Source organism: Paramormyrops kingsleyae, chromosome 25 (assembly GCF_048594095.1).
Source record: "Paramormyrops kingsleyae isolate MSU_618 chromosome 25, PKINGS_0.4, whole genome shotgun sequence".
Lineage (NCBI taxonomy): Eukaryota > Metazoa > Chordata > Actinopteri > Osteoglossiformes > Mormyridae > Paramormyrops > Paramormyrops kingsleyae.
In genome coordinates, this window is record NC_132821.1 from 28846555 (window position 1) to 28918643 (window position 72089).

The following is a 72089-nucleotide window of genomic DNA, read 5'->3' on the forward strand; positions in this document are numbered from 1 at the left end:
CTGTTTAGAAGTGATTGTTTGATGGGAGCCTGACACTACACCACTGCAATATTTCTAGTAAAACACTGGATCGAATACTAAACAAGCCAAAAAAAGGGCAGCTGTACAGCAGTAGTAGAGTTTTACTTTAAATATCCCAGGAAGGTCCGCGACTCAAGTCATGTATATCAAAGGCAGCCCAACTAGTTACAGCTTAAGCGGAAATGACGACAAGCATTGCGTTCATTTCCCTTCAACTCATTTATTGGTGAACTGAACATGAAAAAAAGTACAATGCATCCAAACACAAAGTAAACACGTACATCCCTTTAAATACTAAAAAGATATGCTCTATTACAACAGCTGTTGACAGAGTCGTACTGTACAACCTTAAATAAGTAGAGATTAAGAGACCGACTAGCAGGAAGACCAGCTAGATATCCCCTTCAGCGCCGATGAGGTCTGCGAGGACTTTTGTGGGAAGGAATGGTAGAGAGACACTGTCGTGACGATTCCAAACTGAGGAGGGGGCGGGCGGGGGGGGGGTGAAATTTACTGGCAAAAAACCTGTTTGTACAAAACTAAATTCCCGTAGCTAAAAATCAAATAACGAGAAGAAATGACTGAATCGAGTAGGGGGGGGTGGGCTCCTTGGTGTATATGTCGAGCGTGAAATTAGGAGTGCGTCATGTTGTCCTTTTCGGAGCTGTGATGTTGGATGCCCCCCCTACGGTAAATAAAGCGATATGCGTAACCTTTCATAGATGATTGCTTTATGCATTTTCTCTATGTATTAACATATATTCAGAACTGCAGCTTATATACACATATATATTATCTATATGTAAATTAAATCTATTTATTATAGCAGGAGGAAAAAAAACCCACTGACCATAACAAACAAACAAAAAAAAAAAATACGTCAGTCCTTTGGACAAGTCAAGTACGTCAACTCAAGTGTAAACTAAGAAACCAAAATTAGGCAACATTCAGAATAAATCAAGACTTACAGCTTCAAAGTAAACAAAATCACTCCTGAAAAGTTACTGAAATAAATATTAAGTAGGACATATTTACATAGGTCAATAACAACAACCCTTCAAACTTAATTCTTTAAACCTCCAAAAATGTCTCTTCTGCTGTCATCTTGTTCAAACCAAGTAAAAACCTTTTTTGTACTTTTTTCTTTTTAAATAGAAAACAAACCGCAACAGAGAGTACGTCATTCAACACTGAGCTTCTATGAATTCCATCGGAAGATCTGAATTTGTTTTTAAACCCCTCGAGCCTCTCTCTCTCCCTCTTTTTTTTTTTTTTAATTTTCCCTCCGCTGATAATATGAGCTTCTGGAGAGACTGGCCTTGTGTTCGATTCGTGTGTGAGCTGCATGCCACGTAATAACCAAGATGACCCACAGAAATTAAACTGACACCAATTAACCAACATCCAATAAGTTTTAGAATGTCAATAGAAAGATCAAAAGATACCTTTTAGATCATAACGCTCTCCAGAAATTTCAACCACTGTAAAGTTCCTGGTGAAGTTCCAAAGCTTGCAATGTGTTATATGAAGATATTTCTCAAAGTATCCATGTCAAAATATTTGTTCCAGGTCCGGTAAAAAGTTTCTCCAAATTGTTCTTTTTATAAAAATAGATGCTTCTTTAAACCCACATCAAAGAGGTTCCTAGCTCTTTGGCAAGGTACTGCTTTAAGAAAAAATGTCTCCTGTAGTCATACAATAAGCAACAACATGTGGCCAACCGATAATCCAACTAATAACTCAACAAAGCAGTTAGCTGTTAAAGAAAGAAACGCTAAACGGTACTGATTGAGCACTCTACTTCTCAGAGGCAAAACGCACCCAAGACAAACGGACAAAGGAGAGGAGGAAAAAAAAAAAGCCAGCATATGTCTTACAAGGACTTTTAGGTGGGGGGGGGGAACCCAAAAACAAAAGACGAGAAAAGAAAGTCCCTTCTTTAAACATTTCAAAGCAACATGACAAGTTAAAAATAAATAGCCTGCTATTTGCTCAACTCAAAAAAAAAAACAAAAAAAAAAAAACGAACACACTGGACACTAAACATCGATTCTTTAACTTAAATGACATACAAAGAGACTTTTACTGTATAAATTCCCCCCTTTATCGCTCGTAGCATTTTGCAAAGACATCAAGCTTTGTGCGTTTTGTTAGTCTTAAAGGAGACCTGCAGCACTCTGTCCCCGAGGCGGTATCCGTTAAGGCTGGCGATGGCCATGGCTGCCTCGTCATAGTTTGTCATGGAGACGAATCCGAAGCCCTTGCACTTGTTGGTGTTGAAGTCGCGGATGACCTTCACGTTGGTTACCGCGCCGAACGGCCCGAACATCTGCCACAGGATGCTCTCGTCCGCGTCCGGGGCCAGGTTGTAAACAAAGATGCACCAGCCGGCCCCCGCGTGGCCTGGGATATTGATGCCGGCCAGGCTGGTGACCCCATCAATGGCCATCGGAGAGAACCTGCTAGAAAACAACAGTCCATGTCTGGTGACAGAGTCAGACACAAAAGGCTCCTTAAAGCATAAGCTAGATGAGGGTAGTGAGTATTACAGCAGGGTTCTTCAACCTAGTCCTCTTGGACCACCAGACAGTCCACACTTTGGGTCCATCCAAGTTCCCAACACACCTGTAACCAGGTACTCGGTGTTCTTGATTGGCTCATAGCAGTTTTACTTACACAAAAACGATTGGTCCAGAGAAGATCAATTAGATTGTGGAGGAGGGTCCAAGCAGCTAGAGACGACATCTGATTGGTCTGACATCTGACCAAGATCTTATTGGTTCTCTCTGAACCAATCATTTTTCATTCTGCCCTCAGTACATTTTTGTGCAAGTAAAACTCCCGTGAGTTCTTGTTTGGCTAGGAGCTGTGAGGGACTGTCTGGTGGTTCCCAAGGACTAGGCTGAGAAACGTTATACTAGGGAGGGAGGAGAAGAATCGCGAAGACCCCCGCTAGCTGTGTGGAAGCTCAGCACCTTGCACTGAAGAGTGGGTGGAGCACAGGGACAGGGAACGCAGTGTGTATTCTCATGCCACCGACAAGCTTATAAAAGACAACTCGACCCCCCGAATCACCACACCCAGTCCTATTTAAACAGGAGCATTTCAGCGGGGACATTCCTCCGGAGCACCATATTTCGGGGTTGAAGGGAGAACAGGTACATTTTTTTTTTGGAAGATAAAAGTGCCAGGATGTTACAAAAAAAAAAAAAAACAAAAATCTGCATTTCTCACCAGATTTTTTTGAGCAGTAACATACGCCCGCGCCAGTAATCCCTGAGAAGGTTCCGGTGCACCATCCTGTCACCGAGTGTGCGTCATGCGCTTGTGCCCAGGTTATTCTTACCAGGGAAACTTTTCAGCCCCCAACCCCCACCCCACCGATCCCCATAACGGTTCAACAGGAAGCTTCCATATTCCAGCAACTACCATTACAAACAAACCATTACAGATCATCCCCAGAAACCCAGACCAGCGTTGGATTTCCAGTATGCAGTAACCACAGATTTAAGGGCTAAATAAAGGAGAAATTTACCTTTTTACTCCATAAGCCATGTTCAGAAGATTGTCCAACCTAAAAATTCAAGTCTCACGTTAAGATGGACCATTACAAGCAGAAATCTATATCCATATTTACTGCTTAAAGGATAGGATAAGCAAAACTGAAAAATGTCTGAATGGCAGCAATAAATTTACTGCATGATATATTTCACTTAGAAACTGGAATATCAACATTCAGGCTCGCCGGAGTGACCAGATTAAGTCACGGCACGAGCACAGGACTACGATGCATGGAAATGGGGTTTACCGGAATCGCTGAGCCTGTTGTGCCAGGGGTCCGGGGTACCTCCGACTGGGGGACTGGTACAGCTGGGAGAGCAGGGCCTGGCTAGTCTTCTGGCTGGGGTTGTTGGCGAACTTCACCGTTATGGGTTCGGTAGCCCCCGGTGGCTTCTGGCCATTCAGGCCCTTGATGGCCTCCTCTGCTTCCGCCCTCCGGTCGAAACGGATGAATCCGACGCCTCTGGAAACACCTGGCAGAGACAGCGGCGGGGCGCGCGATATGCTCAGTGACGCGTGCTAAAAACAGACCGCACGCTTCTCAGCCGTACGACAAGAGGCGCCTTCGCTGAATGACCCACCCTGTAGCAATCCACATAAACGTCCCTCCTACTACTCTACTGACAAACCTCCAAGAATACCAAGAGCGAGAAGATCGTACTTGTGGTCTTGGCAAGAGCGGGCTGGCTAACTTGCCTCCCAAGAACAAACTTGGGGCGCAATGAATCATGGGATTGCTCTCATTTACCCGGGATGCAACCAATGTATCCATGATATGTGGGTGGAGCAAGACCAACATCTGGGGATTTTTAGCATCCTCCCCTACTTTTGATCTTGAGTATTATAATTGGTCTTCGGCAATGGAAGACGACGTAAAATTGGTACACAAGTAGGGTCGAGTTTGCATATTGAGAAATACACCAAGTCTTCCAGGAATTAAATCCCCCCCCCCCCGCCCCCAAACTCTTACCAGTAACTTGGTCCACCAGAATGCGGGAGGTAATGATGCGTCCATACTGGGAGAAGAGCTGCTCTAGCTCTTTCTGAGTCATGGTTTTTGGCAGCCCGCTGACGTACAGATTTGCATCTCTGATGGATGCAGAACTCGGACGGGCGTACGAAACCTGAAAAAGCAATTAACGCGGACGCTCAAGCACGAGAAACGCACACTTCCAACGACCCCGCGCCACGTCTAATTACCGGGAAAGAAGCCTTCCCCCCCCCCCCCGAAAAATACACCACAAGGATCTCACAACTGTTCAAAGCATGCTTCAGCTTCACCATGACATTGCACTAGGGTATGTTCCTACAGTTTCAATACCTATTGATTAGAGAGGTAAGCAGTGAAAATGTTCAGCTAACATGGTTGCTAAAATTACTGTCCAGCATATATATACACACATCGTACTACCATCGCACTGTTGGTGAAGATATACAAGCTATTAGTTTATTTATACATTCCATCTTGGACACAGCACTATAGGTTCCTGGCCATTAGTGACACGGCCTGTTCTAGCTACACAACGCAGACGGATTTATCATAGTGTCGTGGTGGCTTCACGCTGACCTTTTCAGCACCCCACGGACAGTATCCGTGATATTTAACTTGCTTTAATTAAACCGCCGAACGGGACAGCCACCCCCAGACCACATCATTACGGTAGAGGAAGCAGCAGAGGTAAAACCAGTGGTGTCACTAAGGGCCTTGCTCAAGGACCCAATGGAGTAGAATTACTCTGGGCATTCATGGGATCTGTGCCAGCAACTGGAAGGTTGCTGGTTCAAATCCCATGAATGCCCAGAGTAATTCTACTCCATTGGGTCCTTGAGCAAGGCCCTTAACCTGCAATTGCTTCATCCTGGGTATGCCATTCCGGAAAAATCCCTGGCATTTGCAGGCTGCTTCCGTATCTTATCGAGATGTGTGTGTGTGTATGGGGGGGGGGGGGGGCTCACAAAATGTTCCCCAGCTTAAAAACGTACACAATCAGTCTTTTCCTTACTGGGTTTCACGACTGTCGACTGGGAGGAAAAAACAGCCCCCCCCCCCCGTGGTCCTTGGTAAAGAGAAAGAATCGTTTTTCACAGGGAAAACTTCCGGAATTTAAACACCCAAATCATTAAAAACCTGTTCAAATTATGACTGAATTAGACTACCTTTCGAGAGTGGTGGCTCTGAGGCTAGGGATCTGTGCCAGCAACTGGAAGGTTGCTGGTTCAAATCCCATGAATGCCCAGAGTAATTCTACTCCATTGGGTCCTTGAGCAAGGCCCTTAACCTGCAATTGCTTCATCCTGGGTATGACAATGTACATCCAGCCCTGCAAGCAGGCCCTCCAACTTACAGGGAATAACTTGGGGGTTGGTGGCAGGATTGGCACTACAGCCACTGCAAAAAACCTCACACTGGTCCATTTGGACTAGTGTGGTGCTGAGGTATCACCTGCCACATGGCTGCACTCAGGTTCTCACCCCTGAGGTGGTTTGTCATGTGATGGGTGCGGCAACACACTATCAGTGTGTGCTCCTTACCCCCCCCTTCTCTGTATGCCGCAGTCTGTTAAATGCTGAACGATGATGGAACTAAGCAATACCTTTAAAGGCTCTGTCTTCTGACAGGGAATAGAAATGTCTCAGGTCATGGACCACAGTTCCAGATATAGCCTATAGGGGGTGCCATTTAGAACACCTTTAGTTTCCATGAGTCTCACCTTAATCGTCTTGGTCTGAAGTCTCAAGCCATTTAATGTGTTAATGGCTTTTTCTGCATCCTTCGGGTCCATGTAATTCACAAATCCATAACCCAGGCTTTGTCCTGCGACAGGGGGAATAGAGAACATGTTCTAAATATGAAGGTCCATGAATTCCAAACCCACTCAATAGAGAAGAACCAGGTCATCGTGTTATTGATTCAACCCAACACCACTGCAGTAAGCGCTGTAGAAGCAGTCTTTCAAACCTGCACAGAAGGTGATACCTGCAAGGTTCAGCATGCCGGGGGGTGGGGGGGTGTCTAATTTTGAACACTGCTTAACAAAGCAGAATGAGGCTTTGTGTGTTAAGAGGATGCCACGTCTGCAAATGTGGAATAGCTTCCAGAAAACTAGTGAGGTCCCAAGGAGAACATCAAGCATGTGAAAACAGATGTTCTCTGGTTTTCAAAATGCAGCCAGGAACCCAGAATACTGGGAACTGCATCTAAAAACCACACACATGCTAAAGAAAGAAAAAAAAAAGGTTCACACATTCCTATGGCACCAGGCCTTGGTAATATCTTAATTGTTTCATTAACCTTGAGTCAGTAGGCCACCGAAAATCAGCTAAACACCATCCAAAATAAAGAATATTGCCTGTGTTTAAGCATACGTATATTTGGCAATAATGTAGCCCTTCAGATTAATACACAACATAGGTCGCAAAAATGTATAAAAAGCAAGAAACAAACAACCCCCTTCGCAAAAAGGTTTGATCAACGGAATAATCACGGTCTGAAATAGCTAAAAGCATCTCCCGCAGAGTTAATGACACTCGGTGAGGAGTGGGCTGGATCGCAGACCCCTGGGATGAAAGCCAGACCCTTTGCCCTCAGCTCCAGCGGCAATATAGAGCGGAACTGGTTTAAGGCGAGGCTGCCCCGCGACCGCAATCCGGTAGCTGAACGTCAGTCTCGCCTTCCGGAATGTGCCATTCCGGAAAAATCCCTGGCATTTGCAGGCTGCTTCCGTATCTTATCGAGATGTGTGTGTGTGTATGGGGGGGGGGGGGGGCTCACAAAATGTTCCCCAGCTTAAAAACGAGCTCCAGCACAAACTCAGGAGTTTTCTGCAAGGTCATTAATAACCAGAGGATGCTGGATGAACCTCCTCTGACATCACCAGGGATTGCTGAGGGAGAATAGATTTTTTTATTTTTTTTAATGTGGGGCTATAATGTTGATCCCCTGTATATGAATTATGGAATTATGGTTAGTCAATTATACATTTTGCACTGAGTGACAGGAGAGCGGCACTCCTTGGACCAATCAGCTTTCAGCTAATGACAGGGTACCAGTGGCCCCACCCCTGTACACGCCTCCTGCCAGTTCCAGCTTGTGTAACAGAGCCACCAGCAAGCAGACGATACCAATACTCAGGAACTCTGGTCATGCGCCTTTCCCGCTTACGTAACTCAATCCAGTGGGACTCTTACTGGGACCGGAGTGGGCAAAGTTTCAGTTGAAGTTCCACTTTGACAGGGAAGTACTTTCCGGGCCGGGTCGAAGATCACGGCGGGAAGTCCGTCCCAAACGCACGGACGTGCAAACGCACCGGACACGGAGCTACGGGAGGGAGCCGGTCAGGTGTGACGGGCTGCTGAGAGCCTCTCTGCCAGCTGGCCCCTCGCCCATGCCATCCCCATCAGCGGGTTAAAACCACTCACCCTCCAGAACAGAAAAACAAGGCCAAGAACCAACAAACATCTGATACGCTCTCCTCCGCCACACACCCGCTTCTGGGCAATACAGCGGACACATACTCCAACCGCTGAACAAACCAATCCACATGGATTAAATCAGGCACAAATTCACAAATCATATCTTCACACCGACTCTTATAGACTGGGGATATGCAGGACAGTCTGCAGAAGACTGACTTCAACAATTACGGGTAATCTGACATACGATACCTTTCACATGCACGCGGTAAGACCAAACCTGACAACTGTACCCATTTAAGTGCGAAGTTTAGTAGTTAAAAACTTCATTCCGGGACATAAATCATTGGCAGTGACATCCGAACTGCAGTTATAAGGCCGAACAGTAGGAGGGGCCAGAGAGCTCCAGAGGCGGGGGAACGTTTCATTTTTACATTACAGAGTGTCGTCGTTCAGGCTCAGCTCAGGGGAACATGGGTTCTCAGAAGACACACTTAAACCACTGCATGAAAAGGGACGCCAAAGGTAACGTAAAAGATACATCAAACCTTAAAAATTTATTAAGCTAAAGGAGAAACCTCGGCTTTCTACAAACATCAATTGCTTAAAAATGAAAATGGAGGAAAAAAATAAATTAAAAAAATACAACATTCAGTGAAATATTAAACAGGAGAAAGAAAAAATGTCCAAGCTAAGCCCTCTTAATCCCAGGGCGCAAAGAAACTACACGAGAATCAAACCCATGCACTCTGCCATTTCATAAAGCCTAACGATTTCACCAAAGCACCAAACCTTAGCGCCAGGTACCGCAAAGGCAACATGCGGTTTTGCCGATCCGCAGTCACACGACGGCTAAACCCCATTTTACAAGCTTTCAGATCTGTAACGGATATCTCAGAACCTAGCAACGTCTTTCACAGACACCTCAATCCATCAAGAAATAAGAGAAATGGCACTTGGATACATTACCTGTTATTTTGTCTCGTACTAACTTACAGGATTCGATTTCCCCAATGCTGCCAAACAGGCTTTTCAGCTCCTCCTGGGTCATATTCTGAGGCAAATAGTTGACTATCAGGTTAGTTTTACTGTCGTCCAAGTTTCCCGATTCTACAGGGGAGGAGCAGTTGTTTGACACTGTGGTGGGACCGTTGGCCGTGTTGTTACAAGTCTGCCCATTGGACAGCTGCGTTTCCATAGCAGCAATAACCTGCTAAAAAGAAAAAGAGGGGGGTGTCAATACTCAATATCCACCGACCCATCCAGCAATTATAGTTAAAAAAAGGATGCTCTTCTGTAAATCACACAATTCACAGGCTTTCACATTAAGGTCTGCGTCAAGATTTCAGGGAGGTGCAGGTGACGTCCATCCAGGTCCTGCCCAACATAGTCTTATAACTGAGGTCGCATGTGGAGGCGCACGAGTGCATTTAGTGCATTTCACATGCATGTATGTATTTCTTAAAGGTACGGCAATGCATGCGTATTATTCATGGCTGAAGAAAGTGTGGTACCGTCTCTGAGTAATGTAAATGACCCCCCCCGAACATGCACAAACACAGGTTTCCATCTAAAGATTTTACACCAGCGAGTTTAATATCTGGCACAATCAAAACCGTACTGATATACTACAACGCTACACTAGAGGAAAGGTGGGAAGGCCAGGACTGAAATGCAGTTGAGAGCATGGAAGCCGCCATACAGCCTCTGCCAGGCTGTCGGAGTATAGTGGTAGTGCCAAACGGAAGCGTGTCTGTAGTATTAATACTCCGATCACTGACCGGGCTTTCATGTTAAGGATGTGCAGGTTGTAGCCATCATTACAAAATGATTAATTAGTTCAAAAAGTGTTAGCCTTCACTTCCTTGTTGTGATATAGGGAGTCTGTTTACAAAAACAGTAAAAAAAAAATTGTGTATATATGCGCACATTATCTAAAACATTCACATGCTGACACTCTGCCAGGTACCAGGGCCATGAAAACGCCACAGCACTGGTCATATTTTCCGCCAGAAATTCAATCATTTACCGCAACGTAAATGCCATACCGCATTTTCATACAACAAATTATATGCAATGTCTGATGATTTTTATTAAAATCGCTGAAGACAGGACAATCTGTCTTTTGTACACAATGGCAAGCCTAGTATGTACTGTAAAATGCTTCCATTTTTCCCCTCTGATTCATGCCAATTGTGCAGAAAAAGTAGGAAATTGTAGAGTTAGGGTTATATCCAAGCTATGGCTGAATGACACCGCTGAGACCGACTATAATGGGGACCTGGGGGAGCACATGGAAATGAGAATGGCGATGATGTGGTTTAGTTTACACTTTATGGGGCACCTTATGGAGGCCTTAAGCGACCTTCCACCTCACAGCAATCGCCCTTTTTAAACTGGATCGATAGTCACTTGTCTGTGCCCAACTCAAACCGTAGTATGCTTTAAATACCAGCAACTGGGAATTTCGGGAAGAGGAAGCGGACCAGCTCATTAAAAATTGGGGATGTACGGGAAGGTGTGCCCCAGTGGGCTCAGACGCTATGCCTGTGATAGGAAGGTTGCCGGTTCAAATCCCAGGATTGGCAGACTGGTGCCTCAGTTGGGCCCCTGAGCGAGGCCCTTAACCCCCCCCAAGGGCCCCAGAGACGGCCTCGCCCTGCTTCCAACTGGACGCCACTTTTGATAAAAGTGTCTGCTAAACTTAAAAAAAAAAAGAAAAGAAAAAATGGGGCATACAGGCAACCATGACTTCTGTTTGGGCAAGACAATCCCATCGAAGCTGGATTCGAACGAAGAAAGGCATCCTTCTTTAACTACGGTAGCTAGACCACAAGAACACTGATTCCTCAACTGGCAGAGGCAACATTTACAGTTAGACCGGAGCGATAAACTCTACGTGCTGAAGGAATCGTGCAGTATCGCGCGTCTGACGTGGCCCAGACACAAGACTGTATTTACATCCAAAAGGGGGGTGGGGGTGGGGGATGGAATAGAAGAAATCCCACAGACCCCAGTCCACGGCTCAGCTGCCCACGAACCACTTCTAAGCAGAGAGGCCACATCGCACAGTCTGACTGCCATGTTAGTTGAAGTCTGCAATATGGACACAGAAAAAAGCACCGCATGTTAGATTGACAAGAAACACAGAGTCAGCATTCCCTTACTCCCTGTGCACAGATCACCCACGCAAACCAGTCACTCTAGGTCAAGAAGCCTGATAGGGGTGTACGTTAGTGCCCCCTATGGGCTACAGGGTCCAATGGCAACCCAGCCCTTAATTGTATAAAATTAATAATGTGAGCTTTAGAAGAATAAGGTCACCCGGCTTTTGTGGAATACATTCCCCCCCCCCCCCTCCACCCCCACAGAAACTAATTTTTACCAGCAACGCCCAAGTGATTTAAAAATCTTTTGGAGTGAAAAAACAAACAGTGTTTGGACTGGAAGAATAAAAAGCAGGCAGGCAGGTGATTATAAGGCAAGACGAGGCTCGTCGGGATGGAACGGCGAGCCGCTGAAGATCGCTAATTCACACGAATAGATTGTATGATCAAACTGCTTTAAAACAGGATAAAATTAATCTTATAAAAAATTTTTTTTTTTTTTTAAATCACAGCAGCTAGCGACTCAAAATACAATCCCTGCTGTATACCACAGCACGCACACGCCATAGAAAACACTCACACCACACTCTTTTCCTGTTCTAGTTAGCAAACACTTTCGAATCAATGTGTGATTTCGGTCCTGTGAGTGTCGGCTGGGATGTCGTCCAATGTGTCGCATTACCCCTCACACTCTGGTATTATAAAGCATATGTACAAGATCTTTACCAGAACGTTAAATTCAGCCAAAACTAGTACTGACATCTCAGGAGGTAACCTGATACCCACAGTCATGCTATGTAAACTGGGTTCCGTTCCAACATAACCTTTGGGTATGGAGAGAACAGCTGAACAGCGAAGCAAACATCTACGCACCATGACTCAGATGAAATCACTGGCTAAAAAGGCATTAGACCAAAGAACTAACCTGGGAAACCAACTTCGAACAGTTGAATAGGAGCCAGGAATTTGATAACAACCTTTGAAACGCTTCCTTCTTAGACCAAATATACCATTATCTTTCAAATGGTTACGCTTAACCAGGTGCGTGGCACACATCTGTAGGGCAGATCGACTGCACGTATGCAAGTAGGGACCTACTGCATCGTTAATGCTGCTTTGGTCAGACTTGCGACCATTTTAAACTGCGCTGACAAGAGTCAACTTTTAGGGCTCTGCACAGAGAACCTACCACCTGCATTACATAATGGGATTATTTTTGAACACCGTTGGCATTCGACATGCCTGCCCTCTTTTGGGACAGTACAACAGAACAGGTACCCAGATAGACACTAAAATGCACAGAGCAACACCAGAGTACGACTCCTGGGTTTTAAATCGGGCGATTTGGACCAGTGCAAAAGCCATGCTTATATGCTCAATGCTTATATAACATTAAAACAACCTGGCTAAGCCTGATTGGTCCACGCTGCAGTGAATGGTTCTAAAATGGAACTTCTACAACCATAACTAAATAAAATTCGAGGCAAAAAAAAAAATAAAAACCCTTCCGGTTACAGATGTTAATTCATGTTAAATCCTATTTCACAAAGATGCCAAACCAGGTTGTAACTTTTCCAACGGCACCAAGAGCATCTTGGGCAAAGCATTGCATAAGCTTTCTGAAGTCATCACAGATGTGAGATCCTGTGTAAAATTAGATCTTCAGCCTGAGCTTCTCAGAGATGGTTCTTTTGAGAAGAACCAAACTTCAGGGATGAGAACTGGAGGAGAAAAAAAAAAAAAAAAAAAAACTCACCACAAAGGCCAGGCTGAGCCTGAGACTGACTTAACATGGTGTCAAACGATGAAAAAGATTCCCTCGCCAGCCGCACATCTTACCAATAAATAGGATGTGTGTCTATCCCAAGAAAAAGGGATTTAAACAAACAAAATAGCATAAAACATAAAAGGTGGTCACTCAGCAAACGTTCATTTCAGTCTGCATTTCACACTGACCCCCTACAGCTAGCATAAGGGTGCTGTCCGACAAAAGCCATATACGTCTAATTTTTAACCGTTGACTTACTATAGTTGGAATGCATCCAATCTAATGATCAATCATAAGATGGCTTTATGAAATCATCTATTTAACTAGTATTTATGTTTTATACTGGTCAACATGTTTATTCATATGGCTGTTTGTATGATAACTTTAACAACAACATTTGGAACTAGTTAGGTAACATTAATCGAGTTTAGTTTGCATGTTGACAGTCAAACCATGAATGTCCTTGTAAAATATTAAGCCATTCACTGACTGCTGGGTAAAGGTAAGTTTATATCTGCCAGTGGTAACGCAATACATTGTTTTAGGTTTATTTTGTAAAGTAGTTTGAGAAAATGTGTTTCGCGCTCATGAAATCAAATTTTCAAAGTTGCGCATTTTCCCCATCAGACAGTGACGGTGTACATACATGTGGAAACTGCCACTTTCATTAAAGAAAAGGCTTCATCCCTCTTCTCCCCTTTCATTAACCACCACCACAGAGAGGCTTGCCCTGCGTCATTAATGGGAATATCCACGCTAACCAGGAGGCAGCTTGACAGGTTATGGGTGTAGATGAACACATGCAAACTCCACAGCACTTCTGAAGAAGCAAATACCCATTAAAGTACAGATGGTTCTCAGTTGATCAGGTCACAACACTCTGTTAGTCCCATGTTGTATTGATGCAGAAGACTATTTCAGGGGTGGGCAATCTTATCCACAAAGGGCCGGTGTGTGTGCAGGTTTTTGGGGTAACCTTTAGGTCAGCTGCTCAAACCCAGGTGTGAGGACTCTTCAGCCAATCAGTCCTCTAATCTAAATTATGGAGCTGCAGCAAAAACCTTTCGGGATAACTACAGCAGCGGTGGGCAATCTTAAGTGTAACACACAAGTAAACAAAGGATTATAAATGAGCAACCAGACCTAAATGGCTTGATTTATTCAGGTAATAATTCAAAGTGTTTTTACATCAATGATCTAGAAAAGTCCCCCCCATGCCAGGTACACGTTCAAGGCACCCGTAATGGTCAAAATCGAATATATTTAATTATGGTCCCAGTGCTATCAGATCGCCCGATGCAGATATTCCTTTTTATTACCCGCAGATGAAAAACATGCCTGTTAAACTATTACAGGCTGATTAAAACGCTAAAGATGGCTGAAGACCAGCTGGGACCACTGCAGACTAGAGTGTGCATCATCACCAGCAGGAACAGTATTAAAAATGGCATTAAGAGTTAGACGGAATTTCACAAGTGGAATGAAGGTGACATGGGGCTGACGGCAAAAAAAAGAAAAAAAAAAAACCCTCAAAAGAATACCGGATCAGTACCGGACCAATTAGATCGACAAGCAGCCAGTTGGAGACGACGCCAAGGGCCACACTGCTCAAATATAGGGGTGCTGTGGGCTCTGCTCTCTCACAGAAGGGGCCCCACGGATTAGGGCTGCCTTCAGAGGCAAAAGATAAGAGATCGAACAACAATGAAAAGCGGACCGGACCCAAAGCACAAATCGCTTTGTTCAGACGATTCCACTCGCGTTCAATGGAAACGGCACCACTGATGTCTCGAACAGAAGAACTACCCCTCGGGTCGTTCAATTTGTGATGCGACTCCAAAGATAGACACCCCTGCCAGGCGAAAAATGAGATTCGTTTTGCGGTTTACGGCGGGGAGAGGCGCCGGAGCCGCGCACATCCTAAGCGACATTCGCCCAGGACTCGAGGTGCAGTCGGCCCTTTAAATATCCCAAAATATCCAAGAAATGAATTCTCAGATTTGTGTCTATAAGAACTAAAATAAAACCCCGCAAGATGGGCTCTCATTTCAGGGATCCGAGAGCCAGAGGAGACCACAGTACCTCTGCAAACACGGCCTACTTTCAATTCAAAAAACAAATGAACCGCTGTGTAGTGGCCTACTTCCACACCGCTATGAGGCACTAATTCTTATTAGGAGATAAACACTCGAAAAAGAGCCTGGCAACCCCAACAAGTCGCCCAGCCTCCTAAGCGGCATGGGCATCTGCGGTCGGCGGCCCCCCCTTTTGTTGTTGGCATTTCTGTGTCACTGCCTCCCTGGAGCAAAAAAGAAAAAAAAAAAGGTGGGGGGGGGGGGGGGTCTTCTAGCAGGATTTATCTGCCGAAGCTGTCTACCTTCTCGGTTTCACTTGGACGGGCAGATCTCTGGTTGAAGCCTGTCAGCCGTCCGCCAGCTGCTCGCGGTTTGGCTCCGGCGCCGTCGGGAAAAGCGACCGATTCGAAGGGACGGCCAAGCCCCTGGGTCCCCCCAACCTGGCAACCCCGTGGGCCCCACCTGGCAACCCCACCGCCCAAGACTGCTTCACAGAGATCGGGAGCTTCACCGACAGTCTGGGCACGTCGAGAATGGTTCCGACAGCTCCGGCTTATCTGGAGCGGGCCGTGGTTTTTTGTAGAGCCACACGACGCGGCCGGGGTGCCGTGAAATAAAAGAATCAATGAGATTACACTGGCCCTTAGAGCGAGGGCTTGAGGAAGTCTGCAGCACAGGCAGGAACATACCCAGGGACACCGGATAAATAATTCAGATAAGCTAAAACCTATTCCAAACTGTAGGCACCATGGAAGGTCTGGAGGAATTTAACAGCCAGGGCACTTGAGGCTCCACCCTAGACAGCGAGTTCACCAGGAGCAGGTGCGTCCCACAAAGTTTACTCGGCCCAAGGTTGAGTAGTAAACACGTGGACCATGGTAGTGCAAAAAATGATTAGGATACCTTTACTAGCACAAACTACAAGTATGTACACATTTGTACATATAAAAAGTACATAAAGCAACCCAAAGACCCCCAATTTGATTGGATTTGTGAAAACCTTGGTCTACTATTAGATACAGATGAAAGCAGAGATTGAGGTCAGAGCACAGGGTTAGCCATTTATTAGGGCCCTGGAGCAGTTCAGGGTTGAGTCATTCGGTTAATGAAAAAAGTGCATTTTTTTATTATAAATGCAGGGAAATATTGTTTGACAGAGTATAGATATAGAAAAGTCAAAAAGTACCAGATTCAAATCTGAGAACAGTATGAAATTATTATTAAGTCCTGGGAGAAGCACTCACTCTGAAGGAGAATGACTGAAATGGAGAAGACATGAAACTGTACAAGATGCGGTGCTGGCCCACCTCCTTCAGAGATCTGGAGAAGGCCCCTAACGGCGCGGGAACGCGTTCTTCCAGACCTGCGATACTGCCCACGTAGAGCCTCATTGATATCCTGCCTGAGAGGACCGAGTCACGTCTCGCGCATCTCCGCAGGAAAGTTCCCTCACATCTGCTCTCGATGAAAGCGACAGGGGACAGAAGCAGGCTCCGCCAAAAACGACGCCTCTACCGCAGCGAGTACGGGGGCTTACGGTCCTTAGGCGAACCTACATCGTTCCACTCCTCCTCCTCTCACACTGTAGAGCCCGGAATGCCTTGGTTCTGTTTGGTCCATGGTTCACCGAGATGACACAAGGCAACAGCAGCACATCAATTCGGCTCATATAATACGCGTTAGGCTGCCGTTTGCCTTTGTGGAGTTCTAGGCACTTCCAGGAACCTGTCCAAATGTGTTCAGGATGGTGACAGATTTTTAAAAAAGCGTTTCGAAAGGATGACAGCAAGCCACATTTTTATGAATACGTACAGCACACGTACACGCTCAAGACTATTTGTCTTGCACATCCGCAGTGCACAATGGTGTCTTGTCTCACACGTGTGCGTGTTTATCACGTTATGTTCCCTCGCTGCTATCGTGCATTAGCATCTCCCCAACCCTAGTTTCTTCTACGACTTTCTGCACTTCGCCTTTCTGGAGACTGTTGCCACACATTAACGCATCACCTTGCCCTGTCGAGCTCATCTGAGAACCTCATAGGACAACAGTGACATGGCTGTGGGAAGGCATTAAGACGATGGGCGCACTGGTGAACGGCCGTTAAAACCCCATACGTTCTCAGGAATTTCTCAAGCTTGGCAGGAAAGAGAAATGTACTGAGTACGGAAATGTACTGAGTACGATTTGCATTTAAGTGACCAGTTATACCGCATTGCAGGTCCCATTAAGCCAGGCCTCAAGCACTGGAACCAGCTGATGAACCAAAATTCTCTGCATACAGGAGGGAAACGAAGGTTTACAAGCAGAAGCGCGGCTTGTCGCGCCCACAGTCGAGAGCCACTCATTTACGTGATCCCACGTGCAGTGCGCACTAGCTCCCATCCTTAACGGTTAGGGACAGTCCATAAAGAGACACCTCCATGCTCGAAGCACTGCTGCGATTTCGCCGTATTAAAGGGCACCTGTCTGAACCTCCCCAGTCTCCGGTGACAGGTGGAGTAAGGCAATTTAAAAAGTTCACGTTTAGAGAAACGGCGCACGGCCCAGTTCTGGCAGCCAATCAGAGGCCGGAGACGCTCTCGGCGACGCGTCGCCCCCGTGAGGATCCCATACCGTCACGGACAAGAGGCTAAAGAGAACGGCGGCTGCATAATTCACAGCCTCTCGGAGCAGCACGGGCCCCGCCACTCTGTCAGCGCCTCTCCTTCAGGGGAGATATTTACATCTAGCCAGATGGCGAAAGCCGATGTGGGAGACGCTGACGAGTCACCGAGTTTAACGCTAGAAATCGCTGCCCAGTTATGCAGCCGGAAAAACAAAACCACGGACAACTGCTAACAATCTGCGCATTCTTCACGAGCATATTGTCACAAAACAAACACGCGCGCACGCCATTTGCCCATCTTGCTCCCACTGCACCAGCACGGTAAATACGAAAGACTTGTCAGCTGCCTTAAAGAGCTCGGCACATACGCTTCAGAACCTCGGGCCCAGGATGAACCCTATCCGCACCCCGAGACGGTTTCTACGTCCCCCCAACAACACAGAGGCAAGACTTTTACAGATACAGTCTTTACATCAAGCAAAAGGAGTGATAATTTAGTCAAAGGTCTGCCTGAGGTGAGTTTGATGTGGAGAATCATTAAGGTGCCCCCCCACCCCCACAATGTCCCACAACATGGGCCAGGTACTCCCCTTGCTAAATTTTACTGACAAAATCCCTCAACACAACTACCCCCCGAGTTGCATACCAGAACAATTTCACACCTAGTGTTTACATTGGGCTTATCCACAGCTATGATAGGTGGTTTTTCTGAATCAACAGCCCACACATGAAAAGGCATGTACAGACTGCACTCCTGTAATGATGCATTTAGATCTTCCTTGACCTACACCACGGCAAATCCATCAGTTACTGTATCTCAATCCTAAGCAGTTTTAAGTAAAAGCTAATTAAATGCTACCTGGGTTGATATGATGTTGCATTGCAGTGTTTATGCCCGTTAAAGACATTTAAGCGCTTCTGAGTGATGCTTAGAGAGGAGACAGACAATTACATTAACTGCAGCGATGGTTCAGAGACACCCGCATCTCCAAGGGCTTTAGTACGCAGAGTTTCCCAGAGACCGTAGGTTGAGTTCGGTGCTAAGGGCCCAGCTTCAAAGGGCTGAGAGAGGCGAGGCCTCCACTAGCTTTACAATTTTCAGCACCGAATACCACAGATGTGGCACATATTACGACGGTAAAAACAAACATTCACAGTCACGGTTTGAGTTAACGTCCCTATTCCCCATATGACCAATTACGGTTAACGACTTTTTCCCCTGCTTTAGAGGATAAGAAAAAAAGTGCCACTGGTCTATTGAACATTATCACGACCAATGCCTTGAACACACCTTCAAACTAGGGGCGAGTAATAGCATTATGCTACAGGCCTGACGCATTACGGAAATACTTAAACGGGCACCGACGAGCACAGAAAGCGCAGGCAGCCAAAGCGACCTGGAGGATATGGTAATAGTTTTTATCACTACCTCCAAATTCAGTCAGAAATTTTATTTTAATAAAATCAGTACTGGAGCTAGTCCTCTGGCGGCAGCACCAAAAAGGGCCGCGGGCTATGGACGATGGTCCTAATGAACGCCTGTCACACGCTTCCCGGACACCGAACAGGTGTCAGCGGTCAATTGCCTGAGTCAGAACCAGTCAGAAGCCAAATGCAGGAAACGTGAGGAACAACCTTAAACAGCAGGCAAATTCTCTCCAGCCTCTCAGTATCACATATTTTTCAAAAATTATATTTATATACATAACTGACGTCCCCTGCAAAATAAAAGGCCTGCCATTTTCTAACATAAATTGCTATAGGTAAATTGTTAAAAAAAAAAAACGCCCCCAATCACCTGCACAGACACATTTTGATCCAAAATACACAGACTGGAGGCACAGACTGCAAAAGGGGATCACTTCTTCACTTCCCACCGTGTCTGTGCGCAGGTCTAAGTGCGGTGAAGGTTTCATACAGCCTAAAAAAAAATATATACCAAATTGACAGACAAACTGGATCCATGTGGCGTAATAATGGGCTGTGAGCTGCATTTGATGTCAGAATCGGCGTCATTGTGTGTTAATTTCCTCTCCAACTGTTTAGCAACAAAGCAACACGGTGTCAACCGATTAAAAGCCTTTGGAGCGATGTTTTACTTACAATTAGCTGTGTTAAAGCAAACTTTACCGCACATTTAAAACGACACACTGACGGGTTATAAATATATTCACTTAGGCCGCTACTTATTTTTTTAATCCCACGCCACAGACACAGGTGCCGGTAATTTATTCAGGCACAGATTAAACCTTTATCGCGGTTACATTAAACCAGAACTAGTGATTTAGAAAGCTCAGGTTACTACAAATTACCAAAGAAAACACTTGACTGCCAACTTGCCTATATCGCTTAGTCGCATTAAGCTGTAAAAAACAGCCCAAAGATCCCCGATACTCAAACAGCCTGTATCATATTAGTACCTAGATATTTTTTTAAAATCACGCATATTTCTAATACAAGTGCCGTCCATCGGGTGTTAAGCGGCGGCCCCGTTCACGGCGCTTGCATGCCGCGCCCATGGCCGGCTCCCCGGAGCCCTGTATAAAGAAGCAGGCATTAACTTTGCAGGAGTAATTAGCGAAAATTCGGTTTTTAATCGAGTAGTAAAGACAGACACAGCGTGTGGACGCCTCGCCGCCTATCCTGCATGCAAACGTCTTGGGGGTGAACCTTTAGTTATAGTGCAGGAGCTGCACGTCGGTTGCACCATGTGTATTTATCTACGCAAACTTCTCCGTTAGTTAATGCCCCCCGGGGGCGTTTATGTTCTACGTACCTTCACTCCTATGATAAGTTGCTCAGTAATAACTGTAAGGGAGCCGCACCACGCCGAGCGCCCCGTCGCCCGTCTTCATTGCAGACTTACGAAGGTGGAAGGAAGGAGCAGGCGGCGGGAAATTGGCGCACCGACGCTACATTAGTAATGACTAATTAAGACAATCGGGCTTCAATATAGCAATCAAGCCCAGAGTATCTATGCTGGGTGCAGGATCGGAAGCGTTCGATCCAGATGGAGATATACCAGGAGCAAACCGAAGGGTCTGTGCTACGGATTAACTTGCAACGAGGAATAAATATGGCCAAGTGCCTGACCGGTGTCCGTATAATCACCATGCAGCCATTAATGCAAGAGTTTAATCAGCCAAGGGCTGGGAAACGTGGCTCAGAGTCTCGATCATCACCTATACGGCAGTAAACGTGGGGATTGGAAGCAGGGCCATACGCATTGCGCTACATATAGTGGCTGCGATTTTTTTTTTCTTTTTTCAAAGTGAAAAATGATTAAGACGTCAAACGTGCCTCTGATGTTTGTCATTAAAAGGTGCTCATCAGAAAACGTTATCGAGAGCGAAGCAGCACAGAGATCGTGCAGAAATAAATCCGCAACGCCACTTCTCTGGTCACCCCACATGTGCAGGTAGCGTTATCATCAGCCATTAGAATCACTACATTAATTGTGACTATGAGGCTACGGCGTGTTCACCGGGACACCGCTGTCCATCCTGCGTGCACCGCTTTCAGATCGGCTCGCCCATGACACGTCTGGCCAGGTAGAGTTAAGAGTCGGCTCCGTGCATTCTTGTATCTCTCCAAAAAAATGAAATGCACAAAGGAAAAAACGCAGATTCTTCGTAATATATATTATATCTGTACCAAGAAGCTCTGCGATCTACATCTGTCACACCACTGATACAATGTAACCTTATGGATGATGGAGCAACCGACGCATATGCGCACTGCATTCAGCGTTACTCCTGCATCCCAACTTCAATCAAGTGTCATTCAAACACCCGAAGAAACAAAATACGAAGAACTACAGAATTAAACACTGGCTGCAATATTAGTTACGATCCCGCTGTCAAGTAAACATATCGCTACAATTTAGACGTAATGGCAATGAACAAGTAAACCAATGACCCGGCCACCTAAATGTCAGCATCACAACAAATTTCTTTGAGAAGAAACTTTAAAAACGCCTTACCGTCTCTAATGAAAGTTAAGGATGTCCTTAGTGTTAGCCAAATATAGCACTCTTTCAACAAATACACATTCAAATAATAAGCAGCATAAAAAAGCAAAATTACTTGGATAAAAAATTCGAACACAAATGAACACAATTCATTAAATAAAATATTTATTAAAAATAAAAACAAATGGGACACACGCACATATAAATTAACAACACATAACAAAACCGAATAAATAAAAGGACTGAAAATCTAAAAGAAGCGACTTCTGCCTCTATAGGTTCGCTACCAAAACAAGCGACATCACTGACTGAAAGAAAGCAAACTAAGAAAGAGGGTGTCTTTAAAGGGAAGGTGGTCCCGTCCGTGTATATATATATAGAGCCGTATCACAGCAGCGATATACCTCTCCGCCCTATGTTGCGCAGCAGCCCTTCAATATACATTACAGCGCAAGTACGCGGAAGTATACCCTAGTAATAGTACTTTCTAGCGCTTTGCATTGGACGCTTTCACCCAATTGGCTGTAATCCGTCTCCTTGGCACGCCCACTTCGGCAACGTTGGAACGCTATTGGTCCATTTTTGTTACTCGCGGACGCCTTTGAGTACTCCACTCAAAAGTGTCAAACACAACTATTAAAAGCAGGGAAAGCGTGCTATTTTCGGCGCGTCAGAATCCTTTAATCGCGTACCGGTGGCGTCTTTCTATTACCAGGAGTATAAGAAAACTATTTTTTGTTTACTTTTTTATTGTAATACAGAGGCTGGTTTAATCCCAGTGACTTGGAACAAAATTAAAGCAAGCTATTGGAACAGACGTGGATTTTTACTAAACTTTCAATTAACAACTACTATTTTACTTATCACACGACATGCAAAAAAATAACTGATTTCCGTCTTTCACTCATGGATGTCGCTGGTAGCAGCGTGCGGTTAAGTAGATTTCTCATTATTTTGCTAATACTGATTGTAATAATAATAATAATTAATAATGGGTTCCTAGTTCAGTGGCGTATGAAGCATAACGAAACGATTAAATAATGATGACAGTGTGTATTTATTCAATGTAGTTTTAAATATCTGCGTACTTGTTTCTTTTTCTTCAAGAAAGAGCATGGGAAAGTTTATTTGCACAAGTATACCAAAATTATTTATTGCATTCAAGTTATGTAATTATAAAGTTGCATCGCATCATATATTGTTTATAATACTGTCTGGAGCCAAATGTCCACATCATTTAAGACGTTTGCTCTGTATGCTTCTAACGGTATTCAGCACAAAAATGATTATTTTTGGGGACAAATAACGGTTTCAAACGACCTATGAAATTTTCTATGAGTCAAAGTTGCTTTTTTGGTATATGTTTTAATTTGGATGTGATGAGATAGGGAACATACAGATTACTCTTTCTTCCCATTAATTTAATATGGATTATTAATTTCATACTGTTTACCATAATAATACTTTACTGAACACCATTGTATATTCTACTATAGGTGAAGATAATGGAATTAAAGACATATAAGTTATCCAGCATATAATAAAAAAATGTTTGTGGGCTCAGATACTTTGCATTCAATAAATCTGTCAAGCTGACATAACCCCGGCATTAGCAAACTCTTTGTTTATGTTTTCTTTACCACTGCTTTACAAGTTGTTTTCAGTCATTGCTTGTTTTCTGAGAGATGACTTCATGTTTGGTTGGACTCAGTTCGCTTATTGACTTGACCTGACAAGATGTTTTTTCTTTCCCTCAGACAGTGAACTACCCAGCATGTTGGCAGTTTGTTCTGTGTAGGCAAGATATTTCCGTTCGCTACAGAAGAGACACCTAGCTACAGCCATTATCGATTAACTTCTTCAATAAATATGAGTTAGCTTGTTTGGGGGACGTGTGAATTTCCTTTTCTATACACCCTTTCATCTTCTCATTCCTCCTGTAATTGTCAATATCATTGCCAAACTCTCCTGGCTCAATCCCATTGCCACCAGCCTGTTTTAAATGGGCATTTCTGTGTTTGGTGATGATAAGCAGTTCTTACTTCGCAATCATAATTTTGGCGCCAAAATCCAGTTCGGTTTCCTTCTTCCTTCTGGCTACTAGGTTGCTGTTGGTTGTTAAGTGCACCAGTGGTCTGCGGCTGTTTCGTTGTGCCAAATTTCGATGACACTTCTTCTGATTGAAAATGTTCTGCATCCCAAACTGCATGCATACTTTTTCCCTCTGCATGTTTATGCCCCTCGTCTGTAATGGCCAGATGCAGATGTTCAAACAAGTACCTACAGCTTGCTCCATTGTCTGCAATAAGCTCCACCAAAACAGCCGTGGAGAGCACGGGAAGTCTTTATAAAATGGAGATATCTACATGCATTATAATGAAGGGGGAAAGTGATTCGTTGTCATTGTCGACACACCATATCACACAGTGTACAACAAAGAAAGCTGTCCTATGCATTTGACCCATATGTCACAACAGGGGACAGCTAATTCAGCACCCAGAGAATAGTTTCTTGCTGAGGGATTCAAACCAGCAATCTTTTTTATTGCAAATGCATGTCCCTAACCATTAGGCCACCACATATAGCGTTTCCATAACTGCTGCTGGATTTTTTTTCAGGAGTATTAATAAATATGTCGAAACTCTAAGGCTTTTTCAGGAAAGTTATCCCCGTTGTTTTAAAGTTGCTGTTAGATGCTTTTAAAAATACTATAATGCAAAAGGTTATATTTTTTCCCCCTATTTGCCACACAGGATAGGGCTGAAAATAAAGAAGAAGTAAATTAAAAGAAGTAATTCCACATCTAGGACTGTGTTTTTAAGGGCACTTGAAATCTGTGCATCATGTGCAGCTTTTCGGGCCTCTGATCCAACGGGGACTGTTGGACCAGACATCTGTCAATCACTGGATCCTAAATGAACATGTTCAAGCAGGAAAAAGAAGCAGGATGCAACCCTGTGGATGACCAACAAACGATGGGGCTGTGGGGAGATGAGCTCTGCCGTTTGTGTGATGTTTACTCACTGTTACTGGGACCCCTGTGCTTTACAATTCTACATTCTAAACACATTACTATGTGTTTACATGCTTTCACATTAATTTCAGCACGTCTGTGTTTTTTACTGCTTAAATATGAATCGCCTAAAATCTAATGTCAGATTTTGAATTTCACTGAAACACATTTCATATCCATAATGACACAGTACAAAATACAGACGCTTCCCAGGTTACGATGGTTCGTGTTACGGTATTTTGACTTTCCGATAGATAAATATTTTTCACTTTCAGTACATTATTCAATAAATTCTTTGAGATATTCAACATTTTATTATAAAATAGGCTTTGTGTTAATGATTTACACTAGCTGTAGGTTAATGTAATTGTTCTAAGCATGTTTAAGGTAGGCTAGGATAGGTTATAATGTTTGTTAGGTTAGTTGTACTGTATTAAAATGCTTTTTCACCCTACGATAGGTTTATCAGTAACTCCGTCATTACCTGGGGAGAGGCACCAACCTTTTTGAAACTGAGAGCTACTCAGTAAATAACAAATTTGCTCAGTTTACCTTTAGTTATATATTATTATTAATGATACTCATCTATGTGAAGACACTGATCACGTTTATGATTTTATCAACAATGACTTCAGGTGGGAAACAGATAATAGCAATATTCAACTTTAAACTAGTTTACCTAAACTTATCTAAACTTCATGTATAATAAATGTGTTTTAAATGCTTTTTTTTAAGATATTGTCATTTTAAAATCTACATAAATGCAAATGTGATTAAAGAAGAATAGCAACAGGATAAAATTAAATTTTAGACTCTGCTCACTGGTGAGTTGTGCTATTTTTAGAACAGGTCCGCGGGCGACTCATGTGGCCTTTGGGGGTGTCCTGGTGCCCACGGGCACCATGTTGGTGACCCCTACTGTAAATCATTAATCCTGTTAAAGTAAAATAATCTTTTTTTTTTTTTTTTATTCACTCAATAAAGATAAAAGTAACTGAAAAAATATATGCACAGTTTTCTAAAAGCTGTTAGGATTTCCAGTTAGCAAAGAACTGGGCAAAAATAGCCGAATCTGCTCCCAGCAGACAAACAATTATCCATATCATGGACTATTGGTCCTGTCCTCAGGTACAGAGTAAGAGTTGTTGGCAATATCATTATATTCCTCTGCAGTAGCCTTGCTTAAATGGCCTCATTAAACAATGGCAGTATAGCAAAACCACTTCTGAAGAAGTCAGGGAGCAGGTGCAGGGATGTCAAGGATCGATTTAGTTGTCTGCAGGTGAAATAAAGAATCAGAATTGCTTCCACCCTCTTTGGAAAGTCCCCATAGCACTAGAAGATTAGAAAAAAGAATCTTTTGACAACAAAGAAAGGCATCAATAGGCTCCGTTGTTCCTATTGCCCTTTTGTCTGTTTTATTTTCCGCCATTTCAACTGCATGGCGAAACAGTTTTTTTTTCTTTTCTGTCAAAAAGAATGAATAGTAGTGAGAACTCTGTAGTCAAAATTCCGCTGGCTTGTATTTCTGTTTTACCGAAGCTTCTAAAAAACTATTGCTTTTTTTCTTAATTATTTAATAGAAGCTATTGCTTGCTATTTGGCCTAAAGATTTAACTGTAAAACATCCCTGTTCCATCTCTTGAGTTGCGACGGGCTTAACTCTGACTCCGAGCCATGTTTTGGAAAGCAAATCGCACAAAAATCAATAACAATTTAAGAGGAAAAATCTGAAGGCATCGATCTTTTGAGTCCATCAATACTAGCCAATGCAATTAGTCAAAGACAAAAATATGGGGAAATTGTCAATTAATCTTCACCCTTCCCAAATAACCATTACCGAAGGACATTACAGTTTTTGTCAAGTTGCTGTTACTGCACATGATCCTGCTACCAGTAATTATGGGGACAAATAAGAAGGACCATAAACATGATTGAAATAAAAAAAATATTGGCAACCACAAAAACAAACGACATATTTACAGGAAGCTAAGACATGTTGCTTGCCTTGTGTTATTCTGTATTATACCTCTGAAGCAGGGTTAAATATTAGAGCAAATGTATGCTGAAATGGGCTAATATATTTATTTAATTTAACAATAAAATTTGTGGTGCTTCAGTTTAATTTAGTTAGATGTAAACTAAATCATTTCAAATGACCTCATCGTATTGTGCATAATGACAAAAGGACGTCCCTACTGATAGATTTTCAGAAAGTGTCACCTCACAGCATGCAAACCCTCGATAACAGATCAGGCCACGGTTGAACTGCAGAAGTTGGTCACGTGACCATTCTTGCTCCATTTTGGCAAACTGAAGTCCTGTGTGCAGCTTTCTGTTCAGATGCCCAGTCGTTTGCACCTCCTACTCAGACACGAGTCCTGCTTCTAATCTGCACCTTCCTGAAAGTGCCGGTATCTCATAATTCACATACAGGCTGCATGGGTCTCGCATGTTATATATTATATAAGGCATAGGATGGGAATCTCAGACCTAACAAGCAAGTGTGTATATAGCCTTCCAGCGTCACCCGGTTAAAAGTCAAGAAACGAAAATCGTACTGATACATGTTTTTTTTCAGGCATCCATTAGCTCGAAAAAAAAAAATGGTAGAGACAATAATACACATGGTAATTGAATAAAACAGAATGAATTCAAGATGCAGAGGGTGACAGAAGCTGTGCAGGTCAAAGTCAAGGGTAATAGTAGCTGCTATCGTACATTATAAGTATGATAGAATAAATAACTATGAAAAAAATATGAAATATATTATCTGTATACAATAACATAACACAGTATTTAAAACAGTATATATTTTAATCTTATTTATATATATCATATAAGAGTGATAGATATGTACTCTGTAAAATATATTAAATATATACTCTCTAAATTATGAAAACTAATCATATTCATATGAATACACATATTAATTTCAGACAAACGTGTAGAGATTGTTAGAGTAGCCCTTATGCCCATAATGATGTAAAAGGTCACAGATATGGCAAGGACAGCAGTAGAAAGTCGGGCCTCACTGCATGAAGGCCTCATTGGAAGGTCATTTTGCTGAGAAGTTCCACCTTCCTGGAAGTGCGAGCAAGCTGATTGGTCCAAGTGACATGCTTCCTGATTGGGTCTATGACTCTGTCTATAAACTATACTGCCAGAATGGACAGCACCCAGAAAACAACCATCTAGCATATCTTACAATAGGTGTGGCGTTCCTTTTTTCTGCAACATTCACCTTGACGCCAAGCAAAACACTAATGTGGACGTCCAAAAAGCTGCACTTTGTCCAATCGGACTGTAATGCAATTATAAAACCAGTGTTGTTTAATGAATTCAAGGACCTTTTCAATCAAAGTCTGCCATTTCATGACAGAAATGTCAAATGGTGCTATAGAAACTGATCTGCGTTATTCTCTGCTGTCGTGACAGCATGGCTGCTCATGCACTCCGAGCTCCTTTGAATAAACCACGGTGACTGAGATCGTCATTGTGCGCTACGCTAATGTTACATGTTGATGTATATTTCACTTGAAATAAATGTGATAAAAAGCAGTGTGTGAAACAAAGAATAATTGGTAACACATGAACTGCACCTTCATAATGCCTTTATAATGCGCTCGTAGAACATACTGCAAGTATTCCTTAACATACCTTAACATTTTCAATATACACAAATAACAAACAGTATATGATTATATGATTGCAATGCTTGTTATTATCATATTATGTTTATGAATGTTCTGTGAATACACTATGAAGGCATTTTGAAGGGTGAAGTTCATGTAAAGTTACAGAATAATCTCTAACAAATCCAAAAGTGCTATTATTCAGTATATGGTTCCAGTTAGTTAGGAGTGATTATAAAAGTATTTAATTGTGCTTTTATGTCTATTTATTTTTCATTTTGAGAGGCTGAATAAAAATATGGAGTGATGGCTTTCTGACCTGGGGTCTAAAGGAATGACTGGCTTAACCCACAGAAAGCCATATTAACTTTGAATAACCAATCTCTCCTGCATTTTTTGCATGCCTTCCACACAAGCTGATAAATTGTTTTGTTGCTATAAAATCATTCATTTAGTGCAGATTTACAGCTTACTCACAGAGGGTAAAGGTTTCTCAAAACAAATGGAACACAATATCCATTTGCATGCCATATCTCACAAAATCAAAGAAAAGCAACATTTGCATTTGAAAGTCACTCACATTTGGTAGCAGACCTTGCCGTCTAAGCTAAAGCAAAGGCCAGGAATGCCCAGAAGGAAAGAAAATGCTTCAGCAGTCTCTTTGAGGGCTGATTAATCAATTTTTACTTTTAAGGTCAATTTTGATAGCACTCGTACATTTTTAATAAGAGAGCATAATAGGAGTGACAAATAGCAAAAGTGAGATCTCAGTCAGCACAGCAAGTCAACTGATGATTTCTTCATTTGTATTTTTGCTTTTGATAAATAGCTGGTAGCACTTTACATTAACTGTGCCTTCATAATGCTTTTATAATGCACTAATAGAACATTCAGTGCACCTTCATAATGCATTCATAGAACATTCATAAGCAGCATGTAAGTACACCTTAACATCCTAACATATATTAACAGCTTTAATGTACATTAAACAACATTAACAATTATTATATGATAGTAACAATCTTTATAATCATATATTGTTTATTATTAGTGTATATTAAAGCTGTTAGTATATATTAGGATGTTAAGGTATACTTACATGCTGCTTATGAATGTTCTATGAATGCATTATAAAGGCATTATGAAGGTGCACTTAATGTAAATTGTTACCATTGTTTGTTATTAATGTATATTAAAGCTGTCATGTCTTGTTCACTGAAAGTCTTATAAATTCAATGTCAGCGACATGTTAGACTTACATGCCGCATCTACACCTAAAGTAGATCGTTACCAAATAGTTCATTTTTTATTTGACAAACATGAGTTCTGTGATGGGTTGGTGCCCCACCCTGGGTTATTCTCTGCCTTGTGCCCGTAGCTTCAGGATAGGCTCCGGGACCCCATGACACTGCATAGGACCAGCGGGTATAGAAAATGGATGGATGGATTGAAGTATTTTTGTACTGTACATCCTCAATCCATGTCCCATCTAGGGTGAGCCTTGCCTCTTGCTCTGGACGTCCTAAACTAGGCTGACCGCACCCCTGCCCCAGAGAAGCAGTGACGGAAAATGGATATTGTATCATATGTTCTCTGAGAGAAACCCATAATCCACATCATTATACTGTGGTATATCATTCGTCTGTCAAACGGGCATTTTCTCTGATGCATATAACAAAGGTATTTACAGTGTATTGCTTATTGTCTTGTATGAACATTTAGTAATATCAGTTCCAACACCAACAAAGCACATCACAAACCATCTTTAACACATTTGGTTAATATTTTACTTTTAATATCGCTGCAGGGACATATCCAAATCGTAACGCAGACTTACGCATTGCAGGCTTATTATCTTTCCAAAATCAGGAAAGTACAGGGTCTTTTTTTAAGATAAAGGAAAGGGGATCTTCAGAAATGAAACCGCTCTGTACCGGGAAACAGCTGTGACAGCGGAATCTCGGCGTATCCCCTAACTACCAACTCATTCAATTAAGCTATCTTATCTTTTGGACTTTCTCCAGCAGAACCTGTTTCACACTTTGGAAGAACGAAAAGACATTACACTAATGACTCAGCTGCTGGAGGACGACTTTAAGCGAAATGTCACCGTCGGCACAGGTAAAGGGCCACTGGCCTAACACATTATAGCCATGTTTATTATGCATTATGAATGCTTTATGAAGCTCTCATCTATAATGCACTATAGATACCTTTACCAAGCATCCTTAACCCAAGCATTATAATGCATTATAAAGGTATCTATAATGCATTATAGATGAGAGCTTCATAAAGCATTCATAATGCATAATGTGTTAGGCCTTTTTATAAATATGTATATGCATGTTTATAATGCTTTATGAATGCATTATTGTTTACTATGAATGTGTTTATAAATTACTAAAATCATGGCCTTAAGTGAAGTGTTACCTAAGTATACTCGACAAAAGTGTTATACAAGCAGGCACATGCATTCCTGCAGAAAGGAAAAGGATGGAAAGTAGCATGAAATGAAAACAGGATATTACCGCAAACAGAAGGCCTTCATTAATGCTTTGGTTGGCCAAGCTTTCCGGCTCGCGGAACAAACTGTCCAGTCATGCGAGCGACTGTAAATTCCCAGTGTTCCCATGGTTAAACATTTTAAACAGTGTCGTGATCAATAATCTGCAAGCAAGCAAATGGGAACTGCTGAAATGACTTCCTCTCTGTTTCAAGTTAATTATGTTTTGCATTTGTGATGCACATCACATAATGCAATAACAGAATAAGAAGAAGAAAAATGGAGATTATGCGTTGTCCTTTGAGTTAACTTTTAACTGCATTCAGGACAGAAGCCTGAGAGGGTCACAAAGGACATCGGCCGACGTGTGATTGTCTGACTGCAAACTGACCAGATAAAACCATTGTTACTTTGAGCCGTACATACGGTGCACTGAGAGCTGTGCAGGAGTAGTAAATTAACCAATATTTGATCATCCTGGGATAATGTTACTACAGGCAAAGTACTTAGCTGTCATCTTTCCAGGCTGGGCCATCTGAGATGGCGCTAGGGGAAAGTCTGGGGGCCTGGAGTGAGGTTGGAGTAGGGCAGAGGTACTTACTCTGGGCTAAAATAGTCACCAGTTTTTGCACTAGGGAAGAATACCCAGATACTGGGGGGGGGGGGGGGGTGTTCCAAATTCCATAAAGAGAATCAAGGGTGAGTATCAAACCCACTTCATTTCATTGCTCTCCTATACTCCACTTGCATGCCGACAATTAAAAATCCTCGATCCTTGAACCTGGGCGGCACAAGGCCTGTGAGAGTCTGGGAGCGATTCAGTCACGCAAAAATATGAATTGTATGGAACGACCCGCACACGCATGTAACCGTAACACAACACATTAATCCACGGCTACACCATCAGCCACACGCAGAACAGAACACATGTACCCGGCGAAAGGTCAGAAATCACGCTTCTGTCTCAATTCCTTTTCCGTACAGGCATCCTCTCCCATAATTCATGGGGACGGCATACATCACTGTGATTATGCATGTAGCAGAACATGGGTAGAGGAGAGTGTAATGATGTAGCAGGATGGCTCTACCCTGCCTAATGAGCAGAATATATTTTCCAAAGCTCTCTCCCTTTCTAATTGGCTGATTTTCAGCATTAGAATGTTTATTCCAGTCTTCCACCAATAGCAGAGCTCATGATGATTCAGACAGAGAGAGTCAACGACTAAAAAAATACAACATTGGTTTGACTTCCTCCCCTAATTGCATAAGCATTAATATAGCAGAGATCCCACTGGGGGAGTTAAAAGGTTAACCCTGCCAGGATACTGCCCCTCAAATGACCAGACTGTGAACATTCTGTCTTTTGTCCAGGACTGCGGTGCTATTTTTAATGCCTATTGTCTGCTTAGTGTTCTTTTTGTATTATTTTAGAGCCGGAAGACTCTATATGCATTCTTATGTGATTCTCAGTTCTGGAAGACACACTGGCCTGATCTGATGGAGTAAGATTCTTTAATGTTTACTTCATTTTAATGTTTACTTCATTGTTCCAGTGAAGTAATGAACTATGGCGGACTTCTCTAGACCACAGTGTCTACAAGGTCGACAATGTTGCACCAGTGTTCATTGAACACTGATTCCTATGAATTTGTGTACACCAGGCCCTATAGTTTCCAGTGTGCAAAAAGAACAGATCATACGTAAGGTGATCATTTCAAATAAATTTCAAATAAATTTGTTTGTTTACATGTTTCATTGCTTGTGAAAATAAAAGCTTCTGAGATTCTGGTGTCCAATCCTCCCATGTGAATCAGTGCAATTTTTATTGTTTACTAACACTGCTTGCTGGCCATATTGAAATAATAAAAAAAAAAAACAATACCAAAACATAATACTCTATAGTGTGGCCAGATAGAGTCGTTATCCTTCCTGTCACTGCTGAATGTAAAATGCTTTTGCTTGAAAACGTACAGTCTCATCTACGGAAATGCTCGACGGCGTGTTGAGATGCGTATATAGCTTGTACGTCCTGCCAAGCCCTGCAGGAGTTCATCTGTCTCCGAGGCTGTCAAAGCAGGGTCTCGGGGGGAAACTTGCGTCGCATCATCCATCATAACAGAGCCGTACAGCGCGATGAAGAATCCGCTCCCCTCAGATCCCCCCCCCCCTCCCACAATCACCCATTCTACAATATATATTTCTTTCAAACGGTAACACGGAGTATCCCGACTCACCTCTGGAGGACACGGTGATATACATAACGGCAACTGCCAGCCAAGTTCAGAGCACTGGTAACTAATACCTGTGTGTCGGAAGTCGGTTGCATTTCGTATTCGAGGCACAGGGGGGCCATCCCCCTTCACGAGCGTCCCCCCTGACCCCCGATACATCACATTTGCTGGCAGCGGGAGCAGCAGATGGCGCAGGGACGGAGCGGGTCACCCCCGGGGGTCAAAAGGCACAGAATTACTCTGCACCGCCCAGACCCTTAAGACCTCATTTGAATCCGTGCATCGAGGCCGGTGACACGGACGGCACGCCGCTTGGGTGTCACCCGATTTTATTCCTTCCTCGTTTCTGCACCGCGCGTCTGTTCGCTTGGCTTTGCGCGATCAAAGCGCAACAGGCCTGGTCCGGGGAGGGGGACATATGGCGTTGTGAGCAATCTCAAATCGCCTGGCAAAACGCGCACTCGTCGGTAATTGTTGTTAAACTGCCTGCGAAATATTCATTTCTGGTTGACAACTGGTAAACAGTTGGGAGAAATCCTGATTCCTAGGAAAAAAAACATCGATGCGTGTCTCAAAACATCAACTACGCCACACGCACAGGGGAAATCGGGTTTTATAGTTCACTCTGTTGACGGAGCAGGGCTTGAATGCAGGCGTTTGCTCATAAAGCTCCTCGTTAAAACGTGCATTTTCACAAGTGAAACCTTGTGACTGATGACTTATTGCCACATGGTAACGGCGGATACATAATAAACAGCCGCAACACGAACATAATCTACCCATTAATCCATCAGTTTTACAAGGTAGAGTGACATGATGAGAGATTAAAATGAATCCTTGGTATAATTAAGTGTGCCTAAATGCCATGGATATACCAGTCGCGTACAAAAATTTGCGTCACTACACCAATGGCTTTACGCCAAAATGATTTAAATCGGGATATACGCACATTTAGAAAGTTTATTTAAAAAAAGGTTCAATTTAATCAGTCTGCTGTTTCATCAACATCACAATGTGTCCATGATTGGAAAATTGAATAAAATTTTAACAATCGATTTAAAAAGCATAACCACGCTTCTGTAAAATTATGGTAACAGAGCTGCTGATCTGCTAAAAAATAAAGGCTGTGCATTAATGCTTATTGCTTATATGCTGCGGCAGAAGGCTGCAGATTAGGTTAGCGGACACGGTGTCACGTTAGGATCAGGGGTCTTTAAACGGGAGCTCCGGGGGGGGGGCGGTCTCCAGTATCCTGCTGGTCAAAGCAACTGACTCCTACGAGTGTCTCTGGCGTTTTGCCCAAGGGGGAAAAGCGATTCAAATGTGCCAGCTAGTGATGGAAGGAGAGCCATCCATCACAGCTGACAATTTAAGGCTGTTTGCGAAGTTAGGGATCACGCATCCCTTTGCACTTTCCATATTTGTTTTTTCTCCTCTCTCTCCCAAGGCATCGGTAGTACATTCGCTTCTTGGGAACAAAGGTTTACAGGATATATTTTCAGACAAACGCCCAATGCCTCGGACAGAAATAGAAGCAGAAACGCCATCCTTACCTCCGGTCACAATCGGCTCCAAATTCAGTTAAATGAATAATGAGATGAGCAACGAACGAGCTCCCTCCCTCCTGATGATAGTGCTTAATGTATTTTTGTCTTATCTATAGCATTAATTGCATTGACGTTTACGTATTTAGCAGACACTTTTGTCCGAAACTGCGTATGAATGCATTTTGTATAAGAATTTATATGCAGTTATATGAAAACATTTTTTTGAAGTACTTTCCCTAATGCATCATCTGTATTAATGTTCCATCAGTAATATTAGAACATTTGAAACTATATGACATAAAAATTAAACCATGTGATTAAATAAAAGAGATAATGAATGAATTATGTGACCAGGCAGGAAAGGGAGATCAGGGCCTTTGGAATGAGGTGAGAGAAACGTGATCTTGGAGGTTGATATTTAATGTGCTTACAGGCCATTTTTTAATTATTTCCAGTCAATGGCGATTTCATAAGCTGACCTGCAGCGCGCGTGTGGGTCGGCATGGCGACGCCTCACCCATCTGTGATACCACTTGCAATCCGAAGGACTTTTTGAGTTTGTTTTTTGGAGATGGCTGGTGATAAAACAAGGGAATGCCAGCTCTGCTCAACTGGCTGGCATGAGAATATAAGACTAGTCTGCACGCACATGCACACGCATCTATACAGAGATTTATTACCTTGTAAATAGTCTGTAGGGTTTGCAAACTACCCCAACACTTTTGATGTAGCTGATTTTAGGTTTATAATGGAATAATATAGATTTGCCGTAAGACTTCTTGCATCGAGTGTGAGTCTGGAAGCACGAATGTCACGCCACGTGCGTGTGTGGCAGCCCTGATTCCACGCCGAGTGGTTTGCAAATGATCAAAGAGGGAAAAAGTCTCAGGTCATGCTTTCGAAAGTACAAAAGAAGAAACAGCACGGATACGTCTGGCAGATTACTCCACAGTTTGACTCGGGACGAGCAATGGTGCCGAATTTCATGCTGTGGCTTGAAAATCGAGAACAACGAATGAATAGGGATATTGACACAAAATGAACATAATGCTTTTCCGTCTGAGGCACTGTCCGATATCATCAAATCCTGGTCGTTCCCCAGGAGGCTTTGGAAGCGGCTCTGCTACAAATCGCTGCTGGCTGAGGAGACACCGTACCGATATTCCCTTAGTGCTCATAAACGAAGTTAATATTGAGCTCACAGGAAAGAAAGAAAACGCTATCACTTAACAATCCAACAGGTCAGCCAGTTAAACAGCTCATGCCTAATATGACTAAATTAGCAAAGCATCGCAGACTGTCAGCTTTTCATGTTTCTGTGTTTGTAATCGGAAGGAGGAATTGCTACAATTATCAAGTCAAATCAAATTGACTTTTCCTGCACATCCATCCTATTTAAGTGCATATTATGGTTTAAATATTCTACACAGTGTAGCTTAAAGGTGATCAAGGTCACCTTCACATCTCCACGATCTTCACCTTCAATCTTCAGTCTCTTATCTCCATGCTGGCATTTGGTGGTCGTTCATATTATATTAGTTAACTCCCGAAACAAAAAGACATGCTAATCAGTGACTCTAAGGCGGGGGGGAAATCTTATCCAGAAAGGGCCGCTGTGTGTGCAGGTTTTTACTGCAACTCCCTAATTAGATCACTAATTAGAGGACTGATTGGCTGAAGAGTCCTCACACCTGGGTTTGAACAGCTGACCTACAGGCTATCCCAAAAACCTGCACACACAGCGGCCCTCTGCAGAGAAGATTGACCACCCCGCTCTAACGTGTCCTCTCCCTCATGTGAGCCAGTCTCTGTGGTTTGTGTGTGTGTGTGTGTGCAAACATACAAAGGACCAGCATCCCATTAAAGATACAAAATATGCATAAGTATTTAAGGCTGTGGATGAACTTGGTCCTTACAGATAGATAGATGGATGGATGGATGGATGGATGGGCCAAGTAACAGCCTGTAGCAGCTTCCTGGCTAACTGTGTAATTGCAAAGGAAAATGAGTAGATCTACGCTAGTTACATCTGGCTGTTGTAGATCTACGCGAGTTACATCTGGCTGTTGTAGATCTAGGCGAGTTACATCTGGCTGTTGTAGATCTACGCGAGTTACATCTGGCTGTTGTAGATCTAGGCGAGTTACATCTTACTGTTGTAGATCTACGCGAGTTACATCTGGCTGTTGACCTGAAGGCCAGTTCCTTCACTGTTCCTCTCACTGTACAGTGAGAGATGAATGCAGTGTCGCTTACCAGCACTTCCCTCAAGCCTGCACGTGTGTTATTTTGTAGCACATGTGTTTGGCAATTAGCTCATCACTGAAAATATATCCAGCCATGTCATCAGCTTCTTTTTAATGAACCGAGCGCATTATAGTTCAGAGGACGGAATATTCAACGCTTCTATTGGAAAAAGTAATCTTATTAGTGTCTGTGGGGTTTTTCATAGCGAGCTCTCCTCCTGTAGAATTAACATGTGAAAATGACTGCAGTTGTCAAATTGCATTTTTTTTACCAACACCTGCATATGAAATATCCTTCACCTGCTATTTTAACATCATTATTGTTAAACTGACATTAATATTGCCATGGAAACTATTCTTACAAAATGCATAATGTAGCTCCTTAGCCCCTGTTTTGTTGTAGGAGGCATGCAGTTTATTTGAGTTTTAATCATGTTTGCATCTTTAAAAAAATAATAACATTGCTGTTTTGCAAATAAGTGTAATTTTTAAATAATGACTTGCTGACACAATGGGCTTACAATAGAGGTAAGGTCTACAAACAATTTACTCAGAGGCACCAAAATTCTAAACTCGTTCATTTGAAGCCCCGTTTCCGATGGCAGGGAACGGCGTTTCTTCAAGGCCTCGAACCATTTTCCTGCTCACTTCCCCACTAGAGGTCTGGATTCTCTGGCCCCTAGTCGTCGACGGTGACAGGGAGGCAGAACCTTGAATGTGTTCTGATTCCGGATGATTGCGAGTCGCGCACAATCAGTAATTGCGCTCTCCAGTCAAACAAGCTATTATTGTGTTTATGAAAACGCGCAGGTTCTCGGCATGGCGCTCAGGAGTCGCACATTGTTTGCATTCGTTTCATTATTATTTATTTTTTCCGTGGTTTCATTTCTAATCTCGCCACTTCAGTTTTAATTATCTCCGATTTAGTATGTGTGCTCGTTCGCAAACGGCGACCTCCTGCCTCCGTTCCTCCTCCGGTTCTCGCCTCCTCCTACTCTCTCCTCGCCTGGGAGGACGCGTGCCCACAGAGGGACCTCAGCTGCTCTCCCTGCACCTGCGAGCCTCTCACAAGGTTCCTCACTGACTCTGCGCTACTGCGTGACTGTGGGTAATAGAGGGACAGACCCAGCCAGGTCCCCTTCGTCCCCAACAGGGGGAAGCCGGTTTTATTTACCGTTACCCATTACTGTCGACTGTCCAGATTCCAGAACCCAAGACAAAAATCATCATCAGACAGCAGCCCTGCACTATGCATCATTAATAACAATAAAATATATCCACTAATGTCTAAGCAATTTACACCAGACATATTTATACCTTTATTCAAAGCAGTACTGATATATATCCCTATATATTGTTACTCAAGGTTTTCACCCCTGATGTATAATCTAACAAACTCATACATTATATATATATATATGGGCGAATGTCTTCAGAGTCCATTTTTGTCTCATATATGTCCTTGTTAAGGTGCAATATATTATTCACACTTTTTATTAGCATCTTCTATGCAGTACCTTGGTTAGCTTTATATATATGGAAGCAGAGAACTGATGAGACGGAACCTAATACTAATAAAGATAATGTGAAGGTGGCTCCGAACCTCAGAGGCTGGGCTTTACGTTTCGCTGGTTCGTATCTGTCCTCTCTGCGTGCCTGCAGGGTGTATGCTCTCCTAGTGTTTCCTCCTTCAGTGCAAAGAAATGTGGTTTGGGTTAATTAATGTCTCTAAATGGTGTGTGTGTGTGTGTGTGTGTGTGTGTGCAGCCCTCTGCTTCCTGGGATGGGCTCCAGCCTCACACCAAACCCACACAGCTGTGGGTAAAATGACAGCAAGAATTTTCCTTTTGCCGCGTTTCGCACAGACACTGCGGTAATCTTGGCTTTCGCATATATGGGCCATATTTCAGCGCTCTTACCCTTCTGAATAGAGTCTTTTTTTTGCTTCATTTCTTCGTCACCGTCTTACATCTGTGACCTGGCTGTCATTCTGTCGTTCCTCCCTGCAGAACCCCAAGAGATAATCGTACGAGAGGACCCTTCCCTGCAGAACCCAAAAGACGGTCGGATTGAGAGGACCCCTCCCTGCAGAACCCAGAAGACGGTCGGATGAGAGGACCCCTCCCTGCAGAACCCAAAAGACGGTCGGATTGAGAGGACCCCTCCCTGCAGAACCCAAAAGACGGTCGGATTGAGAGGACCCCTCCCTGCAGAACAGAATTCCTGTGCCTCCTTTCCTCCAGACTACAGTTCACAGTTTTACCCCCAGCACCCCGAAAAAGCAGGGCCCAGATAGCAGCCAGTGGGACCCTAGAAATCCTCTGTTAGCTAACCGATACAACAGGCCTAAAAATGTTGGCGGTACCTGGATTTTACCTTTTTTGGGTATCCTATATATAACCTGTACCCACTGCATTCAGCACAATCTGGATGCTACAGGGAGTGTGAACGTCGGCCTCATCTCCTGCTGCTGTTTTTGAGAGGGTGACCTCTGTTTTTTTTTGTTTAGAGGAAAAACTATTTGCCCCAGTGTGAGATGGAGGGAGGGGGTGTTGGGGGGGGGGGGGGGGTGCAGCAACTAAGATTATCTGTATTGATTTGTTCCACCTGTCCCATGTTCTCAGTGATCTTTGTGTATTGGTGTGGTCTGTTTTTCTTTGCCCCCAGTAAGAACACAGCCCCGCTGTCCGATCACCAGCTGTGACCTGTGACAGACTTCTGGGATATTTCTGTCCCTGTGTGACACACTTGTATCACTTTACCATGTCCGCTCAAATGGTTTACATGCTAAATATTTGTGCCGTGTCAGTCCTGTCCTTACGAATCTGGCAGCCCCTAGAAAAGCACAGATCTTTTGTCAAATAATAGTGTTTCTCCCTGGCCGAGCCGAGAGTTACACAGTCATGGTGGAGACGGTGTCCTGGGTTTAGGATGCTCTGCAGCATCAGGACCCGGGAGCTTTTCCAAAATCAAAGGCGACACGGATGTAGGAATTCTGCTCCTTAGCAAAAACTTCCCCCGGAGAATGTCAGGCCATCTGTCTGCAGGCTGAAGGTGAAACATAGTGTCGTGCAAGACAATGATCCGATGCACAGTCCAGCTCATTTATGAAACCTGCAAATGCCACAGGGTTAAAGTCATTCCTCACCGAGGACCCAAAATCCTCCCCTGCACAGGGAGCGACTAGTACACAACTCCTGAAGGCATTTTTAGCTGATGAACGGAGCATAACGCGTGTCCTTAGACAGCCTCGCACCTAGGGGACTCCTTGGGGAATGGGACATTATTGTCTATACTGAATAAATTAGCATGAGTATCGCAGTCGTGTTTTATTCGGTTTTATTCAGGGCTATTTTTTTTATAATAAGGAGTTTTGATTTGCTTAGACGAAGACATATCACACAGGAGAAATACTTTTAACTGCGCATAATTGAAAATCAACGTGGAAATGATTGTTATTAGATGGGTTTCTGAAATGGATAAATGTAAAGGACAGATCTAAGGGGTGCCCCCCCCTTAGAAAATATGTCGCCACCCCTGTTTTAAATATAAGTGGCCTCTAAGGGATAACCGCATAAATATCAGTGGCCCCTGATGGCCACCCCCCACCCCCCATAAATATAACTGGCCCCTGATTGCCACCCCCCCCCCATAAATATAACTGGCCCCTGATCGCCACCCCATAAATATAACTGGCCCCTGATCGCCACCCCAATCAAAATTTTCTGCAGGCGCCACTAAATTTAGGGCAAAGATCTGCAGATTTTAAGCATCACACTTAGACATTTATTATTATTATTATTATTATTATTATTTGTGGTAGTAGTAGGTACCATCAGATGTAGTTGATGACTGCTGGAGACCACACCGACTGCATTTCTCCAGAACATTCCGTCTCCTGTCTGGGTCTTCCAGCGAAATTCTCCATGCATTTTAATCTCCACACCTCCCCTTACACATTGATGCGTGTAAATCTCCAATTTTCACCGAACTGCACTTTTCAGAATAAATACCGTCACTGGATAAGTCCATAGCCTGTGTTGTGACCCCTAGCAGGTCCAGATGACGATGAGCTCTGTTTGAGGATATTAACCAAATCAGATGTGAGTACAGCAGTTTTGTCATGTCAGTCCGATGTCTGTCCTGCACCATTACTGGTATTGTTAGAAAACAGGGATTCAGCTGTTAATGATTTAGAATGTCCTGCACAGGAAGAACCTGCACCAGAGGGCTGATATGAAATGATTTTCACGGGCACAGAATCATTTTTTAATAATGATGATTTCCTGTCTGTTTTTCCTGTTTACTGGTTTTTTTTTTCACTTTTACGTGACCCTGTTACACTGATTTTCGAGCAACGTAAAATGTAAAAATCATACCTTATGGTAAAATGTTTGCGGTTCCATCTTGATGATTGAACAAGAGCGTAATCAGCTTCTGGGAAGTTCTCAAGGTGTGTCGGCCAAAGACATGACTGGGCTACGGCCAAAAGGCACATTGCTGTGAGTAACGCAAAGGCATCTCGGTCCAGTGAGTAGTCAGACTCAGTCAGATTTATTACACACACCGTGTCTTCATCCTTCAGCTGACCGCGATTGGCTCTAAGAAGCGGTGTTACATATCCCAAAAAATAACGGAACTATCCCACTGTAAATTAATGAGAATTGGCATCCCAACTTTTGATAATCCATCAATCCATCCATACATCCATCCATCAATCCATCTTTTAACTGTTTTTCCTGGTCAAACTTGGAGCCTATCCCAAGCCGCGCAGGGCACAGGACAGGGGATCAGCCTGTATGGGATGCCAGTGCATCGCAGGACACAGGACAGGGGATCAGCCTGTATGGGATGCCAGTGCATCGCAGGACACAGGACAGGGGATCAGCCTGGATGGGATGCCAGTGCATCGCAGGGCACAGGACAGGGGATCAGCCTGGATGGGATGCCAGTGCATCGCAGGACACTGGACAGGGGATCAGCCTGGATGGGATGCCAGTGCATCGCAGGGCACAGGACAGGGGATCAGCCTGTATGGGATGCCAGTGCATCGCAGGACACAGGACAGGGGATCAGCCTGGATGGGATGCCAGTGCATCGCAGGACACTGGACAGGGGATCAGCCTGGATGTGATGCCAGTGCATCGCAGGGCACAACGCAGGGGATCAGCCTGTATAGGATGCCAGTCTATCACAGAGTGCATACATAATGATACAGGAAACTGACACTAGTTACCCCAGCAGCCTTTCTGGATATAATTATTACAATATTTCTGCTCAAAAAAAGTGTTAAAGATTCTGGAAAATATATATTAATAAATGGTAATATTAAGACATGAATAAATCAATTGCATGAGATTTTTATGTCAATCTTTTGATAAACGTAGCTAGATAATTTTAGTCAATTTTAATGAATGCAATTTAAAGTACAATATATATTATAATGTAATATATAGTTTAATATATACTTAAATATTTTTTAAATATCAGTAATTATTCAGTGTTATCATAATTTTTTCCTCCTTGCCAGATGAGATTTAATAATTGAGGTCCTCTAAGAGTGTAAATGTAACGGGGGAATAAGCAGCATCAGAATCAGTCTCCTCTGTGACGAACTGAGATTTAGACGCGGTCATGTTTTTTTGATTAGCGCTGACGTCCCATATTGCTTTTGCCACGAATGGACTCACGCTGAATTTCCACCAGCAAAGGGCCTCCTGGAGGCAGGGAGACGAGGGGAGTCGCATCTGAGAAAGGAAGAGGGAGCCGATGAGCACAGGAAGCGTTTACCGTCGCGGATGGGCACAGGAAGCGTTTACCGTCGCGGATGGGCACAGGAAGCGTTTACCGTCGCGGATGGGCACAGGAAGGGTTTACCGTCGCGGATGGGCACAGGAAGCGTTTACCGTCGCGGATGGGCACAGGAAGCGTTTACCGTCGCGGATGGGCACAGGAAGCGTTTACCGTCGCGGATGGGCGCAGGAAGCGTTTACCGTCGCGGATGGGCGCAGGAAGCGTTTACCGTCGCGGATGGGCACAGGAAGGGTTTACCGTCGCGGATGGGCACAGGAAGGGTTTACCGTCGCGGATGGGCACAGGAAGGGTTTACCGTCGCGGATGGGCACAGGAAGCGTTTACCGTCGCGGATGGGCACAGGAAGGGTTTACCGTCGCGGATGGGCACAGGAAGCGTTTACCGTCGCGGATGGGCACAGGAAGGGTTTACCGTCGCGGATGGGCACAGGAAGCGTTTACCGTCGCGGATGGGCACAGGAAGCGTTTACCGTCGCGGATGGGCACAGGAAGCGTTTACCGTCGCGGATGGGCACAGGAAGGGTTTACCGTCGCGGATGGGCACAGGAAGCGTTTACTGCCGCCTTTACCGACTCGGACCCCGGCCACAGATTAGCAATTTACTCGTGCCCTGATTTGCATTCTTAGGTGTATCAATTTTTAATGGCTGACACGCTATGAGCACTCACATGCAGAAGGAGGTAATGCAAAATTGATTTGTGCATTAAATCCGCTTAGTGTTGTGGGCGTCATCTGGACATATAGCGATCCGCACCCTTGAGGTTTCGGGAGGCAGGGATCGACTGAGCCATACCGGGCGAGAGGACAGCTCCTTGCCAAGCGACGCGACACTCTTACACACCCTCTCGACTTCAAATGAAGGGAGAGATTAAGAAAAGGGAAATGAGGACAGCCGCATTGTGGCATTGACTCCTATCGATTTGTCTTCCTTAAGACCTTGGAATGTATCCCAGGAAGAATAGGACTTGAAGATGAGGATGCTATGGACTTGATGGTGTGAGTGTATGCCCAGTAACGGATCCATTAAAACACACAGTTGATTTGTTCTTTCATTAGACACCAGCCCTTTTGCAGTTCAAAGTTTACTGAAATATTCCATAACACTCCAGGGAAAAATACAGGGGCGGAGCCACAAGGGCACTCTATCTGAAAGCTGATTGGTCCCTGCAGTGCCCCTCCCCTGTCACTCACTGACTGAAACATATCATTGGCTAATAATGAGGTTGGCTCCTCTGTATGAATCATCTCCCCTCTTCTGCCCCCGACCTTAAAAAGAATTGCCTCTGAGATGCAAACACTATTGGGAAACAGGAAGCTATTCCTCTGCCCTGTGCCCTATGCTGCCTAGGATAGGCGCCCCCTAGTGGCCCTGTTCTGGACGAGGAGATGGATGGATGGATAGGTGGGTGGATGGATGGATATCTAATCTCTGTAATCTTTTCTATAACTAAAATTCCTAAGCAGAAGTACAGAGTTATTCAAATTATCTACCATCACGCAACCAACATATAATACTTTATCCAGCCTTTAATACCTTTATTGAGAATATAGTGTAAATTATACTTTCATAGTTCTCTTAGGTTTAAATCAACAGTGTAATGGGCCTGCTTCAATTGCTACATCAGCCACACTGTTTATAAAGGAAATACTTTACTCTCTCTCTCTCTCTTCCTCTCTCTCTCTCTCTCTCTCTCTTCCTCTCTCTCTCCCCCCCCCCCCCCCCCCCTCGCCCCCTTCTCCTGCCTGCGGACATCTGGTCTTGAGCTCGCAGTTCACTGACAGTGCGGAGGCATCTGGTCACTGTGGCAGGTTCTGTGTGGAGGTCTGCAGAGAGGCCATGCCGGTCAGTGCAGTTTAATCAAACAGGGGACTTTATTTAGACAATGCAGCTCAGAATGGGGTCAAGGCCCCTTTAAATGGCTCAGAACTCAAAAAGGCCCAAAAAAGGAGCTTAACCTCTAAGAAGCACAGTTTTAAAAACCATGGGGGGGGGTACCCGAGCACCTACCCCTTTAGGCCAAATGACTGAAAGTGCCCCTTTTTGATTTCATGCATAAGATTAATCAAGAGGGACCCCCCCCCCCCCAAACCAGGGTTCGAGTCTCCGCCGTGTGTGTAGTTTGCACGTCCTCCCCATGTTGTTTTGGGGTTTCCTCCAGGTCCTCTGGTTCCCCCCCCCCCCGCTGTCAAAAAAACATGCTGAGGTGAATTGTAGTGACCAAACTGCCCATAGGAGTGCGTGTGCTGGTGAGTGGTGTGTGTGAGTGTGCTGGTGAGTGGTGTGTGTGAGTGTGCTGGTGAGTGGTGTGTGTGAGTGTGCCCCGTCCTGGGCTGTTCCTTGTCTTGCTCCCATGGCCTCCGGGATAAGCTCTGGACAACCCTGAAAAGGACAGGCGGTTATGGAAAATGGATAGATGGATCGATGGGACGTACGCCCCCCCCACAGGGAAATTAACCCTATGCCACCCATTCAAGGCACAGGGCCTGACACACATAGTACAGTGTTCCTCCTGCTTTCCCTAATGAGTGAATCAGCCCAATCAGTGGCAGCTGGATTGTATTAATTGAGGACTGTATGTGATCAGGGCTCATGATCAATCGGCATGAAAATGTAGAAGACGACGCAAACCCAGCCCAGTCTGCTTCCCGCTGACTCACCAGTGTAACAATGTTGAGAGAGCGGATCCATGAGTCAGCCCGATCCATTTTACTGATCCAGTTATCTGCATAAAGCCCACATAGTGCTCCTTTCTCCAGCAAGTCGATCACCTAACCACGAACACTAAGCCGCAGACATTATCAGCCACGATGATAAACTCGCATATTGACTTTGCAGTCATACCCGTGATGCGTGATTTGTCTTTTCATTGAACATATTTTCCTGCAGCGCAGGGAGATGAAATTTTCGGTGTGTCAGCAAATGCAAACATTTTTCCCTGTAAAGAATTTATGCTGCACAGTCCTCCTCTCCTCGCTAACGGTTCAAGTGAAAAATACTGTTACCTAAATAGCTCTTTGCTTTATTAAAGTACATCAAAGTGTAGCTTGTTGTAAAACTGTAGAATAATCCTTTGCATACGGCACACAAGAGAGCCATAGAAACAGCTTAAAAAGCTACAGGGGTTTTCATCAGCATAGTCTGTCAGGAAATGTCTTGTTCTCTTTCATTATCAGAGTTCATGCGACTTATAACAAGCTTAAAGCTCTCTATTCATGCTTGGAGAGACCCTGCGTTCTCTGTAATATAACGAGGGTTTTGCCTGGACAGCTGACACTATCAGAGTGTATACAGTCCTTAGTGCCATGAAACTTTTTCACGAAAATCCCTTGTTTTAGGTAATTATACGAAGCCTTCGCCAAAAGACTGACTTGCACAGGCAAAGGGAAGCGAGTATTTTTAGCATCTCTGCCGGCCAAGATCTGGGAACGTTAAGCTGCTTAGTTCATTTATGATCTTGGTAACTTCCGTCTGTTTTTCATAGTCTTTATGGAGTACAGGGTCGCGGTGGGTCTGGAACCTATCCCAGGAGTCAAAAGGGCACATGGTGGGTGCCGTCCTGAAGGTGATACCCCGGGTGGACGCCCCAGTTGGGGACGCCCTGGTGGGGACGTCCCAGTGGGGGACACCCTGGTGGGTGGGTGGTCCACCACTGGGTACACATACACCCACAGACTATTTAAAGATGGCCGTTCACCTAACATGCCTTTGGACTGAGTGAGGAAACCTGTGGAAACACAGGAACGCTACACACGGGGAGTGGGAATCATGAGACTTTAGGTTCCCAAATTCCAGTCCTGGAAAGTCAGAATCCATCACAGTTCGCAGATTTCCCTACTCAAACACATCTTAATCAGCCAATTGCAAGGTTTAGTAGGTGGACTCTGGCCCTCCGAACAGGAATAGGGGAAGACCGTTTTATGGTTAACCTCTGGGTAACCGTACCACTTCAATATTAATGATGTCATGTGATCACGAGGACCTATAGCCCAGTTTGGGCAATTACCACTGGAACCAAAAGAAGAGCAGTGATGGTAGAGCAGCGGGAAAACGAGTTTTAAAAAAGGGCAGCTTTCTACCTTTGGATGTCATAAAGTTGGATATGAGAGAAAGGTCTGGATTTATTGCCTTCCCCGTTCCCCATGCATGTCCCTCTGCGCTGCTCCCTTTCTCGAGTCGCACTGAATGATTTATGAATTCTGGGCAAAAAAATAAAAAATGGTCACCTCCTGATCTCGAACCACACTTGGGGGATGACTGCAGTGTGACACGGAATGTCATCCGCATGAGAGCATGGCGACAAAGAGATTCAAAGGAGCGAAAAGCTTCCCGGTGACACGGGGCCTTGGAGGATTAGCGAGGCGTCCGCGAACTGGCCTGTATCGAGCGACGCCACGACGGCCGGACTCGACCAACGTGTCCCTCGAAAAGCCCTCGAATCCACTCAATATTTCTCGACTCTTTTATTTTTTTTTCCTGGGAGGTACTTAAGGGCCTGAAACCATGACATGATTCATGAAAGGAGCCGTCGGAGAATGCAAAATGTAAGGGGATGATAAGCACAGGTAAAGGAAGCAGTCAGGCAGGCACACGATTAGACACCTAAGACAAATGGAACGCGTCACGCATCTAAAGACATGAGCCACTGTGAAGCTCGTCTTCGTTTGACTTTGCCCAATTCGATGGCGCGCCGGAGGACCTCCTCTTTATGGTAATTGATTTAAACCGTGTCATTATAACTGGCCCGGTAACAGGTGAATAGTTAGTTTAAGCTAAAGCCCCCAAAAAAGAAAGAAAATGGTCACGAATGTCAAAGAAGGTCAACTTGATTGATAGTTCAACCACCCATTATGTTCAAGGGGTCTCTCAGCCATCCATAGCGTGGGCTGTAAATGACATATGTGATCTGCTTAGTGTAGGTTGGTATGAATAATATAATAAAAGCAAAATATTAATATGGATTTTTGCACACCCCCCTTTCCAAATGTCTAATTTCATCTGAGCTCCAGGCAAGAGCGATAATCAAGGTAAATCCCTCTTTTCTGGTATCAGCTACTCACCCCAGAGACATCTGCGAACAAATTCCTCTCCGTAGCAGTTCGCTTAAAATTTTCCATCTGCATTCTAGCCGTGTGACATATTTGCATCAGGTTGCGGAGGCACTGTGTTGTACTTTTCGACATCATTTCAAAAAAGCTGTTTCCTATTATCCGCAGCTGCTCCCTGCATGATACACTTACTTCATCCAAGCATTCAAGGGCTAGAAGGCTGGACAAATTCACTAGCATGCATTTAATGAGCAATAGAAATCTATTTCCATCATTTCGGAGAGTTTCAAGCCAATTGTTTCGACCAATCACCGTGAACTATATATAGGCATTGTTGACGGCCTCAAACAGCATGGACTCTTATGCGTTCAAACCAGCAAATACAACTATATTTGTGCAAAATGTGTCAAGAGTGAACAGATTACAGGACTGGGTTATGCGGAATATTACGAAACAGCATTTTTTTTTTTTATTGTCCAGAAAACTGTAGGATATGTAGTAAATATCAGATTGCCAGGATCTTTTTTATTTATTCTGAAATGTAGCTCGGGATGGCTGTTGTTGAGCGCGCTCTAGGATAGCGGCTTACGTAAGAGCGGCAGGCGGACGATGACAGTTCTGAACCTCTACGTGTCTGGTGATGGGGAACAGGGGAGCTGTCAGGCTAAAGCCTCCCGTCGATCTTACAAATGCTCCTTTTGCTGTGACAGACGGGGGGTGGAAGGTGGTGGGGGGGTGGGAACAGGGACGCGAGCTGAGGTTCAGAATCGCGCACGCTCCCCGGCTCTTTCAGCGTACGCTGCTCGCCGAGCCTGCAATTACCCAGACGTCAGTCCACCTGCCAGATCGGATTCTCTCAAATCGAGAGGCTGTCAGAGGAGGGGGCAGCACGTGCGAAGGCAGGCGGGCGTGACCCGTGGGGACTGTCGCCACGCGATGACCTCTCCATGGCCCTATCACCACTGGGCACACTTACAGGAGACCAAATGTCACGAGAAAGCATCAAGCACGAGCTCCGCCGTGCCGCCCTGCCGTGCCACTAAAATATCATCATAATAAGAATGAAATTAACAGTACAGTGAAAAAAAATAAGACAAAACCTTCTATTTACAGGACAACAAATGTCAAAAGGCATGAAGGAAGCCCCCCCGTTAGACGGCCCAGTCTTCCGCCTAAAATGTGAAATAAAAATGAAATTACAAAATACTTTATATGCCCTTTTCACAAGTACAAGGTCAGGTTCATACGGAGGCTTCTCCCATCTCGCTCATCTTTCCGAGGCACGAACGTACGGGTGAAAAGGAAGCTTGGGCTCCGAGAGCAGGGTCAGGTGAAGAAGAAGAAAACTCTCCATGTATGGGCGAATGAATGTCACAAGACAGTATGCAGGAAGGGCGCTGCTATACTGGCCAGTTTTCCCACAGAAATATTGCACTAAGAAATGAATTAGAATCAGAATCTGAATCAGAATTCACTTTATTGGCCAGCTGCATGTACTAGGAATGTGTTTTGACAGTATTGGTGCATAGATTCATAAACAACATAAAAGAACACAAACATAAATTAAGGAAATACATACGTGGAAATAAAATAATAGAATAAAGGAATGAAACAGTGCAAGCTGTGCAATATAATTAAAAGGACATAAAGGGGAACAGAGGCTGAACTGTAATTAACTCATTTCAAATTAGAGTATAGTTAAAACAAAAAAACAAAGAATAAAATGTTCTATTTATAGAAGAACAAATGCCACAAGAAATATTAGACTGCCCAGTCCTTCCATTAAAATATAATATTACGAATGAAATTAACAGTATGGTTAAAAACAAAAAATATGATGAAAACTTTCCGTTTATGGGAGAATAAATGTCACAGGACAGCATCCAGTAAGAATCAGATTAAGAGTGTAGTCAATATAACTCCAGACACTAGCAGAGTACTGAGCCCTGGCTGCGGCCATCGTAGGACACAGTAGGTGCGACAGCAGTCTCCCAGCGCCTCGTGCTGTGAACTCCGCTTCCTCACCTCGCGGCGTCCAGCAGAGCGTCACTGGGCGTCCCAGCTCTTCCGCTGGCCAAGTTCCCACTTGGCCGCTGTTCCCGTCCGCCGGCGAGCACAAGCTCGACACGCCGGACGGCCGTCGGCAGACTCCGGAGGCCGATCTCGCAGAACCATACCTGCGCATGTGGACTTGTGCCCTCTCCCCGGATATCCTACTGCATAGTAACCAAAAAAAAAAAACCAGTGACTCAGTGTCTGGTTATAGGCAGATACACATCCACGTTTCCCTGGTAACCTGCTGGGGAATGTTTGGATTTCAGATTACAAAGATTCAATATTTCTTTCGGTGTGTAAACAGATGATGAAGCTGATATCAGTACGCAGATCCATCCTCCCCTTTCTGCACTTACGACGTTATTGTTTCCATTGTGATTTTATTTCTGTTTGTTTATATTGTGTGCTTGCTGATAACAAAATATGTAGAAATGTAATTTCCTGTGGTCTATAAATGCATATAGAGTGGCATGTGGCTCAGCAGACGTCTCACTCTGGTCTCACACCTTCAAACCGTCTTTCTAATGTTCACTTTTGACACTGTGTTGATGGCATTTTCTCCTATAGCCCAAGAGCACACAGCTATGTGAATTAGTGTCTTTATATTGGATACAGTGTGTAATTGAGTGTGTGTCCTGCAAACGACTGACATCCCAATCATGGTAGCCCTCGTTTTCTGGGGTAGCCCTCGTTTTCTGGGGTAGCCCCTCGTTTTCTGGGGTAGCCCCTTGGGTCACCTTGACCCTGTACAAGATAAGCAGGTACGGAAGATTGATAGATATGAGTACATGTGCTTACTTTCAGGATGAAAATGTCTTTTCAGTTTCGTTTCAGTTTTGTTTTGTGCTCGGAAGGTCGCCGGTTCAAATCCCATGCTCGATGGAGAAGCTGCATCTCCGGCAGGCCCTTGAGCAAGGTCCTTAACCCCTGTAAAAATGCTTCTGGGCTGCCAGATGGACAGCTGACCCTGTGCGCAGACTACAGGCTTCACTTTTTCCACGGTAAAAAAGGAGAGAATGATGAGATCTGCACATTGCACACTGCAGCTACCTGTTCGTGTACAAATGGTAAATAAAGCTTCATTTGAATTAAAGCAAACGCAATCGGGACAGAAACGCACACACGCAAGAAGCCTGATGGTCTCATACGCTTGAGGATTCATTAAGCCTTGGTGTTTACTCATAACGTTAAACACAGATGAGCTCTAGCTGGGATTCGTGTATCTGACGACGTATGTCTCTCAGGCACCCCTAAGGGCTGCGTGACAGAGAAAGAGAGGAGAGCCAGCTCATGTCAGAGTGGGAAGCCTAGCCGGTTGCTGTCCAGGGGGCTGAGCTCCCTTCGGCTGAAGAAAGTGCTTAACGGACGTCCCCCATCTTGACCGACACGACTCTGGCCCTCGGAGTGTCACGACACAGCAAGGTAGCAGCCTGAAATTCGCTATTGATTTCAGATACCAATCTGACTTTTCACTTTGCGGGGCAATTGAAAAGCCCCTCAATTTTCTATACCAAAATTGAGTACCCCGATCAAACCACGATTGAACCATTAAATTTGGCACTAAAGAAATCCCTACAAAATCAAGTCGGGCTAAAAGCAGGGGCGTGCTTGAAAATCTGAAGCACAAAACCTATTAATTTTGTCTCCTCATAATTTGTAAGTTAAGCCCACAGTAAAACTTTCTGAAGTTAAGAATGGGATATATTCCAAAAAAAAAAGTAAAAATGTTAAATTTCATCCCCTGCTCAATCTAATGTTAACTGCACAGTTATTATGGCTCATGTCGCCTCTCTTAGTTCTCCCCTTACTCTCGGTTTTGATTTTAAGGGCACGGGGGTAACACGACAGAATAAAGGGGAATCCTCTGCACCTTTGGCTGTATCTCAGATGTTTAACCTGGTGTTGGAGAAGAGCCTGGATCCCAGCAGACTAACCGCCCCCACCAAAGGCTGGAAGTGAGCTATCTTTCAAGCAAGGCATGCGGGGGGAGGAAGGGGGGGGTGGTATTGCTTCTGGGTGGATTCCTGAATGCCGTTCTGCCAGAAAACTCCGGGTCTATGATGCGACTGACTCCTCCTCAGGCTGGTAAGGCTCTGGGGGGAAGCTGGGCACCACTACATTCAGATTTTTATCTAAATGCATCTAAGGGGTTAATTGGAACCAGTGGAAGGAGCAAGGGATTTATCGGCAACAGCGTCACCTCAGCCCACGTGCAGGAATGAACGTTTGCACCTGAGGTGAAACCTTTGGCGCGAACACAATGCCTCATTTGATTTTCATTTCAACTGCAGTCAAAAAAAAATAAAAATCATAGCATGGAGAATATTTTTCACCCCGATATACTATGTGTTTTAAAGTCTTTTGCCCGTTGAAACCTTTACTATTATCAGACGTAATTAGCATTGTTATTAAAATAGGGTAGTACAGTTTGGAAATTAAAACACTCACCACTGTTTATCATCTAAAGACCGCAATTCCGCTTATGCATTGTGCATTAGCCGCCTTAGCGCGTGCACTGACTTATTACTGTTTGATATCTTCTCTAATGAGAATGCTAAGCCATTCATTTCCATTTCTTAATGCCTTTTATTTTCCTAATAACAAACGAGACCTTACAGTTTAATAAGCCAGAGTACCTTTCTCCGCTGGCACCAGATGAAATTATCGTTTAAGATTTAAGACATTAACCCTGCAGTATGTACATATATCAGACGTCAGTGAACAGAAGTCCGTAATTATATTGAAATTTACTGATGTGATAACAGCACAGTAAATATATTTTTGATGTGTATGTATCCCTTATAGGAAAAGTCAGGTGAAAGAGGTGGATGAACACCAGGTTCCTGTTGTGACATTCCAATTCCTTGACATTCAAAGTCACCTGATGCGTATTTTTCCAACCCTGCAGATGTGACAGGTTAACCTCTGTTTCTCCTTTTCCGCGCCGTTTGCCATATTCATGCCCGGCTTCCCCTGACACGTACCGTAAACCCCTTCATAATGACCGTGATCGATGTCCCGTAGCTTATCGCATTCTACCTATCAATTCCACAATGTTTTTTAGGCCAATAAACAATAATCAAAAAGCCATTCTACGAAAATCTAACTCCGGGTACAGGTTGAATGATTATTTTTACTGGAAATGAGCCCGTTTTATCTACATCATAAGTCGTACGCATTGTTCTGGCTACTCGTTATAAATTTTTTGCACGTAATATATGGGTTATAGGAAGATTTTAAGTTTTAACCTGCAAATGCTTAATGCAAGCAGCGGGAAGTCAAATCCAAGCTAATAAAATCATTAGTCAGCCCTTTACACAATCATTTTCTAAAGAGTTTTATCATTTAACATGCATTTAACTTTAGCTAACTTTTCTCCAGCTGTGCTCTTGAGGAATTTTCCTCGATTAAGCAGCTGATTTACTCCTGGCCATGATTTTTTTAAAAAAGCTTATTTAAAAGAGCTTTTTATTTTTTAGTAATTATACCATTCTTCCCATTTGTCATTTTTGTTTTACTTGAGGATAGTCTCTGATTGTCACTCTGCATAGCATAGCAATATATCGATCGTGCAGACTCTTAAAATCCATTCTAATGAAATTATATTTGTAGAAAAAAACAATATTGATATATAATCAATATAAGCTTGACTATAGGTCACTAGTTCTTCCCTAATTGAATAAACCTTCTGTTCAGTAACCTTTGCATGATCTTTAAACTATTCTGAAAATCTTAAAAGGAGTAGTCCTTTATTCAGAAATTTTAAATGCAAGTTTGCATAGGGCATAATATTTTATGCTTTTATCTGCTGTACAATGGAATGAAATGAGTGGTATATGTCTGTAATGCAAAAAATCCACACTTGTGATGCGATCAGGCAGGATAACATATGATTTATTCACATCATGAACAAACAAAAAAAAGACTTCTGCAGAAAACAACCATTTTCACAAGGTAGCTTCCCACGTCCCAAGTTCATTCTCCTCCTCTGCTGTGCTTCCTACTCCAGCAGCTCCTCTTCTTCTGCTGTCCAAGAAGCCAGATCAAACCTGTAACATCTCCTCCATACAAGGGGTACTCTATCTAAGGATTTGATCAATGTGCCAGTCAGCAGTCTAGTCATCTACACTATGATGTTATATTAAAACCGTGACTGGTATTTCTTATTACCAGAAAAGTTAGTCATTTATTTTTTAAAATCTATATTTATTTCAGCAATAAGGTTAGTGATTTGTGCCAAAAGGCCCCATAACACATAAGATATTTAGGTAGTAATCCTGCATCACTGATCTAAACTGCCGCGTCATTTGTTATGGTAAACTGTCCCACCAGTAAAGGAGTCTCTTAAAGGCAATGTCAGAAATGGCCAAATGTTTAACCAGAGTGTGCTTAAAATGGGGAGCGATTTCATTTTAAGGGCAGACTTCATGGTCGTTAAACTCTGCATTGTTTCCCTGGGCTTAAAAAATGCATGATTCCGCATTCCTCAGTGCGGCCGTGATGAGCCTTGACTTATTCTTTCATTCGCTACCACCCAGTGACTTCTGCACAAAGGCCTTTCACTGTCACACACTGCGCAGCTCTCAAGAGCTAATAAAATTTGTATAGTTTCTTTGCATTTTGTCATTTCTCCGGTTTCAGTTTCCGTTTTCATGCATATATTTTCCCAATCATCGGTTGGAGTGGGTGCATGTGAAAAACTTTTACAATACAAGACAAGAGAGAGTACAAATATCACTTTTATTCATCTCAGAAGCATTACAACTACTTTTCTACTGATATCACCCTGTTTTCTACCATCATGTACTTGGAAAAGGGCTTATGGGGTGTTTCTGTGGTATTTAAGTAAAAGTAAAGTTGCTCACTTTTTCTCATTTTAATTCCACCTGAAGCATGAACTGCTCTCCGAGTTTGAGTCAAGGAATGCGTAAGGCGCAACAAAATGACAACTCGACCTTTTGATCCTTGGGGATTTCTTGGTCAATAATTTAGGATTGATTCACCTTTCATGTCACAACACAATTAAAAACAATACCTACGCAGCCCAGACTTACTTTAAATTTTGATTGGAATCGATGAGTCACTTTGGATTTAATGATTTGTATAAACAAATTAGAAAATGCTGCTGTTCAAATCAAGAACAGAGATTCATTGATTTCTAACAGTGACTCTTTACAACAGCAGTTCTAGAATCAAAGAATTATGTAACTTCTAGAATAGAGGAACTAGCACTATTCACAAATAATTGGACATTTAGCCGTGGCTAAATGTTGTATGTCATGTGTGGAGTCTGGATTTATTTTTTGACTATATAATAAAGCAGTCAGGCTGCATTACAACAATCTTCCCCAAAATCAATACAGACATATACTTACGTATATAACTGTGGGCTACTTATTGGTAATTTTGCAAACGAATCAGTTTGTTGCTGATTTTGTGGACGAATATGTTCTGTTTGTAGACTTATGGCTCGACTGTCACTGGCACGTTGCAAACTGAGGAATTATTCTAGAGGGAATTTGCTGAACCACATGCTGAATATTATACAAGAATCACAGACTTGACCTTCATCAATGGAAGCAGAAGGGAAGCCTTGAATAAGAATAACGGGAAAAGCAGTGGCATAATTTATGATGTTACTGAGGCATTCATTTGATGTTAATAGTCCTGTGACCGTCCAAAAAAGCCTAGTTTTAAAGTATACCTGATGCTCTGAGCAGTGATTGCAGTGTCCGGTCAACGTGCAGACTCTGTACAGAGAGAGGTCTCCATCCAACCTCTATACACGCCATGGGGGGTCCGGAGTATATGGAGGAAGCTATGGGTGCAGGACAGGGGCCAACCCAGGATGGGGCACCAACCCATCACAGGGCACACTTATACATGCACACTTATGGGAAATTCGGTAACTCCAATTCACCCCAGCATGGTGTTTGGACTGTGGGGGGAAACTGGAGTACCTGGAGGAAACCCTACGATGACACGGGCAGAACATGCAAAATTCACACAAACTGTCAGACAAAAAAAGTATCAATTTGTACCTTTCAGGGTACAATTATTTGTTAGTGGGGCTGTACCCTCACGAGTCTACCAATTGCACCCTAGCTGCAGGTGAATATACATTTTAAGATACAGAATTAGATTCTACGGAACATTTTTGCACCATTGGGGGTACATTAATGTTATTTATACCTTGGGGAACAATACTAAAGCAGGACCATACCCTTTAAGTAACAGAACAAATGGAACCATGGCAGAGACTAGAACGCTGGTCTAAGAGGTAGGAACCATCAGTGCTAGTCACTGCACCACCACACCATCCAGAACCTGCTGTATTATTCTACTCTAACCCTCTTCTATCTCCTTCCCTCTTCTCTGTTACTCAATGTCTATGGTCTCATGGTCAGGCCTGTACTTGGGCCAGATCTGTTTCACCCATCTTTTATCTACCTTTCCTTCCTTCTATCTCATCATGGTACATTTGAGTAATTCAAGTCCATTCCTAAATTAATCAATTATCTTTTGTGTAAGTGATATTCTCCCATATTGTTATATTCTTATAGTCAAAGGCGTCAAGGCAATTAAGAAATACATATCAAATACTGCAACCTCCTACAGAAGTGTCCACCATTGCAAAATATTTTCAAATTTTTGGTGGATGATGTTAAAACGAAAAACCAAGTGTAAATATGGTGCATTTGTTATTAGGCTATTGTCTCCTCGTGAAAAAGTGATCATGACTCATGAATGGTTAGATCACCCATGTGGTTCGCCACGGTTTGTCAGTAAGCGAATTTGAAACAGCCGCCTTTCGCTTTGATAACAGCGTTGCAGACCCTTGGCAGTCTTTCAACCACTTGGAGCCACCTGGAATGCTTCTCCAACTGTCCTGAAGGAGTTTCCATAAGTTCTGGCCGCAATCTGGCCACCTTGCTCTTGCGCTTCAAGTCAACTAACCCCAAACCAGATCTTTAGGGTTTAGATCAGGGGATCGTGGGGACCAGGGTCACCTGGTTCACAAGATCATACATAACCTCAAGCTGTTCTTAGCTTCATGATTTCCAGTAGGGATGTCCAGACTTTTCACTGGTTATGTATATTAATCGAATGGAGTCACATCAAATTAGGTTAATGCTATCTCTATGCTAAGAATGCATAATGTAACTTTTCCCCATAAGTTTAACTTTTTTTCTTTGTATGTCAATAATAATGGATGCTAAGCACTAGCTTTGATGTGTTAGCACTCTGCTGCTTGTCTTATAGAGAATTAATCATCATGCGGGAGGAAAGTAAACAGATAAAGTGTAGTGATGGAGCAGCTTAGCTGTTATAAATCACGATATTGAAGTGCTGCGTACAATTGTTATGAAATCATTCATCTACACAAGCCAGGAGGATATAACAATTGATCTTGAAATAATGGATCTTAAAATTAATTATTTCAGCCCAAGATCCAGTTGGATGAAGCAAATAGTTATAAGAATGTTATAAGATTTGCATTACACTGAATGTTATACATAGCAAGTATCTTATCATCCAGTCGAAAGAAAGGATTTTGGTGGCTGATGTTAAAACGAAAAACCAAGTGTAAATATGGTGCATTTGTTATTAGGCTATTGTCTCCTCGTGTAAAAGTGATCATGACTCATGAATGGTTAGATCACCCATGTGGTTCGCCACGGTTTGTCAGTAAGCGATGCGTCGAAATGCTATTCTTGTTCCTGACATAACAGACAATGACTCAGAGATTTTAATGGGGAAAACATGCTAAAGACTAGATCCTTAAGATACTAAACTAAACAATGACAAATTTCTATGCTGGTAGAGTAGATCATTGTGGGATACAGTATGTGGCCACAAAAGATGAACCACAGGCATAGTGAGATAGAGGTCATTGGTCACATCACGTCAGGAAGGACACTTCAAGCTACTTCAGGTTTCACAGGCTATTTAAAAACTGAGAGGTTCCTCTGCTCGGATGAATAGTTCAGTTTTTCTTATGCTTTGATGGTTTGTCACCCCCGCCAAGTCCAAGAACTTGCTGTGCTTAACTGGCGTTTCCAAATTGTCCATAAGTGTGAGAGTGCCCTGCGATGGGTTGGCGCTCCATCCTGGGTTGTTCCCTGCCTTGCCACTGTAGTCCACAGGATAGGCTCCAGACCCCCGACAACCCTAAATAGGGTAAACGGTTACAGAAAATAGATGGATGGCATTACATAGCCAGGATTGTGATGAATTATATTCCAAAGTTGACATTTTCTAGTACAACCTGATGTTCTCACTCAAGGCAAGAGGCAAAATATCACCCATTCAGGTTAGATGGTGATAGAAACATGCCAAAACTGTGCTGTTATGAGCAAAGATTCTCAGTTTATATTCTAACTGGAAGCTGCCGCCATTTTGATTGTTGTTCATTTTACAGCAAGAAATGGTGGACTGTTCTTAAGTTCCAGTCAATGAGTTCCATTTGAAAGTATGCATTCAGCACAGACGTGCAAAAGATATACCGTAAAAATGACTAAAAAAAGATACCCAACTTAATAAAAATAGTCCACATCCAGGAAATGAAAATGAATCATGGGTAGCATGTAGTAATTTTAGCTATCAAAAGAGAGGAAGTTTTTTTTTTGGTTGTCGGTAGCTGAAATCCATCCCTTCGTCCTTTATGCTGTTAACGTAAGCACAGTAGGTAACAGTAAAATCCCAAAAGGTGGCACAGCTCCCAACGGCAGCAGCCTCGTACTATGAAAATCAATGTTTCCATTTATCCCATTAAATCCCATTTATCTTCCAACAGCCGAATAATGAGAAAGAATGAACTTTCCTTTCGATCCTTTACCGAGTTCCATAAGACTGGCGCTCTTCGACTCCCTGAAAATGAAAAACAAAACCCCTGGCTATCCAATCAAAGTCTCAAAAGGCATCTGTCTGCTTAGTTCCAGCCCATTCACTGGCACGCATTTTGCAATGGACTTTTATGGCAATATGCTGGCTTTGTACATCATTTAGCGGAAAAGCAACACAGTATTCTGTGTAAGGGAAAATACATTATTTCCATAATGTACATAGAGACAAAGAAACTGTACTGAGGGGAGAATATTATAGCCCCGTCGTACAGAGAATTGAACATTTTGTGCCACCTTTTTTTGTCTGACAGCTCAGGCCGCAGGGAACAGAAATGATCCCTGCAGAAGAAGCATCAGGACTCCCATGCAGGTGTAAGATTTAACAGCCGCCAACTCCGTCTCTCCTCAGACAGCGACCCCCCGATCTTGTGGGGGGGGGGTGGGAGGGGTTGGCTCTAACATCACAGGAATCGATATTAACGAGATTGCAAACATTCACCGCTGAAGTTTTAGAGTTTCCTATAATGGAGTCTAATGCAAAGTATTACCCCAGCAAACCGGTTACCTTCTGCCCTGCATGACATTGGGCCAAGATGCACATTTTAGGAATTTATTAGAATCACTTGCCAGGAAAAAAAGGAGGGAAAAGCCACAATAATGGGGGAAAAAAAACAACTGACATTATTGTGAGTTAACTGATTTTGAGAAGTTACCATGTTGTAATGACCTCCATGGGTCTTACATCGAGTTCTGACCTCTAAACTGAACTGGAAGTGTGTTATACAGTAAATTGCAGGTGCATCACATATAATCGTATAACGTGTCCTGTGTGACGTATTTTTAACAGTATATTTCATAGAAATACACTGAACAATTACATATCTTAGCTATTATTTTCAAGTGATCTACACCAATTGTACCGTTCTAAATGTCCAATGATGTTTACGCAGAATATGTTCATAAAATAGCTTTCCTACACACAAATACACATACGCACACATGCACTGAAAATGTCACAGATAAGTGCTTTTATATTTGGCTAACTTGATTCAACGCACTCCCCGTGTCGATATCGGAAAAAGCACACAACATTAAAAGCCAAGATTGTTTGCTGCTATTAAGTTCAGCTACTGCTTCAGCTAGCAAAAATGGTGCTTACACCGCAACCCCTGGCACTGCTAAATGTTAAACACATTATTACCAATGTGCTTAGCAAGTTGCTAATATCAGAGCTACTGTAGGGATTTGCTTGAGTATGAAAATGGATCACATGACCTAACACGATGCAGTGGGTGTTTCTCAATACCAACAACGCATCATACTTGTGGTCTTGCTAACTTGCCTTCCAAAAACTAACTTGGGGCACAATAAATCATGGGATTGGTCTCATTTGGCAAGGATGCAACTGAGGTATCCCTGATATTTGAGGGCCAGAGCAAGACTAAAATCTAGGGATTTTTCCCATCCTCTGTACTTCTGTTCTTGAGTATTGGAACTGGTCTTCGGCAATGAAAGATGACGTAAAACGGGTACCCGAGAACACAAGTATGGTCAAGTACACTTACTGAGAAACCAGCAGTAAGTAACCGGCTCCTTACCACACTTTGGTTAATGTAACACACTTCTGCTACTTATAGACACACGTAGAATTACATCCTCTCGGGCTGCATGGATTCACAAAGATTAGTGAGGAATATTTTCCAGCTACTGTATGACTAAGTGTTTGTCATGCCATATAAAACAGGCACAACATATTCTGCTATATTTATTTCCCGGTTTTAATTAACTTTTTGCACTGCTTGTCATCTGTTCTGACATCGTGGAAAAATGTGTGCTGTATTTTTTTTATATTCGTGAAGAACACGCAAAAGAAACAGCAAAGTAGGGGCCAATGTTCGATTCTTGCCATGGGTTAATGAAGCACAACACCGTTTAAAATGTGTACTTTCGTTCATATGTAGGCCTGCTTTGCGTGTTTTGTAAACAATTCGCAATTACATCTGCACTTAAATTTTTTGTTTGTCTCAAAAGAGCTTAGGGACACAAACAGGGATGTTTAATTAGCAGCACGTAGCATGCTAACAAAACACATACCTGATATTTAGCTATCAAAGTTTAGTTTTCCCGACATTGTCTATTTTAAAAACAAATGACAGTAGCAGAAAGGTTTTCTTTCTTTACTGACACTTGAAAACGACACCATTATTTATTACAATATCTGTCTCCAAAAATATATCCTTAAATAAAATATCAAATTACCTGTTCAGTGGTGCAGCTGCTGCGATGAGTCTGAGTCTGAACCCTTTCAATTTCATTATGATTGCTAAAAGGTTAATGTTGTGTTTGAATAATGCCAGGAACATAAAAATTTGAATAATTGGCTACAGTACCAATTCCGTTGCAAGCTGTCAAAATTTATAATGTTTGTTTGAATCAATTATCCTTTAATCCAAGGACAGGGGCCACACACTGTTCAAGTTATTGTTTGGTACCGTGTACCAAGACAGACTATAACACTATGCTGACCTTTAAGTTAAATATTCTCTCCAGATGAAATTTACATCGATTTATACAGGTGAAGGTATTGCATGAAGGACACAGTAAATGAATTCACAAATCCAGATAAAATGGTAGAAATGATTTTTATGCCTTGAAAGAAAAAAAAAAAAACAAGATTCAGCCATGACTTTTAGAGATCACTCGAGCAGATTGTAGAAACAGACAGTTTTATGCCATTGCTGTTTGTGAACTAAGCTTAACGTGCCTACTGTATATGAACTCGCTTGGACAATGAAGTCAACCACTTGGGTTGATACTACAGTTTGACTGGTTCCTCTGAGAGTTTGATTGGTTCCTCCGAGAGTTTGATTGGTTCCCCTGAGAGTTTTATTGGTTCCCCTGAAAGTTTGATTGGTTCCTTATTTCTGCTCAGCTTGTTAAATCAGCAGACTAAACCTTTTGCCTGAGAGCAGTGTAGGTCGTGGCAGTGTGGATTTGGGTCTTAGTCTGTGCCAGTCAAGTTATGTTACTGATCTGAGGTCAGTACCGTTTACCTGTTACTCAGCAGGTTTCCTGCAAGTATTTAATGTGGGAAAGTAAAGCATTGGTCCAATCTGTATTCAGTACCGTCATATATGAGCAGCGAAAGCACACACATTAAAAAAAAACAATTAGCTACGTTTGTTATCCAGACAAAATAGCACCATTTCTAAATATACAGTCATAGTCAGCAGTGAGTAATTATCTGTCAATGATGAAAAGAACACTGTATTTTAAGAGATAATTTAAACGTCAGGCTCAGTGGAGCCATTTTTTATAAATAAAAGGAAATAATTGAAGGACTGCATATTTCCCTGTAAGCACCAGTAACATGAATGTTCTAAATAATGCTTCTGCAGAATTGGTATATTTGACATTGAAAGGTCATGCATCCAGCCCGTCTCTATGCCGCAATTTTGCCGTTAGGAAAGAACTGGAGGCGCCGTGTTCAGCTTCAAGTGGCACAAAAATCATGGCTCTCCCTTTTCACTCGGCTCGAGAGGCTGGACGGCGGCCCGACACGCGGTTTCCTGGTTCGTGTGGCTGAGCAGATTAGCGCGCCGCCGGCCGCGGACGGCCATCCCCGTGTCTGCGTGTTGGCATGTGCGACAGGAAGGGTCCTCCCCGTTGTTCCGCTCACAGCCGATGGCAGAGAGTTCAATGACGGCCTCGCTCTTCAACTCACGCCTCCTGACCGGAGGTGCTCCAGAATTTAATACACACAAGGTAGTGACTTTCTGCAGCTCTGTGGACAAAGGATATGGATGATAAGCATCTTCTCAAATTCTTTGTAGGAGATGCTTGGGTCCAGAATATTTTGCCAAGTCAAGAAGAACACACACAATCATGAAAATTGTGTCTGATTTTGGAACATCAATCCTATAAGCCAGTTACAGCAAGGAAAAACAATCATTTATTTTCGCAGAGCCTTAACAGAAAAATGAACATGGTGTATGCTGGTTACATGCAGGTTTAGAAAGACAATAGAAAAAAATTACACATCTAATACATTTTTAACCACTTACAATAACCTACCTTTCTGCTGCTATGCATAACCATGAACCAGAAGGTACACCCAAATATAGCACCACAAATTCAAAGGAAATGTATTCATCTTACAATCTTAAGGTACTATTTTTGCCAACTGTAAAAATTTGTGCTATGTATCATGCAATCAGTGATTGTAGGGACGAGGGATTTTCTTTTCTTCAAAATGTGAACTTGGAGCTGCTAATTCCTCTTCTATTTTTTGTTGAATTGAGATTTCACTGCAGAGATCTCTTCCCTCTAATGTGACTTTAGCTCCTTGGCAGCTCACCGAGTTAGCCGACATGTGCTCTGCATAAGTTAATACTTCATTTACAGACTTGCCACCTATTTTGTCTGTTAGGCTAATGATCTGTGCACTTTCTTGGCCTATAAATGGAAAATCCCAGTACGTGACTGATTGAAGATGACGTCTCAGGCACACATTTTCAACAACGTTGAAACACCTTCTGCAAACCGCAAATTAAAACAAAAAAACTGTTTAGATATCTGTATGTCAAATAACGTTTTGGCTATGAAAATTAAAAGTACCGTAGCTGTTCTATTTTAAAACATTTTAACTCAAGCAATAAAATTGCAAAAGAAATTATGTAAGACAAACACCAGACAAGGTAACAATCCATCACACATTTTTGGCTATTTACGATAACGCATTTTCCCTTTCGGACTGAAGGAAGACCCCAGGATGAAGCATGCGGTGAACACATAACCTGACCGTGGGATACAAAATGAGCCAGATCATTTTGGGTTATGGGTCAAGATTAAGGTGGTTTGCTTGATGACTGAGGTCATGAATGAGATTGATAGGGCAGAGCATTTTATTTATCTAGTAGACATTTGTTTGCTAAATGAACTTTGTGTTTTTACCTACTTATGTGGCTCTGTTTGCACTGTAGACTTGAGCCATTGGGGTGGCATGTTTTTGTGTTAAGTTCCATGTCTCTCTGACATGCTTGTTTTTTATACATCAAAGAACAGGTGTATTGAGGGGGGTGGGGCAGTATAACCACCCCAATAACCAAAATCAGCCAATACAACCCTCTGGACCCCCCTTAAATGTGTGGAGACCTCAACCCCCCCTCAATGCTCAACCCACAGTTATGCCCTTGAGTCTAAGGATTCTTCTAATTAACACGGCATGTGCGGTGATCTGTTCACATATAAACATAGTTATGTTCTTTTCAGGTCCTGTAAGTACAATATAGATGAAAATGTGTGCTTGTGTTTGACAAACACTCAGGGCACCCGCATGTAATTTTTATGTTTATACATACGGCCCCCTGGGAAGCTTGTTCCTTATAACTGAGCTTTTTTTTCTGTAAAATCATTAAGATTAGATGATTTCCTTTATTTTTTAAATAATTTTATTCCTTTTAAAGACAGCTATTGATGCACATTTAATTTTTTATTTTTTTTTGATTGATTGTTCGGGGGAGCACACAGACGCACGTCTGTGTTCATATCTTTGTGGGGGCTCTCCATTCATCCCAACATGACGACCTTAATCCCTACCCAGCCGTAACCTTAACCATAAATAAGCAAACAAAATACAAGACCTGTATATTTTTCCGTTCTTTGACAGAAATGGTCCCCACAATGTCAAAATAACAGGTTTTTATCACATTGTGGGGACATTTGGTCCCCTCCCCCCCCCCCCCACACACACACACACACACACACAAACTGTCTTTAAACCCAAGAAGGAAACTGGAGTATCTGAAAGAAACCCACACAATCCAGGGGGGAGGGACATGCAAACTCCATTTACACAGATTGGGGGCGGAATTCAAACCTCCAATGTTATTCCTACACAGTTATTTTGTTGATTACAGCGTGTGTGTGTGTGTGTATATATTACAAAAGAAAGGGTGTGAAACACGCTTAAAAATACTGAAAAACGAGTGAAAAGAATTATTGCAAATTATAAAGCTACTTGGTGGAGATGTTTTATTCTGCCTGTCAACAATCTGACAAAGAAGAGTTTCTGCAACAGCTCCGGATTCTGCAACCTTTCATTTTGAGAATCAAAGCAAAAGCAAGTTCCCTCTGGACATCAACAGGCCCGCGAAACCAGGCCAAGAAGCGGCAGTGCTGACCCGCGTGTTTTACGGCGTTGCTCAGCCGCTGTATACGGAAAGCCCGGGCTGGCGTTCACAAATTATGGATATGGAAATGAGCCGTATCATGAGCTCTCCTTGATGCATGTTGCGATGTTGAGAAGCCGTCTGTATGTCATTACTGCCCTCTGTCTGCGGCTGAGCTCAGCGAGACGCAGCGGGGAAAGTGTGGCACTAAATCATCGAGACCCGGCAGAGGTTCAGCGTGCATCATTGTTAGGCTGAGGTTAGGGGAAAACATGACAAATTCCTCGTGGGCACAATCTGAACGCGACGAACAAAATAGCCCCAAAATTGTAAAGAAATGATACATGATGAGCAATGACAATAGCTAGTATATTTGTTATTGCATGCTGAAATAAAAATACAGAGATGTTCATGTCAGGACGTGTAGGCGTTTCGACCTCTGCATACGTGTGACCTGTGATTATTTATAAAAGGCGGCCATCGGCTGCCGGCACTGACGCGACACGGAACGGTGACTCCTGATTGACGGGGAACCGAGCGGATGATGTGCTCGATAACAAACGGCGTGACAGCTCCGCGTCCTTGGGAGAACGTCTTATTGGCAGCCACCTCCGATTTCATCACTTATAACACGACTAAAAGCATAATAAATCTCGGCCTGTGGAAAGCCTTGCAGAAGGGCTCGCCTCCTTATCCAGATGGTAAATCGCTAAGCTCTTGAAATATCTACAACCTTGTGACACCTTGGCTGCATTAAACTAATTGCCTTTTCTTGTCTGTGTTCCTGGATTAAAATAAAAGTATTGAAGAACTTCCCAGGTTCTTTAGTCAACTGCTGAGGAAAGTTAAGTGGCGTCTCCGTGGAGCATCAAAGATAGACAGCGGCAGTCAGACCGGTTCTGTATAATGTGGAAACGGTCCTGGCTATTCAACTGTCTCAGCTTATTTTTACTTAGATACATACAAATCAAAATTTTTTATATATTTTATGTAGAATTAAATTATATTATGGGAAAGCCTCCAAAAATACAGCTCTGAAAAAAAATTAAGAGACCACTGCAACATTTTTAGTTTCACTTAATTCTCAGTTTATGGAAATGCGTAAAATTATGTTTTTTTTTGCAATCTCCAGCCTGGCTCTTCACACCACTTAATGTCTCCCATGCTTTTGAGGTCATCCTCCGATTCGTGAGGCACTGTCGGATAAGTTAACAGTCCTCTCTGGCGTTAGAAAGTCACTTCCGCCCTCTACCTGGCTGGTTTTTGGTCATTCCCAGTGTCTCCTGCTTCACCTTCTTCTTGCACACTGCAGTGTAGCCTTCTGCCAGCAGAACCAGGATGAAACCAGAAGTTTAGAATGCAGATTTAAAGAAAAATATATAGAGTGGTCTCTTAATGCTTTTCCAGAGCTGTATATCTTGAAACAGACCGGTGACAGAAAAGCACACATCTGATAAAGTTTTAAGTGGTATATTTTAAAACACTATGTAGCATTATTCCAGTGATACCCCTCAGAATATCTCTCATTATTCTCATCCCCAGTAACTGTTGGAAAAGCGGTCTCTCTCTCTCTTCTCTCCATCTCCATATAGAGTTAATTACAGGAAGAGAGAAGAGGGGAGAGATTCTGAGATAAGACACGTTGGGTTGGACTTCATCCAGGGACAGGTTTGTGATCTCCCTTGACCAAACTGCGCTGATAGCTAGAAGATCACCGCGGCTTAGCATCTGGTGAAGAACCACGCATCGTGGATTATTCTCAAAGCACAAATAAAAAAATGAGAGGAGTGAGCTAGCATGGAGACCACTGCAGCTTCTGTTTTAATATACACAGTATCAGTCATAACAATCTATCACAAATTCATCTTCCAAGAGTATTAATCTGATTTGCTGTCTGGAACTTCTGAAGCAAATAATTTGAGCAACACTGAAAAATCTCCCCTATATCTGCCTCACCATACAGATGAGAGATGCTATTAGGTTCAGTGTAATAATGGATTTTTTTTTTTTTTTAAGCGCAAAGTATTTTGTGTCCTTTCAGTTATGAAGGCATAGGGAATGGATGGAGTTTTGGTGTGTGTGCTATATCTGTAATAAAAATGCAATAACGGTTAGCGTCATGCAAAGCAAATTCATATTCTACGGTAAACCAAGTGTTTAATCCAAAACGATCTCATTGTTATAAACAGTCATCCTGAGAGGTGAGTAGGGGGATTTTAGGGTTCCGAATTTCCCAGTGCCACCCATTGTTATAGGTATAGCAATCAGTGTTTCTCAACCCAGTCCTTGGGTGCACTGCCTGGGGCTAGCCAAGGACCACATTGAGAAAGACTGGTATCGGTTTCCCAGTCCGGTCCTACCGGGAGCTGGGAGGGAACAAAAATTTGGACTGTCTGGTAGGGAGCTCAGAGGGTGCAAAAATGTGGACTGTCTGGTAGGGAGCTGGGAGGGAGCAAAAATATGGACTGTCTGGTAGGGAGCTCAGAGGGAGCAAAAATGTGGACTGTCTGGTAGGGAGCTCAGAGGGAGCAAAAATATGGACTGTCTGGTAGGGAGCTGGGAGATATGTACTGGTATAGAGTACAGTACATATGATTGTGTTTCTTTTCTGTAAATGTGTCCAGATCCTGATTCTGGACCCAGATGTACCCCTGCTGTGACCCGATGCCCCTTTTCAGTATCTGTTTCTGGTACCCCTGCCAAAATAGCCATCCTTCCCTTTCATTCATTCCCTCTACTCATCTCAAGTCCCGCATCTAAATAAAATCCCTGCCTCTTCCTGCCCCCCTCACATCACGCGGTTCCGCCCGCCGTCCCGGCTGGGGCTGCCCTCGCATCGATTTCCCAAATATTTCCCGAACATCCGGCCTGACTTTCGGTAGAATCACTTTAAAGCGCTACTAAAGCTCCATGAAGCACTTCATTCAAGAGGTATGCAAATTATAGAAACCAACGGAGGTTCAATAATTATGCAAATAAAAGTAGACATGTAGATAGCATTTACAACATGCTAATGTTAAAATTACTACTCTTGGTGTCACTGCACCGCTGGTATTTGAAAGAAACAAGCCGCTTACTACAAAGGATTCCTTACGTCTGGTACTGCTTAGTGACAGGGTCCTTGGTAGAATATGAACCAGTGCCGCTTTAGTTTGTTCTGGCAGGTTTTTATAGTGGATCTACATTTCTTAAATCATGGCTAGGACCTTTTTTCGACAAGAGACAAGGTTGAGCTGGCAGAAATTCAGGCGAGGGGTGTTTTTTTAATAGGGGAGGAAAAGACAGGCACACTGTTTCTAGCAAGCAGATGTCAAGGGTCACTGTACTGGCTGGTGGATCAGAGCTTATTAATGGGGTGCAGGTGGTGAGCCCCTTTCTGCTCTATAGGGAGTCACCAGCGATCTGCTTATGAACTACCATTGGTAGCCAGTGGCGGGTCACAACGAGGGAGTGACCAATCATTGGGCAGCGTTCATGATTAGGGCCAGTAGGAGGCCATGAGTCTATTGTTTAGGTGTCTTATTAAGAAGGACGGACATCGGCTATTAATGAGGGAGCGGCGCTAGCATTCTGCCTAGATGTTTTCCATGAAATCCACATTCCCGATTCAGTAGGCCGAGTGCATTTTTTTTGTAAATAACATGGAAAAAGTAAGAGACAAACAGTGGCATAGGATGATACACAGGTAGTTGCTTGAAGAATTTGTAAGCAAAAATGTCAGAGAGAAGTGATTTAAGGCCAAAGTCAGAACGGTAGGAAACCCAGTGAGTATGGTAAGGATGATCTGAAGGACCTGGATAGAGAAGGATGTATTCTGACAGTTAAGAGCACACTTTAGACTCAGGAGCCTCTCTGTGGTAACCCTGGTCTGAAGCCAGAATGGTTGGGCCTTGTGGATTATTCTAGAGCAGTGTTTCCCAATCTGATCCTCGGGGACCCACAGGCAGTCCACATTTTTGCTCCATCGCAACTCCAGGGAGGGAGCAAAAACATGGACCGACTGTGGGTCCCACCGTTCTAGAGAAAAAGAAAAAAAGATCGATAACTAAACGGTGAAAGTGGACAGAAAAGGAGGTGGCAAGAGGGTAACAGTTTCCAATAGCGCAGATGTTAAGGGTTTTCCAGAAAGTACCATTACACACGTCTGTTTTAAGGCAGCCGCAGAGGAGTTGAGAGAGGCCCATCAGCGCTTTGTGTTTGGAGAGGACGTGCGTCCGAGCCCAGGGCAAGCGAGACGTGCCAGAAACACCGACCTTGGCGCGGGCATGACTCAGCGGTCACGAGAGACGAGACATCCGGCCTCACCGCCTGAACCATCGGGTTCAGGTGAATGGGACGGAGTCTAATCAAAGATGAGGGCACCTGGGGTTGCGGAGTGTTTTGCCGTGATTCATGTGTCAGTGAGCGGCCGAAAGCAGGGAGGCAAAGGTTGTGTGAATTCTGATTGCTAATTCCAGAGTCTGCCAGTATATAAACAGATTCCGAGGCCTGGATGTAATACCAAAGGGCATCCGTGGATTGGGCTGATTAGTTCACTCTGACATCTTGAAGTTACGGGATAGACAGATTGGAAGTGGAAACAGGCATACACTTAAAGTCCATTTACATTTATTTATTTAGCAAATGCTTTTATCGAGAGCAACACACAATTGAGTCAGACAATCCCAGCTGAAGGTTAGGGGCCTCGCTCAAGACCCTAGTGGTGAAATTACTCTGCCAACCATGGCATCTGAACCAGTGACCACGGACATACAGTCATAACATGTAGAGATACACACCGCCCCAAAATTAAAAATAAAATAAAAAACACAAGAGTAGCAAAGATGGGTTGTTGAACAGAAAATATTTAGATGGTTGAAGCCAGTTGGAACCGACTTACAGTTTATTATGATGATATGCCAGTTTATTCCCAGTAACTGTTTATATCACAAACAGGGGGGCTTTTTTTCGAGATGTCTATAGAACTGCTAGCATGCAGGGGCATCGGGGGGGTGGGCAGTTACAGAGGATCCCCCCCAGTCAGCAAAAGCAGCTGAGGGGGACCCAAGGGGACATGCCAGGGGGGTTAGAATTTCTAGCCACGCCCCTGCCAGTATGTTATACATTAGAATGACCGATAAGCAGAGGTCGGTAGTTCAGGTCCACAGAGTAAAAGTCCGGACCATGATTCTGTTTCAACTAACCAGGTGAGTATTCTGTGACTATGAGTCTTGATACTCAACTGGTTGGTTGAAACAAAATCCTGGAGTAGATTTTTATTTGCTGGACCTGTGCCATCCACCTCTACTGAAAAGCAACACAGGGAAACATTTAGAGTCACTCAATGAAGACAGTAGCTTTTGATAAAGAAAATAGAATCTCCCGGGGGCTGTAAAATGATGTATTTTTAATTGACTTTGGCCATATTTTAAATGACGTCTGCATACAGTATATTAACCTCAGGTCCAGGTAAATCTGCATATTCTGGGCTCCGTGTTATTACCCCTGTCAGGGCCACTTAAGCATGTTTCAGTGGTGACTTTATTGACCACGGCTCCGTTTTAAAAGACCAAATCAGCCAGTGACTTCTATGACATGCGAGACTATGCACATATGTATTCTGCTGATCAGCCACGAAATTAACTCCTGCTCATGGGGTTTTCACTTATACAAAAACGTTCTGGGGGCAGAAGGAAAAATGATTGGCTCAGAGAGATAACCAATCAGATTGTAGAAGAGGTGGGTCCGAGGAACTACAGGAGGTGGGATCACCCAATCGACTGTCTTGGCCCCACCTCCTCTAGTTGCTTGGACCCACCTCCTCTACAATTTGATTGGTTATTTCTCTGAACAAATCATTTTTTCTTCTGCTCTGAGGACATTATTGTGTAAGTAAAACTCCCATGAGCCTGATATCTCTGCGTTTTGAGGTAAGATACTGGCACCTTGACAGTAAAGTTACACAAGTAAACTTTCAAATAACGTGAATTGTGTATTGCTTAAATTTTAATGTTTTGAGTCATTACACAAGCTATTATCAGGGTTGGTGAGAAAGCTTTACCTACTGATCTTTGTTCCCAATAGTATAGTGAGAACAGCACAAAACATCTTTCCTTTAGTTTTGTATTCTTAGTTTGTCTTCAGTGTCTGAACAAGTCTACTGAAAATCAGATACAGAACCGTCTAAGCAGAAGATAAATGCACATGGCTAATTCCTCTTAAATACCCAGATTTCTGAGCAAGGCCTGCCTCTGAATATTGAGCTTGCCTTGCTTCTACCAAAAGGGATCCTGGTTTATAGAGACAGAGTAACAAACCCATGTATGTGCCAGTTGTTTTGCGACTGATTAGGTTATCGTCCATACACTAGCAGAACAAATTAGTCATGCGACATCTCATGTCATCGCGGGTTACCGACGTTAAGATGTCAGCCGGGATATGCTCCTCGCCCAAGTAAATGCTTCCTGTATCTGCGCACAAATCCAATTTGCTGGAGAGCAGCTGAGGGAGATGTGTGAGTGTCTACCCAGCAAATAAAGAAAAAGTGTGGAATATTCCCGTGGTTTCAGGAAGACATTCTAGCTGAAGGGACCAAATGGTTCCCTCAGGACATTCAGAGCGGAAGGCCAAATTAATCCCTTCTTTATGACAAGCTTCTAAAAAAAATCAAATTGAAGTTTCTGAAACACTCTTTTTCTGTCTGTCTCACATATATATGCAGTATGTATAGTATATACAGTATATAAATATACAGCATATATATATATTCATATAAAATCAATTTCAGGGTTCAGAAACTTTCTTTTTCTCTGTCTGCCTGTCTGTCTGTCTCTCTCTCTGTCTCTCTGTCTCTCTCTCTCTCTCTCTCTCTCTCTCTCACACACACACACACACACACAACCCAGTTTATGGAGTGCTTTATTAGGGGTCACCCAGTTCTCTTTTAAGTCTCTCCTTAATAAAACTGTACAATGCATACAGAAGTAAATTGTCCTGACCTCTGCCATATAGTACTGAGCTTATATTACTGCACAGATGCAAAGAAAACTGATTCAAAAATGGAAAATCGAGAAGACAGAAAAGAACGAAAGATCAATATCGACGGGGGAAACGGCTTACATTTTCTCTGTGGTCATCAGAAGATTGTATTATATCCGATTGAATGTATCAATTGTTCAAACGTGTGTTTTTATAGGTCATGTAGCATGATTTATTTTCAACTAATGATTTGCATTAGGATAAGTGTTTCTTTCTGGGAGGATTGTAAGAGTAAGGGGCAATAGAAAGACAATATAATTTAATTTGTCGTGCAGTGAATTTTGCTCTAATATAATAATGGTACCTGAATATCTGAAATATATAAATTCATAATGTTGGTCAAGGTTTCTGTAGACCTGCACAGACACACAGTCCAAACAGACTGCGAGCTTTAGATTCAGCCCTATCCGAGTCATTCATCAAGTACACAATCTGTTTGGCTTA

General features: G+C 43.2%; 1 protein-coding gene across 13 annotated transcripts; it reads right to left on the bottom strand.

The window, feature by feature from the left end:
* Positions 1–225: 225 nt before the first annotated feature.
* On the bottom strand, positions 226–34512 carry LOC111853046 (ELAV-like protein 2). 13 transcript variants are annotated; one of them, XM_072707370.1, is made up of 8 exons: positions 21928–21948; positions 11008–11091; positions 8965–9208; positions 6294–6397; positions 4553–4706; positions 3830–4055; positions 3557–3595; positions 226–2483 (listed from the first exon to the last, which is right to left on the bottom strand). In XM_072707370.1, the coding sequence occupies exons 2-8, from the start codon at positions 11077–11079 to the stop codon at positions 2153–2155; spliced, it is 1170 nt and encodes a 389-aa protein (XP_072563471.1). In that variant the 5' UTR covers positions 11080–11091; positions 21928–21948; the 3' UTR covers positions 226–2152. The 13 variants fall into 13 exon arrangements, with proteins under 13 accessions (XP_072563471.1, XP_023685277.1, XP_023685271.1 ...); XM_023829509.2 differs by lacking the exon at positions 21928–21948 and adding an exon at positions 21536–21885 and having other exon boundaries at positions 8965–9205; XM_023829503.2 differs by lacking the exon at positions 21928–21948 and adding an exon at positions 21536–21884.
* Between the last annotated feature and the right edge of the window lie 37577 nt (positions 34513–72089).

Excerpts from the sequence above, each read along its gene's own strand:
- LOC111853046 (XM_072707370.1), bottom strand. The coding sequence starts at position 11,079 with ATGGCAGTCAGACTGTGCGATGTGGCCTCTCTGCTTAGAAGTGGTTCG. Across the intron at positions 6,398-8,964 it reads AGTACGAGACAAAATAACAG|GACAAAGCCTGGGTTATGGA; the intron begins GTAATGTATCCA and ends CCCCTGTCGCAG. Across the intron at positions 3,596-3,829 it reads CAACAGGCTCAGCGATTCCG|GTTGGACAATCTTCTGAACA; the intron begins GTAAACCCCATT and ends TTGAATTTTTAG.